Genomic DNA, 72,089 nt, shown 5'->3' with positions numbered 1-72,089 from the left:
ATGAATGAGGAGTTACTTCTCATGAATGAGCAAAGAAATGGTTTCTTGAGATGGAAACTATTTCCAGTAAAGTCATTGTGAAGATTGTTGAAGTGACAACAAAGAATTTCAAATACTACCAACACTTAGTTGATAAAGCAGTTGCAGAATTTGAGAAGATTGATCCCAATTTTAAAGAAAGGTCTACTGTGGGAAAAGTGCTATCAAACAGCAACGCATGCTACAAAAAAAAAAAAAAAAAAAACATTTGTGAAAGGAAAAGTCAGTTGATACAGCAAACTTCATTACCTTGTTTTAAGAAATTACCACAGCCACCTAACCCTTCAGAACCACCACCCTGACTGGTCAGCAGCCATCAACATAGAGATGAGAACTCCCTGGTGGCGCAGTGGATAAGAATCCAAGAATCCACCTGCCAGTGCAGCGGGCATGGGTCCAATCCTCGGTCTGCAAAGATTCCACGTGCCATGGAGCAACTAAGCCTGTGCGCCACAACTACTGAGCCTGTGTTCTGGAGCTGGGGATCTGCAACTGCTGAGCCTTCATGCTGCAGTTACTGAAGCCCACCAGCTCTAGGGCCTGCAAGCCATAACTACCGAAGCCCATGCACCTAGGGTCGGTGCTCTGCAACAAGAAGAGCTACCACAATGAGTAGCCCATGCACTGCAGGAAAGAGTAGCCCCGGCTCACCGTAACTAAAGCAGGCCTGCATAACAGCAACAAAGACCCAGTGCAGCCAAAACTAAAAATAAATAAATAGAACTTTTTTAAAAATGGAGATGAAACCCTCCATTAGCAAAAAGATCATTCTCTCTGAAGGCTCAGATGATGGGCAACCTTCATTAGCAACAAATGATTTTTTAATGAAGGCGTACACATGGTTTTGGTTTTTGTTTTAGACTTAAGACTACTGCACATTTAGTAGACTACAGTATAGTGTAAACATAACTTTTATATACACGGGAAGCCACATAATTCAGGTGACTCCCTTTATTGTGACAGTCACTTTATTTCAATGATCTGGAATCAAATCCACAGTATCTCCCAGGTCTGCCTATATAACTGTGGTAAGTAATGAGGAAAACCACGGTAAGAGGAGGGCCCACGTGGGCTTTGTGGGGAGTGGGAAGGCTTCCTTGGGAAAGTAACTTTAAACTGAGATGTGATGTTTGAGTAGGAACTCCTAGAGGAGTGAGGGAATAGGCAGTGGAAGAGAGTGTTCTAGACAGGAGAAAAGGCCCCCATCTAGAGGCAAGGATAGAAGAGGGGGTGTTTGAAGAACTCAAAGCAAAGCTGTGGCTTATTCTTCAAAGGTTTCCCAGAGATAAATCCACATACCCATGGACACCTTATCTTCGACAAAGGAGGCAAGAAGATACAATGGATTAAAGACAATCTCTTTAACAAGTGGTGCTGGGAAAACTGGTCAACCACTTGTAAAAGAATGAAACTAGATCACTTTCTAACACCACACACAAAAATAAACTCAAAATGGATTAAAGATCTAAATGTAAGACCAGAAACTATAAAACTCCTAGAGGAGAACATAGGCAAAACACTCTCCGACATAAACCACAGCAGGATCCTCTATGACCCACCTCCCAGAATACTGCAAATAAAAGCCAAAATAAACAAATGGGATCTAATTAAAATTAAAAGCTTCTGCACAACAAAGGAAACTATAAGCAAGGTGAAAAGACAGCCTTCGGAATGGGAGAAAATAATAGCAAATGAAGCAACTGACGAACAACTAATCTCAAAAATATACAAGCAACTCATGCAGCTCAATTCCAGAAAAATAAATGACCCAATCAAAAAATGGGCCAAAGAACTAAATAGACATTTCTCCAAAGAAGACATACAGATGGCTAACAAACACATAAAAAGATGCTCAACATCACTCATTATCAGAGAAATGCAAATCAAAACCACAATGAGGTACCACTTCACACCAGTCAGAATGGCTGCAATCCAAAAGTCTACAAGCAATAAATGCTGGAGAGGGTGTGGAGAAAAGGGAACCCTCTTACACTGTTGGTGGGAATGCAAACTAGTACAGCCACTATGGAGAAGAGTGTGGAGATTCCTTAAAAAACTGCAAATAGAACTGCCTTATGACCCAGCAATCCCACTGCTGGGCATACACACCAAGGAAACCAGAATTGAAAGAGACACATGTACCCCAATGTTCATTGCAGCACTGTTTATAATAGCCAGGACATGGAAGCAACCTAGATGTCCATCAGCAGACGAATGGATAAGAAAGCTGTGGTACATATACACAATGGAGTATTACTCAGCCATTAAAAAGAATACATTTGAATCAGTTCTAATGAGGTGGATGAAACTGGAGCCTATTATACAGAGTGAAGTAAGCCAGAAAGAAAAACACCAAAACAGTATACTAACACTTATATATGGAATTTAGAAAGATGGTAATGATAACCCTGTATGCGAGACAGCAAAAGAGACACAGATGTGTAGAACAGTCTTTTGGACTCTGTGAGAGAGGGAGAGGGTGGGATGATTTGGGAGAATGGCATTGAAACATGTATAATATCATATATGAAATGAATCGCCAGTCCAGGTTTGATGCAGGATACAGGATGCTTGGGGCTGGTGCACCAGGATGACCCAGAGAGATGGTATCGGGAGGGGTTCAGGATTGGGAACATTTGTACACCTGTGGTGGATTCATGTTGATGTATGGCAAAACCAATACAGTATTGTAAAGTAAAATAAAGTTAAAAAAAAAAAAGTTTCCAGGTTGTTTAAGAATGAGTTGAAGCAAATTGATGCTCCATGGCCAGAAAGATCCTTGAGGCCACAATTGCGATTTTGATCTTTATTTGGAAAGTGAGAGCAGATCATGAAATGGTTTACAGCAAAGAAGAAACATGGTCTCATTTTTGTTTGTTGGTTGTTTTGTAAAAATATCCTGTATTTCTGAATGCAGGAAAGGTTGGCAGCTAGCAAGCACCAATGAGAAGTAACAGTTGAGTGGTCCAAGTGAGAAAGCCAGTGGATGGGCAAAACTGGTGATGAAGATGGAGGGAAGTGATATTTAGGGGGTGAGTATTAATGGGCTTTAGGAAGAGGTGCATTAGGAACGGTGAGGGTGAGGGAGATGTCCAGAGTTCAGTACTGGTGCCGTTTAGGGAAGCTAGGGGAAGGTTTTGGGGGGAGGGAAGGGAGAACATGAATTTGATCCTTGATGTGTCAGGCGTGAGATCTTTTGAGCCATCAGAGCAGAGGTGCTGAGTGCAGAGGGGCCACTGGATTTAGAAGCCAGAAGTGGAGGCACTGTGGCCTGGAGGTGTATATTTGGATGCCAAGGGCACACTGACTGTTGGCACCTGCTTCCTGTGGCGCTGTCACATGCCTTAACAAGGGCAAGGTGTCAACAATATAAACAGGCAGAGACCTCAACGAAAATCTCCTTCCCTCAAGTGCAATCAGTGAACAGGCTGACAGCTCATGGTGTGCCAGGTTCCATCCTAGAGGCTGAGAGGGAGTTAAGGAGCATAGAATTGACACTCTAGCTGGAAAACAAATAAGAGGAAACCCAAATAAGAATACGGAAGCCAAAATGCAGAGCGCCACGAGAGGCTTTAAACCAGCAGGCAGAGACTGCTGAGAAGGAAGCAGAAACATGAGCCTCTTGGTTTTTCCTGTGGGCTGAAAGATATACCACCCCAGTGTCCATTCTCCTGCCTCTTCGGGAGCCCTGTTGTCACAATTTATCACTTATTCTTGCTATGTGCACGCGTGCATGCCTACTGCTTCAGTTATGTCTGACTCTTTGCGACCCCACAGACTGTAGCCCACCAAGCTCCTCTGTCCATGGGATTCTCCAGGCAAGAGTGGGTTGCCATGCCCTCCTCCAGGGGATCTTCCCGACCCAAGAATTGAACCCTTGTCTCTATGTCTCCTGCTTTGGCAGGCAGGTTCTTTACCACTAGTGCCACCTGGGAAGCCCCATCTCTTGCTATCAGTTCAGTTCAGTTCATTTCAGCGGCTCAGTCATGTCCAACTCTTCTTAACACCATGGACTGAAGCATGCCAGGCCTCCGTGTCCACACCAACTCCCAGAGTTCACCCAAACTCATGTCCATTGAGTCAGTGATGCCATCCAGCCATCTCATCCTCTGTCGTCCCCTTCTCCTCTCACCTTCAATATTTCCCAGCATCGGGGTCTTTTCAAATGAGTCAGCTCTTCGCATCAGGTGGCCAAAGTATTGGAATTTCAGCTTCAACATCAGTCCTTTCAATGAACATTCAGGACTAATGTCCTTTAGGATGCACTGGTTGGACCTCATTGCAGTCCAAGGGACTCTCAAGAGTCTTCTCCAACACCATAGTTCAAAAGCATCGATTCTTGGGCACTCAGCTTTCTTTATAGTCCAACCCTCATGTCCATACACTACTACTGGGAAAACCATAGCTTTGACTAGACGGACCTTTGTTGACAAAGTAATGTCTCTGCTTTTTAATATGCTGTCTAGGTTGGTCATAACTTTCCTTCCAAGGAGTAAGCATCTTTTAATTTCAAGGCTGCAGTCACTGTCTGCAGTGATTTTGGAGCCCAAAAATATAAAGTCTGCCACTGTTTCTCCATCTATTTGCCATGAAGTGATGGGGCCAGATGCCATGATCTTTGTTTTCTGAATGTTGAGCTTTAAGCCAACTTTTCACTCTCCTCTTTCATTTTTATCAAGAGGCTGTTTAGTTCCTCTTCACTTTCTGCCATAAGGATGGTGTCATCTGCATATCTGAGTTTATCGATATTTCTCCCAGCAATCTTGATTCCAGCGTGTGCTTCATCCAGCCCAGCGTTCTCATGATGTACTCTGCATATAAGTTAAATAAGCAGGATGACAATATACAGCCTTGACGTACTCCTTTTCCTGTTTGAAACCAGTCCATTGTTCCATGTCCAGTTCTAACTGTTGCTTCCTGACCTGCATACAGGTTTCTCAAGAGGCAGGTCAGGTGGTCTGGTATTCCCATCTCTTTCAGAATTTTCCACAGTTTATTGTGATCCACACAGTGAAAGGCTTTGGCATAGTCAATAAAGCAGAAATAGATGTTTTTCTGGAACTCTCTTGCTTTTTCCATGATCCAGCGGATGTTGGCAATTTGATCTCTGGTTCCTCTGCCTTTTCTAAAACCAGCTTGAACATCAGGAGTTTCACGGTTCATGTACTGCTGAAGCCTGGCTTGGAGGATTTTGAGCATTACTTTGTTAGTGTGTGAGATGAGTGCAATTATGTGGTAGTTTGAGCATTCTTTGGCATTGCCTTTCTTTGGGATTGGAATGAAAACTGACCTTTTCCAGTCCTGTGGCCACTGCTGAGTTTTCCATGTTTGCTGGCATATTGAGTGCAGCACTTTCACAGCATCATCTTTCAGGATTTGAAATAGCTCAACTGGAATTCCATCACCTCCACTAGCTTTGTTCGTAGTGATGCTTCCTAACGCCCACTTAACTTCCCATTCCAGGATGTCTGGCTCTAGGTGAGTGATCACACCATCATGATTATCTGGGTTGTGAAAATCTTTTTTGTACAGTTCTTCTGTGTATTCTTGCTACCTCTTCTTAATATCTCCTGCTTCTTTCAGGTCCATACAATTTCTGTCCTTTATTGAGCCCATCTTTGCATGAAAAGTTCCCTTGGTATCTCTAATTTTCTTGAAGAGATCTCTAGTCTTTCCCATTCTATTGTTTTCCTCTATTTCTTTGCATTGATCACTGAGGAAGGCTTTCGTATCTCTCCTTGTTATTCTTTGGAACTCTGCATTCAAATGGGTATATCTTTCCTTTCTCCTTTGCTTTTGGCTTCTTTTCTTTTCACAACTATTTGTAAGGCCTCCTCAGACAGCCATTTTGCTAAACAAGATAGCAAATGCCGAAGTCTTTCTTCTGTCCTGATACCCCCAGAAATAGCCACCCCTTCCTCCTGCATGCCTTTCCTTTCCTCCCTCACTCTCTCATTCCTTCTCTACCCCATCACCAGGCACCTGTTAGGAGGGAGCACAGACTCACAGAATGTGAAGATTAAACCACTGAGCACTGAATTGAGCTCTCTGTTAAGGTGGGGAATAGGGGGAGCCCCCGGCAGAGTCATCAGAGCCCTCACTCAGTACATATGCCCAGACTCCCCAACTCGGAGCATCTGGATACTCCCTGGGGGCTTCTGCAACTTCTCTCTGGGGTCACCCCTGTCCTCATGGTCATGTTAAATTCCCCGGTAGGCTCCATGACAGTGGGTTTTCCTGCCTATCCTCCAACCTCCCAAGACAAACCTTCAGGTTCTGACTAAATACTATTGGCTTTGCTTCTTGGCTCCCACATGAACCTTTCCTGGGCAAAGTGCTAGGGTGGGCACCGCACCCCCTAGTCCAGTGGCCTTCTCCTTGAGCAAAGTCAGGGGGAGAGGAGATGCTGGGAAATCTTGTCACACATCTATTTGTACACTGTGAATTGTGGGGCCACTGACTGGTGACCCAGAGCAAGACTCTTCCTTCCTGGTGTTTTTGTGTCAGCCTCTCAGGAGAGCCATCACAGCCCTGGGATTTCTCTGAGTGCTGGACTGTAGGGTGTATCTCAGGAGCATTGGAAGCTTCTTTATCTCGAGGGAAGTAACTGCTCCTCTGTTCTATGGAACCAACAAGCCGAGAAATCATGCTAAATCCCACACAACTCAAGCACCCAACAAAAGTCTCTCAACTTGTCATCTAAATGCCAGGCGTGGTGATGGCTTGGATCCTGGGCTGGGGTGAGGGGTGGGGGTCAAGACTGCTAAAGAAAAAAAAATGTGGTATTGGAGCAATTGACAGAGCAATGTTAATTGCTCAAATTTTTATTTTTGAGTTGCGGTTATGTAAGAGAATGTCCTTTTACTTAGGAGGTACATGTAAAGTACTAAGGGACTTAGGCTTTGAGTCTCTGTGATTTACTCTCAGTATTTAGCAAAAATAAGAAAGGAATAAATAGGGTATATATTTCATATCACCCAACCTTATCAATTGAAAGAGAGAGAAAAAAGTAATAAAGAGAAAAACGGCAAAATGTGAACAACAGGTGACTCTATACGAAAAATATGAGAGTCCAGGGCAATATTCCTGCAATTTCTCAGCAGGTCTGAGGGTTTTTTTCCCCCTTCAATAAAAGTTTTAATTTTTTAAAGGCTATACATTGAATAAATATGCTATTTTCATGCAGTAGGCATACTGGAGTACTCAGTAGTAAGAGGATGAAGTGGTAGCCATCCTTGTTAAGCTCTGCATGGGTCTTCCCTCCCCTTCTCCAGAAAGCATAACTCCACACAGGATCCTTGGATCCTGCCCAGATCATTTCAAAATCAGCCACACGATTCTGAATAGCTGCATGGCCCAGAAGTATTGCTAATGGGCTCCTCTACTAGAAGTTACTTTGACATTTGACTTAATGATTTCCCTCCTTCTCAGTTTGCTTTGAAAGACTAAGTGGTTTTCCAAACTTGACAGAGTCCGATTGGCCTTTGAAGGCAGACTTTAGCATCGAGCTCATGGCCTTGCACTTTGCATCTGAAAGTTCCATTACATTTTCCCAAGCTTTATCCCAAGGAGTTGCTCCACCTACTACTACCATTAATATTACATATCTTGGCAAAGGACCTCAGAGTAAGTGCTTCTGGAACCTGGCACATCAGGAGGATCTTCCCTTAGGCCTTTCTCAAGAGTGCACCTTCCTGAGCCTGCTGAACCAACGCCACTCAGAAGGGGTTCACTCAAGCCAGTGCTCTAAGACCATCAGTCCACTTGGAGGGAAGCAAAAATTCCCAGAAGCATTGCCACTCCTATGTACGTGGGGACCTGGGGGACGGGGAGGTCTCCAGAACCGGGAAGGAGAGAGTCATGTAGAGCAAGCTGCTCCGAGAGAAGCTATGACCTTCAGGAAGGGCCGAGGTCAGCCACAAGCACCCTCATGGAATAAAAGCCCTAAGACTCATACACTCCACCCTCTGACATCCTGCAGGGGCTCCCCTGCCAAACTCAGTCAGAAGCCAGAGGATGAGGGGTCTATGGAGACAAGGACCCCCGAGCACAGAGTGTGGGTCTGGAGGGCCAATGGGAACATATCTGGCATATTCCATTTCCTCATCTGTAAAACGGGATGTTGTCAGGGTTAAATGAGACAGTGAAAGTGGATGGCCTATTGATTTAATTAAATTTCAGGAAGGAAGGCTTTGTGGGGAGGCTCTTCCAAGAGGGAGCTGTGTGCTTTTGCTTTGCTTCACCATGAAGAGGAGGGTCAAGAGTGCTGCTGATGTTGCTAGTAAAGTATTTTCTGATGTCAAAACTTACTACAAAGCTACAGTAATCAAGACAGTATGGTATTGACTGAAGGGCAGGCAGCTCAATGGAACAGAATGAAGCACCCTGAAAAAAAAACAACTCTTCCATGTTTTAGTCAGTTGATTTTTGACAAAGATGCCAAGACAGTTCAATATGGGACAGAATAGTCTTTTCAACAAACGGTACTAGGACAACTCAATATTTACATGCAAAAGAGTGAATGCATACCCATATCTTAAATAGCATACAAAAATTAACCCCAAATGAATCTAAGACCTAAAACTATAAACTCTAAGAAGAAAACAGGTATAAATCTTCATCACCTTGGATTAGGCCAGGATATCTTAGATGTAACACTTAAAGCACAAGTAACCAAAGTAAACTAAATTAGTTTGACTTCATCAAAATTTAAAATGTTTGTGCTTTAGAGGACACCCTCAAGAAATTGAAAAGGCACCCCTAGAATGGGACAATATTATTGCAGATTTTATATCAAAAAGGGACTCACATATTCACAATACACAAAGAATTCTTACAACTCGATAATCAAAAGATAAATAACCCACTTTAGACATGAGCAAGAAATTTGAATAGACTTTTGTACAAAGAAGATACACAAATACCCAATAAAAAACACATATACAAAGATGCTCGACATCTTTTTGAGCATCAAACCAAATCAAAAGCACAGTGAAATAACATTTCATACCCACTAGGATGGCTATAATAAAAATGACAGACAATGTAAGTGTTGGCAATGATGTGGGAAAACAGGAATCTCGAGATCACCACCCCATCCCCCACCATGGGCCTGCCCCCACCCTGCAGGGCTGTGATGCTCCTCTGGGCTGTCACGACTTTCTCGGGTATTGGTGTCTACTTGCTCTGCCCCAGCAAAAGGCTGCAGAATAAATTGCTTAGAAAGTAAGGGAAAAACAATAAGAAAGGAGAAGAAAAGGGGGAAGTGAAAGGAGGAAAAAGGAATAGGACAAGTCATTTTTTGGTTTTTAATCAATACTGTTTCCATCACAAAAAATATTTTCTTGCTTGAATCACAATCTGTTTTTTTAAATATCTATTTAGCTGTATCAGGTCTTAGTTGCATCATGCGAAGTCTTTCATTGCAAGGCATGGATGCTAGCTGTGGTGCACTGGCTCAGTAGCTGCAGCTCGAAGGCTTAATTGCTGCGGGGCATGTGGGGCCTTAGTTCCCTGACCGGGGATCGAACTTGTGTCCCCTGCATTGCCAGGTGGATTCTTACCCACTGGACCACCAGGAAAGTCCCACCATCTATTTTATTCATGCAGTTCCCTCTATCTGTAATTGCCTCTACCCTTAACTTTCAAAATTCTAGTCACTCTTCAACACAGAGGACAAGTGTCTCTCCGTGGAGCCTGCTCTGATCTCTCTCACACACACACACAAACAAAACTGCTCGCTAGTTCTCCTGGGTTCCTATAGGACTGTGTACAAGCTTCTGTCATAACACTTAAGAAATTATACGATTGACCTGGGTCTGTAGCCCCCACTAGACTTTGTGCTGTAAAAGCAGGAGTCTTCCTTTGCTGGCACTTAGCACAAGGCTGGCACATAGCAAGGGTTGAATGAACCATCCAGTTGATTCCGCACATAAAACAAGCTCCTGGTGTCAGAGAGCTGGCGGAGTTTTCTGTATTCTTGGGTAGTGGGGTTTCTTTTTTTTTATTTAGAACTTATCCAGGTGGCTTATAGTGAACAATCATGTTAATTTTGCAAGGGGATATGTTCTATAGGACAGTAGTGAGCTGATTTAACCCAGTCTTCTGGCAACTACAGAAAACCACCAGGAACTCACCCACAGCATTTTCACATGTGCCCCAGCCCTTGGCAGCGAATGAGTTACAGTGGCTCATCAGTAACAGCCTGTGCATCTTCAGCTTCTGTTAGATTATAAATAAATTAACATGACAAGACTTTCAATTCAGAGAACAATACCAAAACATAAAGAACAGCAGAAAGTAACCCAAGTGCCAATAAAGAGGAAGAATTCAACACAACTTACAGGATTCTTTCTAAGCCTGAATTCCCTCAGAGGAGAGATCCCCAAGTGTCCAACATGGGAGCCAATTTAAACCTCTATCCTATAATTGTAAATTCAGAAACTCAGGTGACCTGGCATACATCGTGTAGCCGGCACAGAGAACTTGGCATTTTTTATCATTTGTATTTGATATCACAGTTAAATGTAAACATGGGAAGCAACCCAACCACCCTTCTTTCCTCCTTCTTCCGCCCTCCTTTCTCTCCATCTCCCTTGCTCAGACACCACTGGGTTGGGAGGATCTGGCTCCGTTCCAGGTTGCACCGAACATCTGGAACCGTTTTCTATTGTTCTTGATCTGAGTTTGAAAAACCACAAATCACTTTGCTAAGCATCATTTCCCCTCCATTTTTAAACCTACCTAGATTTCAGATGTATTTATTTCTTGAGCTTCTGATTCACGTATACCTTACTCATCAAAGTACACTTTTTTCCCCTAGCTTTTTATGAGCCATTTGTTACCCAAGATGCTTAGGCAATCTTTGTAGTCTTTGTCAGCATCTTTCAATCTTTTTTTTTTTCCTTCTGGGAAGGCAGATCATTGACAGAATAAAGAAATAAGCTTCAGGAACCCACAGCACGCTCATCCCCGCCCCACCATACCACCCAAGAAAAGCTGATGATCAGGTCAGATGGAGAAACCATGTGCAAATGAATACCTCCACTTGGCAAAGAGGCCTGTCAGGACACAAAGCAGAGGCTTATTAGTGCTTTGGAGCAATGTGCGCAGATAAACTAGAATGAGCACGTAAAAGGATTTGTGTATATGTAACAAGAGGATACATCACAAGCACTCTCACTAAATGACTTTTTAAAACACTTTTTTTTGTTATCGTACAATATACATAAGATTTACCACTTTAATCATTTTTAAGTTACATAGTTCAGTGACATTAAGTACACTCACATTCTTGTGCACCCATCACCACTATCCATGTCCAGAAGTTTGTCATCCTCCCAAACTGAAATTCTGTATGCATCAAACAGTAATTCCTCAATCCCTTCTTCCCTCCCAGCCCCTGTAACCACTGTTCTGTCAATGGATCTGACTATTCTAGATACTTCATTTAAGTGGAATCATATTATATGTGGAATCCTTTTTTGTCTGGCTTAGGTTACTCAGCATAATACTTTCACGTTTCAACCATTTTAGAACCTCATTCCTTTTGAAGGCTGAATAATACTCCAATTGTATGTATATACCACTTTCCATTTATCCATTTATCCATCAGTGGACATTTGGGTTATTTCCACCTTTCGACTACTGTGAACAATGCTGCTGTGAACATTAGTGCACAAATATCTGTTCAAGTCCCTGCTTTCAGTTCTGTTAGATATCTGTCTAGGAATGAAGTGACTGTGTCATATAGAAACTATTTTTAAGTTTTTGAGCAACCTCCATACTGTTTTTCACAGTGGCTGCATCATTTTTCATTCCTACCAGCAATGTTGAATGATGTTTTTAACTGCCTAGGTTATTTACTCCAATGTAACCTACTCAATAAGAACATAAGGGACAGTCTGTCTGGTCAGGAGAAGGGACAGGAGCCAGGGTAGCTGCTGAGTCTCCTTTGTTTGCAGGATATCCATTATTCAAGAAGTGGCCCTTGAAGTGAAAAATAGGATTTGAGGTTTCAGAAAGCTTTAGAGAAACTAAGAAATCCATTAAATTTTCAGTGAGGATGAATTTATAGGCACCTAGAATCCACTTTCTAATAGACTCTCTTGTCAGACCTCTGTGTTTAGCACCAAACACAAAGGCGCTCTGGCTAGACTGCCTGGTATTTTTACTGTATTTGTATAACCAGTGATCACATCCCAGCTAAATTCCTCTTTTTGTGCACTCTGTTCCCTGCCAGCTAAGCCACCTGGTGAAACTTTCGTATCCAGCTAGGAAGCACCTCATTCCCTAAAGAGCACATAGCTCTTGATCACACACCCACGCTCTTCTCCAGGCTTCCCCCTTGCTCCTCACCAGTAGAAGGGCCAGTGGTAATGCCCTGTCCTCCAGGAGCCCCCAGGCTGGCCCATGTGGTCATTGTCTCTCACCGGGACCCTTCTCAGGGGGAAGAGATGACAAATGGAAGAAGCTCAAAGAACTTCCTGGTAAAGCTTCAGTGAGTTTGCAGAGCAAGGCCTACAAAGGCTGTGCACTACGAAGTCAGCTCTGTGTCCAGCTCTTTGGGTCTCTTCATTATCGTCACTGATACCTTATCGCCTCTTCTGGCCCAGGAGCAGATTTCTGCACAGCGAGGGACAGAGAGGGTGTAGAAAGTGTCCTGTGGCAGAGAGAGCCCCCAAGAGGGACCACACACAGCCAGTGTGTGAATCAAGGACAAACCTCAGTCCCCGTGCCTGACATCACAGTGTCCCTGATCCATACTCCATTTGGCTACACTGGTGACCCTTGCAGGACCTGCCAAAAATATGACTGACTCCCCTTCTCAGGAATGCCAAGTTCTAGCTTTGATTAGTTTTTCTCGTGAGGAAAGTAGGGGGAAAAGGTTGAATAACCGCAGACAGATGAGCCATGCAGACTGTAAGCTGGGCCAGGGTGGCCCATTTCAAAGGCATCGAGGCAGCCAAGAAAACAGAGGCAATTTCCTACGGCCACATCACAGAAGGGCTGGGCAGGTTGCATCTAAATGATTGCAAAGAGCTTGGAAAACTCCAGGCCACAGGCAAACCACAGCCACGAATAATTACACCCTCACAGTCTCAGAGTGGGGAGATTTCCCACGGTCTTAGAACAAGAGCTCCCAGCTCAGCATGTGGTTCCCAAGCAGGGCCAGAAAATCAGGGTAGGGGGCCACTGGAAATTAGACAGGACCCTGGGAGAAGGGGACAGTGAGTCAGGAACTAAGTAGCATCATGAATGTCAGGAGATGCTGGGAACCAAGCAACAGGCAGAAACGCCTGGGAGACCGGTCAGGGCCACCCCTGGCATGTTGGAAAGAGCATCGTTTGGGGGGTGGTCAGTAAGACATGGGTTCAAATTCCAGCTCTGCTACTGTCTTCTTTTGAGACCTACCCTCCTCCCTCCACCAATAGCCTTAAAGACGAGGAGTTGGATGCAAGTAGTTAATTTGGGATATAAGCCCAAGACACACCAGTTGGGGAGAAGCAGCAAGGGAAGGCAAAGATACAGAGTAAGTTATCCAGCAGTTAGCATCACAGGAAGTGAGCTGCAGAGCTGTTCCTGGCCAGAGGCGAGGGAGCCAAGGGACGTGTCCACCAACACCCTTCCATCATCAGCTGAGGGTATTAACTCTCTGGCACTTCAACTTGTCCTCTGTGCCTTGTGGGGATGGGTGTGGGGGGCGGCGCTTAGGTAGAAAGTTCATGGTGGTGCTTTGTGGAAAAATAAGTGTTAGGACACAGGTGGTCTCCAGTAGCCTCTAATTTACCTTCTTACTAGTCATGTGACCCTGGGTCTGGTCTCCTGACATGTAAAGTATGGGAAAACCCACTTCTAAGGCAAGTGAGTTTTATTCAGTTGTTCTGCCAACAACTTCAAAGGCTTGGTTTGCCTCCCTGGGCGTGGAGGCACAGTGTCCAGGCTGGACTGCTCTGCAGAGTGGATGGAGGAGAGTTGAGCGCTTCTGGGGTGATTCTGGAGGGTGGGAGTGGAGGGGTGGAAGCAGAGGTGACTGGAAGAGAGAGAAGCCCGTAGCACAGAGTCTGCAGTGAAGTCCACATAACTCGGCAGGAGTGGAGGTCTGTAAGGGTGCTGCATTTTGTGACCAGGCTGATGTGAGGACAGATAAGGACAGCAGCTCTGGGTAGCAAGCCACGAGCAAGGGACACCTGGTTGCTCTAGGGCTTAGTGTGATTCTGGGTAGGACTTTGGATCCGTCTAGGCTGTGGAGTTCTTCTTGTTATTCAGTCGCTAAGCGGTGTCCTACTCATTATGACCCCATGAACTACAACTAGCCTGGGTTCCCTCTCCTTCACTATCTCGTGCAGTTTGCTCAAACTCATGTCCATTGTGTTGGTGATGCCATCCAACCATCTCATCCTCTCCTGCCCCTTCTCCTCCTGCCTTCAATCTTTCCCAGCATCAGGGTCTTTTCTAATAAATCGGCTCTTTGTATCAGGTGGACAAAGTATTGAAGCTTCAGCTTCAGCATCAATCCATCCAATGAATATTCCGGATTTATTTCCTTTAGGACTGACTGGTTTGATCTCCTTGCAGTCCAAGGGACTCTCAGGAGTCTTCTCTAGCACCACAGTTTGAAAGTATCAATTCTTCAATGCTCAACCTTCTTTATAGTCCAATTCTCACATCCGTACATGACTACTGGAAAAACCATAGCTTTGACTAGATGGACCTTTGTTGGCAAAGAGACGTCTCTGCTTTTTAATACGCTATCTAGGTTTGTTATAGCTTTCCTTCCAAAGAGCAAGTGTCTTTTAATTTCATGGCAACAGTCACTGTCCACAGTGATTTTGGAGCCCAAGAAAATATGGTCTATCACTGTTTCCCATTTTTCCCCTTTTATTTGCCATGAAGTGGAGTTGTGCAGGCTGTGGAGTTGGGGGAGCCCCAATTCCCCCAGAGCACCCTCTGAGATAAGGACTTGGGTGCACATGGTTTGCATGCAGAGGTGATCCCAGGGACAAAGTATGTAGATGATGAAGTGTGTAGAACACACTTTAGGACTGTCCCAGGAGGAAAGAAAGTGGCTTTACCTAGAGCTCCTTAGTTCAGATAAGAGCTGCCCCTAGGGTGTGAACCCTGAAGCATGGCAGGCTGCTGTGCCCAGGCTGAGCAAACTCTTGTGCAGCCAGAGAAGGCTTTGGGCCGGGTGGAGCACACAGGCTCGAGGCAGCTGTCACACGTGGGGACTGCCCCTGCAGCAAGTGAACTCCAAGGAAGGTTGGGGAGAAAGGGGACTTGAAGCTTCTACTATACCTACCTAGAGCTCTGGAGGAAGGTGGTCTCAACAGCATATGGAACATAAAGATCATGATCCCTCCAAACAGCCAAGATCTGGAGGCTGGTGGCCCTCAGTGACAGGCAAAGGTACAGGGCCAGATGGAGGCAGGAAGTTCAGGCATTTAAGAAGGCTGGGGAGGCAGGGCCTGCGTGTAAGTCTGGCCATGCATGGGAAATGGGCTGCAGCCCCCCAAACGGGGGCGGGGGAGACCAGCAAGGATTCTTACTCCTTTTTTAAAAAATAAAAAGAAACATAGGATTCATGGGGAAAGAGTAGAACAGTGAGGGTCCATATCCATTAGGATGACATTAGTCTGTGAGTAACAAGAGACTCAAAACATCATGGCTTAGACAGGATAAAAAGTTATCCCTCTGTCAAAAGGCTGGAGCTTTTCAGCTGGTGGCTCATGTGGCAAGCTCCCCGACCAAGGGTGCAGGGACCCAGGCTCCTTTCAGCTCCCCCAGTGCAACCCAGGATATTGACCCTCAACCTCCAGCCCAGCTGTAGGATGGAGGATGGGACCAAGAGGAAAGGGGAAAGGACAAATGGCACCACCAGCTATTTTGATTGAAGATTCCTGGAAATGGCCACAACTCCACTTCGATCCCATTGGCTGATCTGAATCTTGTGGCCACACCCATCTTCAGGAGAGGCTGGGAAATGTAGTCCCGTGACCATGCCCATCTTCAGGAGCGGGTGGGAAATGTAGTCTGGTTTCTGCGTGACCATGTACCCAGCTAGACATCTTATTACTGAGGAAGAAGGGAAATGGATGTTTTTCAACTGGCCACCTGGGCTGCGGCAAACTTGGGGATCACCTTTCAATCGTGGACGCTGAGCCAAAGGTGCTTAGAGAATGTAAAATAGATCCCATGTGTGTTCTGGGCAATAAACCGCTCTTTAACCCACTCCCGTGTCCCCCCATCCTGCAGCGGGCCCATCCCCTCCACCCTCCTGAGTTCACCTGCAGCTGTAGGGGACAGTTCTGCAGCCACCTTTGGTGATCACATGCCTTCTTCTCTCCACTTGAGACTTTCTCCAGACTTTCACCATGAGGACCTCCAGCACAGGCAGCACAACTGAACTTAAGAGAAGTTAATACGCTGGAGCAACTTTCAGAAGAGGGGACCCAACAGGCAGTGTGGTCTTGTGCCCCAGGCTCCCAGCCCTCAAAGGAGAATTTTGAGGGTGTTCAGCGTGGCTCCTCGGCAGACCCAATGGCATGGAGCCCCACCTTGCCACACCCACTGCTGTCTTTTCTCCACTCCCCTCATTTTCCCTACACCCTTCCCTTGTGGCTCAGCTGGTAAAGAATCCGCCTGCAATGCAGGAGACCTGGGATCAATCCCTGGGTTAGGAAGATCCCCTGGAGAAGGGAAACGCTACCCACTCCAGTATTCTGGCCTGGAGAATTCCATGGACTGTATAGTCCATGGGGTCGCAAAGAGTTGGACACGACTGAGTGACTTTCACTTACCCTGATCAACTCCCTGCACCCATGTTCTCATCCTGGAGTCAGTTTTTGGAGAACCCAAATGAAGTCACCTTTGAATGCCCTCCCTATGATCACCCAGATAGTTAGTAGCTACATCAGAATTCAAACTCAGATCTGTAGACTTTGATGCCGAACACTTTTTCTGCTGTGCCAGAATAAGAACATGGGAGCATTTTAAAAACCGTTACTTTTTCAACAAATTGCAATCCTGAAATTGTTGACCTGATTTCTGAATCAAATCATGGGCCAGCAAAGAGTGAATGGAGTAGATTAAAATGCAATAAAGACACAGCCCATGTATTAAAGATAATCACCAGGACTGGTTTTGCTAATGAATGGAGCCTGTGCCTCGTCCTGCCCTAGCAATTCTGGGAATGGCTGTTTGATTTGGTTTCTTGTTTGTTTTTTTTTTTTTTTTTTTTTTTCAGGATGCTGTGCACAATGGTGAGAGCCACTGCACTCAGAGGTTAAGAGCTCCACCCTGGTAGACATGAGAGGCTGGACACTCTAAGACGAAGACACACAAAGACACTGTGGAGAGTCAACAAGAGTTATCCCATCTCAGGTCATCCATGGACCATGTAGCACAGCCAGCCTCCCATAGCTAGGTGCATTCTCTGTTAAACACATGTGCAAGGAAACTGAGGCAAATGACCGAGAACTTGCCAAGAATCTGCGGATGGGGTTCCCGCATAGGAAAGGAACAGAAGCAGGTGACAATCGGGTGGGGCAAGATGGAGATCCTGTCCCCACCCTGTCCAGACTGGCCCCTCCCTAGCTCCTGCATCCTGGCCCTGCCCTGTTGGGCTGAGGCTTACACACTTGTCCCATCAGATATGGTGTTTCCAGCATTAATAATAGTAGTAGTAGTATATTATAAGCATAATATCAACAGCATCAACTGATTTTGCTTTCTTTGGCTGAGTGTTTAATGTGACAATTACTTTGCTTCTTTTTAATTTAAGATTATAGTTGGTTTGTTGATTTTCAATGTTGTGTTAATTTCAGGTATACAGCCAAGTGATTCATATATCTATTATACTGCCCTCAGAGATTCGCTGCTCTGAGGGGCGGTTCAGAACATCTGCCCTTCCTTGACCCTGCGCTGGACAGGTTCCGATGCAGCAGCAGGCCTGGCTGAGAACAGGGCACTGAGATGGGTGAGGGGAGTATCAGGCTCCCCTCACCCTTCAAACTGTCCCATGAAGCCTGCCTGCTGCTCCCCAGGTACCTTGGGCAAACCTCTGGGAAGCCCTGCCCAGGATCACGAGTGCCTTTGAGGGGCCAGAGTCCTTTCATGCAGGCAACCCACAGCTCCTCAAAAGGGCAAGGTGGGCCCAGCACCTGAAAGTGCAAGTTGCCCAGTTCGGCTCTTTGCGACCGCAGGGGCTGTACAGTCCATGGAATTCTCCAGGCCAGAATACTGGAGTGGGTAGCCTTTCCCTTCCATGGGATCTTCCCAACCCACGGATTGAACCCAGGTCTACCTCTTTGCAAGCAGATTCTTTACCAACTGAGCTGTCAGGGAAGCTGAGCCCAGCACCTGGGCAGCCACAACTGTCCCAGCTCTGGAGCGCTCAGCACTACCTATGCCCCACCTGAAGCTTTCTTTAGAGCATGCTCCAGCAGTGTCTCCTTGGAGAAATAAGGCTTGATGACAGAGAAGGGAGAAAGAACAAAAGTAGGGGCAGAAGTATTGGAAAGTAATCTGGGATTCATTTCTTGGAGACAACGGACTTCTTAAATTTTCATCCATGGCAATGTGATGATGAAGTGTTGCCGGGGCTAGTGGCTTACGGGAAACTGGAAAAGAGGTGCGTCCCACGGAGGGGCCGAGAGGGATGCAGGCGGTACCTGATGAGCCAACTTCCGCCCAGCCTGAGCTGCAAGGACATCACTGTGCTCCTTTGGGCTCACTGCATGCCAAATCACCAGTCATAAATCTTCTGGTCCTGCCCTCTTTCCATTTAAGGTGTGCATGTGGTGGGGGCAGGTGTCCTGACTGTTTCTTAATAAAATAGATAGGCTGGTGAGTGTTCCCAAATATCAAGAACCAGAAGGTGACTGGAGCCAAGGTTTTCCTAATGTTATTAAAAAGGCCAGTGAATGGAGGGCTGGGCTGTCTGCTGGCAGCCTCCAGAAAATGGACACAGTAGCTAAAGAGTCTGTGATGGATGGGGCTGATGTGCTGGCAGCTGGACTGTCTGGGAAGATCAGACCACAACCCACAACACACAAAAGGGAAAGTTTCTTTGTTTGTTACTGAACTAAGCTTGGCCTTTAAATAACAATGATACTCAGCTTTTAAGCACCTGGTGGCTCAGATGGTAAAGAACCTGCCTGCAGTGCAGGAGAACCAGGTTTAATCCCTGGATCAGGAAGATCCCCTGGAGAAGGAAATGTCAACCCACTCCAGTATTCTTGCCTGGAGAATCCCATGGACAGAGGAGCCTGGCAGGTGGCTGCAGTCCATGGGGTGGCAAAGAGTCAGACACGACTGAGCAACTAACACTTTCATAAGAGGCCCCGTCTCAATGCAGGGGTATTTTGCAAGTCTTTGCTTGGGGCACGTTGGTCAGTGTCCCATCCGTGAAAGCACCATGTGGCTGAGCCCATATTCCAAGAGTGGAGAAGTAAATCCTTTCTTGACGGGAAGTGGCAAAGTCACGTTGTAAAAGGGTCTCTGTGCTGGGATGAGTAGAATGATGTTAGCCGTTTTTGCAAACTGTCTCCTGTTTATCAGCTCTTGCCTCCAAGATTTCAAAGTTCTGTCAGATTATTTCTGTCTGACTGAAGTTCATCATCCACACTGGTTCAGCCTCACAGTTTAAAAGATTAAGTGAATTGAATGACAACAGTGTTCCATGGGCTGGGAGTGAAGCATTGGGAACACTCTGTTATAAGGTACCTGTCCTATCTGTGAAGTAATATAGTGTTGTTTAAAGGAGTTGCCTTTTAGGAAAAAGGGTCTTCATTGAGTTAGTTGTAAATGCAGATTGTAAACTCTAGAGCAATCACACACAAAAAATTTTTTTAAAGAAATGAAATTAAAAACAAACCAAAAAGAAATGTAATTAATATGCTAAGAGATGAGATAAAATGGAGTCATACAAAATGCTGAATTAAAATCAGAGAAGGCAGAAAAAGAGGGGAAGTTTTTTTTTTTTTAAGCACCAAGAATTAAGAACAACAGATAGGAAAAAGGACCCTCATTTTATAAAAATGAAGGTCATTATTCCAACTAATGTCAATAATCACTTTAAATGTGACTCATCTAAATACACCAATTAAAACAAGAGTTTTCTCCACTGGCAGTGAGGATAAAATAAAAAGATCCAATTATATATGTTGTGTGCAAGAAGCCCAATTTAAGTGTTTTGAAAGATCACTCTGGAGCCATCACTCCTATGTTCAGCAAGCTCTGCGACTGCCATAAGCCCGTAGGAAAAAGTGAAAGCTCCCGAGAATGGCTTTTATTGGGGCTTACAATGTGGCCTTCACCTGCTTAATCAGCAGCACTGACTCTACACCTAGAAATCTAACTAACTGCCATACGAGTCTGTGCCTCCATGCCTTTCATCTTCTCTTCTCTCCACCTGGAAATCCTCGCCTCTTCTTTGTTCACTGGATAAATATCAGGGAGCTCATATCATGTAAGAATTTAGTCGTTAAAAGTTGTCTTGCTGAAAGGGAGAAAATTTTAGACACTGCCAGAGATGCTGAGAGATTCTAGTATCACATATGTACTTCCCACTGTATGTAAGCATTTACCTGTTAGGCCAACCCTGGACCCTCCCTCTTCCAGTAAGGCATCTTTCCAGGGTACTACACTGATCCTACACAGCTGGTAGACATTCTGTCTCCCACTGAGGCTTCCCTTGATGCCCTAGCTTAGTTAGCTGTTCTCTCCCCTGTGTTCACATAGCAATTTGTCTCTGTCTGTTCTAGCACTGCCCCATCGTATGACTGTCTATTTCAGGTAGACTGAGAGATCCCTGGGGCGAGGAAGAGTATCTTATTTAGCGTTGTACTTGCCTGATTGCCCCCTCTGCAACCCATGCGAGTACAGTAACTGGAACCTAAAAGGGAATCGAATAGCATGGGTGGATGGATAGGGGGATGGATGGATAAAATGGATAGATCATTCATTTGGATTCCTGCAACTCAGACCTGATGTGAAGATTTGGATGCAAGCAGTTTTTCTTATAGGTGATCTCAGGAAGCAGTAATAATCTGGGAAAGTAAATGAGTCAATAAAGGGTGCACAGATGAGCAGGTTGCCTTGCAGGGAGCCTGGGAGCTTTATCCCACCCAGTGGGGACTCCCTGAGCAGGAACTTCTTGAGCATGGTTCAGGGGGTCTCACAGCAGACTAGAGAGCAAGGCCTTTGTGTATCTCTTCCCAGCCCCATCGGTTGGTGTGACTGTACTACACCCCTGCATTTCCGGTTTCCCCTGCTTGCAGCTGACCGACTTCCTGTGGTGTGGGAAAAAGCCCTTCAGCAGGTCCTCAGCAACATCTGCTACAAATGTTAACTCATCGGAAGACGAGTCATCAGTAATCTTGGGCTTTAGAGAGAAAAGATCTTACCAAGCCCATTCCGACCCAGACACCTTGCTTTCATTGAGATGGTCAACAGTTACTCTCTTATTTGCTGTCAGAAGCAAGGCGCTTTGCCCACTGCACGGTTGGAGTGGGTGGGCGTAGAGTCATCCTCCCCTTTCCCCCCTGAGGGATCATTGCATCTCTCACTGTGACCCAGGTGGTCTAAGCCAGTGATATTTTCCTGGTGTAGCTCCATGCTCCCAAATTATAGGATTCTGTTCTGTTGAGCAGATTGAAAGTCTGATCCCTACAATCGCGAGGTCCTTCCCACCCACATCAAGATTCCAAGAACAGGATGGAGTGTCCAGCAGGGAGTCACAGCCTGAGCAATTTCTTAGAAATGGCAAAAGAGCTGACACATGGATGTCCAGGGAGGAAGTGCCATTTTGTTGCAACGAAGCTGGATGGTTTTACCGATTTTCTTCCTAGATTCAATGGTCTTTCCAGCTGTGTAGAGAATACATAAAGGGGAGATAAAGACCAATTTGGGGTGGGGGAGGGAGGGAGAAAGAGCTGTCTAAGAACTGATAATAGAATTGCTGGGTTGAGGCATCTTCTATTGTTTTGTTTGTCTTTTGCATTTTAGGATGCAGGAGGGGGGGTTGCAAGTGTTACTTGAAAAGGAACTCTGTTTAGCTCTTAGAAGAAAATCTAGTGTTGCTTTGACTGTGCTATTCTTGTTAGTAACTGGAAACAGCTATTCACCTGGAAGGCCCTAAACAGGGAAGATCAGCCTGCAGTGGGTGAACAGGGGCTAATCTCAGAGAGCAGGGTTGGTTTTGTCAACTGAAAACATGCTCGGGTCCCTGGAGCTTAGTATTGAGAGGCTGGACAGAAGCTCAACAGAGCTCATCTAAACTGCACAGGACTTCGGAAGACACAGGCATCCTAACTGGTATATGGAAGAAAGAGAGCCTGAGAGAGGGCTTCTTCTTTGGGGTGCTCTCAGGGAAGCAGAATGGAGCGGGGACGAGGGAAGGAGCCGATGAGCATGTGATTTCTTCTGGGCACCCTCTTAGCCTGATCCCTCTGGGAGCTCTGGAGCACGAATCTTACCAGAGCTGTCCCAGCATGAGGCAGGGGGGTACCTTTGTCATGCCGTGTCATTTAGCCACTGCTCAGGTTTGTGGGGGCCAGGGTGACTTGTAATCTTGGGGGAGGCTGCAGTGGGGAGTGGCTCATATCCCTCAGGCTGAGGCCAGCATGGGGAGGAGGCAGCTGCAAGCGCTTCGCATTCACTGCTTACCGCAGCCAGAGGTCAGGTGTGTTTGTGCTGTGACGGGATCTGCATGGGGTGCCAGAAGCATCCACCATGGGAGGAAGTACCAAACTTTGGCCTGTCTGTGTCCACATGAATAGCTGACACCGAAAAACGTATCTAATGTCATAAGATTTATTGTGTGGTCCTTGGCAGTAACACTACCGGTTCCCAGCTTGTCATAAAAGACGGGTTCTCCGCTGCCTGATCTCAGTTCCCTATGGGTACATATACACTCTTCTAGGTTCTTCCCATCCATTAGATGCTGATATTTTAATTATTCTAATCAATAACTAGACTATTTGACTCCATCGAGCTCTCCATGTTGAAATGTATGTTTCTCAGTCAGTGCTTCTGTGTGCCTGGGCCTTAAACTTAACCCACTGAGAACCAGACCCAGAAAAAAAAAGAAAAAAAAACACTTCTAAATCCAAATAGAATCAAATCCAAATCTTTGAACTGGAATGTGAATCAGAAAGAGAAATCAGAAGCTATACTTTCTGAAATAACTGAAACAAAGAAAAGCCTAGATGTCAAAATGGCCTCAAAACTGAAAGTTATTTGTGGTGCAGTTGTATTGGGTCTGAGTCACTTGTGGACATTTGTTCCCCGAGTGAGCAGTTGGTCCGGTTCTGTCATGAGGGACCCACGTCAGTCCTATTCACTCAGCACCTCCTTTACCTTTTACAATGTTCCCCTTGGAGGTGGAGGAGGAAGGGTGGGGAGGGAGCTATTTTAGAATCTGCCGAAGGTGTAGACAGGAAGAATCCCTGGGAAGAAGCGGCTGCCAACTGCAGCAAACTTTCCTACTTGTTTTCCCCACGTATTAAGGAACAAAACTCACTCAGCTTCATGAGCACCCTCCCTGCCTCTCTTCTCTTCACCCTTTGTTCCCATAAGTAAATCCTAAGGAGGTCATGTGGGCATTGGCCGCGTGTTCAATTCTGGGTATTGTCCAGGAAGCTGCAGTGGAATGGAGCACAGTCATCTCCTACGACTTGGTTCCAAGTGCAGCTTCAGGGCCCGCTGACCATTTGCAGGCAGGCGGGAAGGCCACCTTGGCTTCATTTTCCCGAGGACTTCTGGGCTGCACTCAGCCTGCAACTGGCAATCATGAGCGCCTCCCGAAGGGGACAAAGGACACAGGGCCTGCTGTTCATTTGGGGGTCTGGCAGGAGCCTGTCGATTCTTTTATGATGCTGTTTAAAAATGAGCTTCCCCCTCTTTTCTTTGAAATATTTGCTTACATACATTTTCTCACTTTTCTTTCCGTCTTCCCACCCTTCCCACATACACACACAGAAATAGCTTCACTTCTGCAGAGTGGCAGGCTCCAAGCTCTCCGGGTGGGGCTGCGGAAGCCTGTGGTCTCTTCCTAGAGCTGGCAAACGGCCGAGGAGGCTGAGGGGGCTCTGGCCTCAAACCAAGGACGTAATTACCGACATGCTTAGCATCCATCCACTCTTCTCCTGCGAGGGCTCTGCTAATGAGGCAATCGGCTACATAAGTCTCGTGCAGTATTCATTTTGCAAGGGAGGGGTGCAGCGTGGAGAGAGACAGAGAGCACCAGAGAGAGAGAATGGGACCCAAAGAGTCAAAACTCCAGGAATGGGCTCAGAGAGACCTTGGGAAGACAGGTTAAAAGTGTGAGTGATGTGTAAGCCTTCTGACCCAGCAGGAAGCCGGACTGAACTTCCTACACTCCCAGCACACATTTATGTCACCAAAATCTCTCCCAGGCCAAAAAAAACCCAAAAAACACAAAAAAACAGATTAAATATTGGACTCTGAAATTAAACTCAGAGAATTCTAAGCCCTGCCCAGAGACTCATCCTCTGAGATGAGGCGTGTGCTAAATGACATCTGAGGCCCAATAACTCCATGGGAGACATCTGGGGACTCCAGGTGTGTTCACAGTATGACACCAGCGCAAGTGCAGATATTCACAGGATCCAGGCACGTGATGAAGTGAGTGCCATGGGCTGAGTGGGGACCGTGGTGAGTGAGTAACCTGGGCCAGTTAAGAAGGTACCTGCCGATTACCCCAGGTAAGTGTTCATCTCATTTCAGTCACTCAGTCGCATCAGACTCTTTGCGACCCCATTGACTGCAGCATGCCAGGCTTCCCTGTCCATCACCAACTCCCGGAGCTTGCTCAAACTCATGTCCATCAAGTCAATGATGTCATCCAACCATCTCATCCTGTGTCATACCCTTCTCCTCCTGCCTTCAAACTTTCCCAGCACCAGGGTCTTTTCCAGTGGGTTGGGTCTTCACGTCAGGTGGCCAAGGTATTGAAGCTTCAGCATCAGTCCTTCCAATGAATATTCAGGACTGATTTCCTTTAGGATGGACTGGTTTGTGTAAGTGTAGCCACATGTAGAACCGTGGCCAGAGCTGCCAAAAGGCACTGTTGTTCAAGAGGAGCCAGAAATTCAAAATTTTATATGGAATCACTGATTTTTAAACACCATGTCTTAATTTTTTAAAAAACTGTTTAGGTCAAAGAGCACCTCAGATATGAGCTGGTTTGCCCAAAGCCTTTAAGACAATTCCCTTAAGTGAATTAACAGCTTCACACAGAAAGTCCTGAGGTTCAGTGAACTCTGCAGACCTTGGAAGGAGTGAGACCACATCACTCCAGAGAGGGGCGGGGGGCCCTTTTTGTTCTACCTGCCACTGGATACAAACTAAAGGAAGGGAGTCTGGTCACAGAGGCTCTGTTTCTCCATGAGGCCAGGATGATTTGGGAAGCCAGCTTCAGCTGAGCCAGGACTCTGCCTACTCCCTCACCCAGGCAGCTGCTTCATGCCTGTGGAGGGAGCGCAGTGGACAGTCCTCCACCCACAGCCACCCACTGTCTGGAGTCTGAGCGGCATGACCTGTAGCCTGTGAGTTCCAAGTGGAACCCCGTATCAGACAGCTGCTTGGGTTAAAGTAGGAGGAGAGGAGATGGACACCCCAGCGGCCCCACCTACTGCCATGATGACAGGCGCCCCAGAACCTCCTCCTTCGTGCAAGAGAGCTGAGCACACGCTTCGCCCCCAGTCCCTTGGAAGGCCCAAGCCCTCCCCCGTGGTATTTGTATGGATGCCTGAGTCCCACTTCCTCCATGCCACTGGGTTTGCCTCCGAGTGGCTCCATCTCTGTCTGTTGCTAAGTGTTTTAATAGACCCTACTCAAGATACAAGCGTGGAGGCACCTTCCTCTACCCTCAGAGCAAAAGCAAATCCCTCCTTGTGTGATGAGCATGGCGACCAGGGGGTGCCCTGGTGCCTCTGTCTGCCCTGAGGGGCCTCACCTGCTCCCTGCAGCTACTTCTACAAGGATCGCACTCAGGACCCACCTAACAGGTGCCAGACCCCACGTGCAAAAGGGTCTCACACTTGATGTAATGCTCTGCTGCCACCATCTTGAAATTCTTCATAATTTTTGAATAAGGGACTCCATATTTTCTCTGCGTCATTCTCCCCTCCCTCCCTTTAAGGAGCCAGTCCTGATGCAAGAAGCATCTCATCGGAAAAGACCCTGATGCTGAGAAAGATTGACGGCAAAAGGAGAAGGGGATAACAGAAGACCAGATGGTTGGGTGGCATCACCGACTCAATGGACATGAGTTTGAGCAAACTCCAGGAGATGGTGGAGATCAGGGAATCCTGCTGTGCGACAGGCCATGGGAACACAAAGAGTCAGATACGACTTAGCGACTGAACAACAACAATAACCTGGCTGTATATGCCTAAGCCCCATGGCGCCCTAAGAGGAACTTTAGTGGTAGCAGTGATCCGTGGCCTCAGCCTCTCCACCTGTGAAACAGTCATATCCATCTCATGCAGGTGGCCCACTCCTTTCGTCTTTTGCAACTAAAAGCTTCTGGTTCCTTGAGGGCTGGTGGAGGGTGGGGTCCAGAATCTCCCCAGTGTCTCCACTGCTAAGAGAACAGAAGAGAGTATATTCTCCCGCCCTGCCCCCTGCAGCTTCTCCATTCTGAGCAGAGGAAAGGGAACCACCCCACTCGCCAAGGCGCCCCCCCCCCCCCCCTCCAGCTTCAGGGCTGCTTCTCTCCCTCTAAGTCCATTCTCACAGATCACCCATGACTGCACCAGGATCCGGGCAACACCTGCAGCTTTTCCTATTTGCATGCAGCACCAGAAGCCCCACAGGGTCCCTGACTGGAGCCCACTGCTGTGGCAGGCACTCACCCCCACAGCCAAACACTGGATAAACACTCACAGCTCTGCCCGGGTGTATTTTATGGTCATGAGAGCTTGCTGTGCACACACAGGAAAGGCTAGGAAGAGAGCTGGTAGTACTGGAAGCAGTCCTGTGTTGAAGATAAGGGGAGTTGGTGGATAACTGTGCCCGCTTCCTTGTCAGCCACAGTGGGACAGCTGTGGGGTGAGTGCCCAACCCCAGTGGGACTGGCCCCAGCTGCCCATGGTGGAGACCTGCTCTAAAAAGTGTCCTGCTTGGACCTCCCTCCCTTCCCCACTGCCCTCCAGGAGCTTCCTGAGCTTTTCTCCCAAATTAACCACTTGCACGTGAGTTTTTGTCTCAAGGTCTGCCTCTGGGGGAATCCAATTCAGAATAATGCCAATGCTTTGCCATTTTGCTACCAAAGTGGATCATTGCACAAAGTGGATGTGCTTGCCAAAGTAGGTTAAGTGGAAGCAGATCACCCAGCTCTTAGACCGTGTGCTCCTTGGCTCACCCAGGCCTCATCACTTCTGTGTAAGGTTTGAAAGGAGGCGTTTACATTTGTCGGTTTCACTCTATTACATCCTAGAGGCGCCAGGATGTTAACACCCCAGGAGTGACCCTTCATCAGTGCAGGAGGGGAGTTGGTAGAACACAAATCAGAGTCTGATGGGCCAGTTATAGTGATCAATCCTGGGCTATGATCTTTCATCCCCCACTCTTTTGTCAAGAGCCCAGTGAAATTTACTCCAGTTGTCCCCCAGGAACTGTTTTGTACTCTTTTCCCATTTTACTCTTCCTGCTCCCTCTTCCTAGGATTCCCTTGCAAACAGACTGCATGCGTGCGTGCTAAGTTGCTTCAGTTGTGTCTGACTGTTTGCAACCCTATAGACTGTAGCCCACCAGGCTCCACCTGCCCATGGGATTTTGCAGGCAAAAATACTGGAGTGGGTTGCCATGCCCTCCTCCAGGGGATCTCTTCTATCCAGGGATCGAACCCCCATCTCTTATATCTCCTGCATCGGCAGGCAGGTTCTTTACCATTAGCGCCACCTGGGAAGCCTTGCAAACAGACTGCTTTTGTCCAAATAGTTGACTGTAGGTCTGCTTTGGGAAAAACACAAACTAGCACTTCTCCATTTTCCAGATGAGGAAACTGAGGCGCGGAGGCCTTGAAGGGTGTATTCAAGGTGAAACGGCTGTGATTGGTGCCCAGGCATTCTGGCTCCAGAGCTTGAGTTCTTTTTTTATTTTAGTATGTATTTATTCAGCTGGGTCAGGTCCCAGTTGTACTCACGGCATCCGGGATCTTTTGTTCTGGGATGCAGGCTCCGTAGTTGCAGCTCAAGGGCCTAGTTGCTAGGAGGCGTGTGGGGTCTTAGTTCTCTGACCAGGGACTGATCACACATCCCCTGCATTCCAAGGTGGGTTCTTAACCACTGGGCCACCAAGAAGTCCCTCCAGAGCTTGAGTTCTTTATCTGAGTACAGCAGTTCTCTACCTGAATCTTGCCTTGGAATCACTCAGAGGATGATTAAACCCAGATCACTGGGCTCCACCTGTCAGAGCTTCTAGGGTCTGGATGAGGCCCCAGAATCGACATCTCTAACCAGTATCCTGTAACATTATGGTTGGTCCAAGCACAGCCTATGGGAACCACGACTGTAATGTTCTGTCAGTGCTCAGTAATCAGAGCCCCTGTCATGATCCTGTTGAAGATGTTCGTCAAATGGATCCATCTTATCAAAATGGTAGGGCCTGTCCCAGGGCAAGTTGCCTGCCCCAGGGGAGATGAGTCCCAGTGTGGTTACTATGCTCTGTAGTCAGCTCACATATCCGCCTGCTATGGTATGTAAGTGGATGCATGTATAGGGTCTATCCACTCCAGGCTTTTCTGAGTATCCATGTGTCAGGTGTTGTACAAGAGGCTATAGGCATACGGAAACCTATAAGACCAAATGTCTGCTTTTGGAAAATATGGGTCCAGCCTAGGGTAGAACGTTTGAGACCAGCCCCAAGCCATGATACCAGGCAGCTGAATTTAAACACAGTAGAGGGACTTACCTGGTGATCCAGTGTTTAAGACTGTTCTCCCAATGCAGGGGCTGCAGGTTCGATCCCTGGTTGCGGAACTAAAATCCCACTAGCTGTGCAGTGCAGCCAGAAAAAACAAAAACAAAAACAAAAACTTGTTTTTAAATCAAAATAAAAACAGTAACAAATTTATGTCTGGATTAGTATCTCAGAAAATCACCAGATCCGTCATCAGAGGAAGTAGGAAGTCAAGCCTTGGCCTGGTGACCCCAGGGCAGAGGTGAACTGTGGACACTGCTCTTGCTTGTGTAATTCCTGTTTTATCTGCAGATAATGAACACAGCCCGTGGGAGCTGCCTGAGAAAGCGCGAGTCTACTGCAGTTTTGATTCCTGACATTGGAACTTGTTTCTTCACAGCCATTATTCTGCTGGCAGAAGGAGATTAATTCATGGGATGAAAGGAAACCATATTAATGGCAGAGATGATATAAATTTGTATTCAGTGAGGCAAATCAGCAGTGCTCTGCACCTACAGGAGCAGGAGGCAAAGAATGGCATGTTAAATTACTCCTGTCTTGGGCTGTCAATTTTAAACACCTTTTGTACGTTCTTTTCTTTGACCAAATATATGTGCATTTCAGGCGCAGTGTGAAGGCAATACCCGGTAACCTGCAGCGTTCGTCCCTCCCCCTCCCTTGTAAAAGGGTTCAGTAGCAAAGGCTTGTAAGTTAAACTAGAGTTGCTTTGATTGGAAGTATTTTTCGTATATAAATATAAGGTAGTTATTAATGTGTGTGTTGTATATGTGTGTATGTGTGCATGACTTAGTTGCAATTAAAAAAGAATAAAGACTGCAGTGGTTTGAATCATAATGATTTGCAATGAAAAATCCATTAGCCCTGTCTATGGATAATGCTAAATATACCAAATGTCAGGATGTGGTGGACGGGAAGGACAGCCTTAAAATAGTTCCTTTGAAAATAGCCCCTCCAGATGGCTTTTCTCCACAGATCTATCTCCTTGACATATATTCCTGGGGAAACAAAGCCGATGATCGGGTGCAGGGACGATTGTACACGGGGAGGAACAGATATGAGTGTTCCACTGTGTAAAACCCCAGGGGTTCTGGGCCAGGGCCAGGGGTCCCTGCAGCCCATTTGGTGTTGCTCTCCAGCCTCTGGTTGCAGTTCACCTGGGTCACATCTGCCCTCATCCTAGTGAGAGAGAGCTGATCAACCATCAGGGGCAGACTTAACAGACGTCCAGCCTTGGAGTTGTTACTGTGCAGCATCTTCTGTGTAGACAGGGTCAAGGAGGAGTTGGCAGGCTTCAGATGCTGGTCTGAGGGGGGTCCCCCACTCTGGAGGGAGCTGTTTGAAATGGTAGAAGGTTGTGGACTGACTTCCGGCTGCGTGCACCTATCCCACATGACTTTTCCTGGGAGTTCTCTCTCTACACAGCAGACCCTGAATGCCAGGGACTCCCCTACTCCCAGGAGCAAGGCTTACCCGGAGGGGTTGTTGCATAAACACAGCTCCTTTGCCCTCAGGTGGGACAGATCCCAGGTGCATGTTTTACATTTATTTCTAGAGTTTCTCAAAGAGACTATATTCCAGGTATCCATGGTGATAACCTGCTGATTCCACATGCTTTGCTGACTAACTTCCCTTTCCTGTCTCCCTTCACCACTCCCCTCCTGGAGTGGGACCAACTCTCAAATAGACTATCAGTACTGGAGTCCTGGGCTCCCACGGTGGCTCAGATGGTAAGGAAGCTGCCTGCAATGAAGGAGACCGGGTTTCGATCAGGAAGGTCCCCTGGAGAAGGGAATGTCAAACCACTCCAGCATTCTTGCCTAGAAAATCCCATGGATAGAGGAGGCTGGCGGGCTACAGTCCATGGGGTGGCAAAGAGTCTGACATGACTGAGCAACTGACATTATCATTTTCATGTCACCTGAGTCCTTATCCTAGAGTCTGTTTTTGGGGAAACTGAACTGAGACAAATGTATGACTTCTAGTATGGGCTATTCAGGGCCCTTATTTACTTACTTTTATGGAAGATGGCCATAAGGGAGAGTGCCAAGTATTTGAATTTTTGATATGCTATAATTATGTACCAGCTAATGGTAGAAGCTGGGGATTAGATTAATGGAGAGGAAAGAGATTTGCTGGTGCACTAGAAGAACTGCCCTCTAAATAGCATTTCTATGTTTTCCTTAGATTGCAAGAGTTGCCTTGGAACTTATTCTTTACCTAGGAAATTCCAGTTGGCCAACCAGGCCACCAGGAAGGTATTTGTATAATGATACAGGAGTTGAGTTAAATGAAGATTTGGGGACTTTGGGGCCAGATAAAGAGCCAGGCTTGGTTAAGACATAGGCTGCCCCACTGCTTTCCTGTTAGGCTGGCTGCCTCCCAAAGGCAGGATGGGGGCCTCAAATTTCTCATCTGAAAACTGAGTCCCCAAAGGAATTAAAATTCTGCCTCAGAACCCAAGCACATATGACTAAGAGGATTCTTTGCTAGCATCTGCACATCCTTACTCAAAGTGCGGTCCATGGTCTAGCAGCATCAGCATCACCTGTGAGCTTGTTAGAAATGCAGAGACTTGGTCCCAGCTATAGACCTCCAATTCGGGTCTGCATTTCGGTAGATTCGTAGGTTCTTTGTGTACACATTTGGCATTTAGAAGTGGTTGCCTCTTGGAGGAATTAAGGTGGAGACTAGAAGGTGGGAAGGACTAAGCTATTGCTTTTAACTAGGTGATCCTATTACTTTTATAAAAATGTAAAAGTCACTATGAATAAAGAAGCTAGATGTTTTAGCATGTCATTTAAAGCTATAACACATATAAAAACAGAAGAACTAAAAATTTCAAGAAACACAATTTGTGTGAAGGCAGGGTGAGGGAAGAGAGGTAGAATACATCAGCTAAAAGCCATATCTTTCATACAGAGAAACCAAAATATACATGTCAAAAAATAGAGGTATAAGCAGTAATTTTTTTTTAAATGTGGATAACTACCAGGAAAAAAAAGTAGAAGCAGTTGCAGTATCGTTTGAAAACTATTGGTCCCAAGGAGCAGTACTAGTGGAAATGTGTTGGGCCGGAAAGAAGGCTTGTATTTTTATATTGGGTTTTCTGTACTGTCTGAATTTTTATTGGTATGTGTGTTATTTATAAAATTAAATTTGAAACGGAAAGAAGAGAGCTAGATTAAAGTTAACCAAGGTTACAATGGCAGAAGAGGGCTTTTTAGCATAGAAAACACTTGAACATATTTATAGGCAGAGGATTAAAAAAATAGAAAGATTTTAAAGATAGAAGAAAAGAAATGGCCAATAGACCTTGGTCCTTTACTTGTGTCTGTCCCTCTGCCTGACCTTCCAAAGAATTTTCACCAAAACATAGATTTTCTAAATTCTGGAATATCACTACCCAGTTTTTCTTTGTTAATTTTTTTTTTCAGTTGCAAAAGCCATCCCTATTCCTCTCCCTTTCTCGAAGAGAATCAGTGTTATCAGTTGGGTGTGTTTTGTTTCTGTAGTAGTTAGATAAAGTTTTGTAACCACACACAACACATTGGGTGACACACAACAATAGGCTTTTTAAAAAAATTTATTTTAGTTGGAGGCTAATTACTTTACAATAATAGGCATTTATTGACTGCGTGTCTGGTATGGTCTTTTTGGCAGTTCTGTTCGTTTGGACTGGGTCTGCCCACAAGTGTGAGGGTCAACTGACTATCAGCCAATCTAGGGTGGGACAACCGTGGAGACTGGACTCTCCTCCATGTGTCTCTTCTAGCAGGCCAGTGCAGGCATCCTCTCTAAGTGACGGAGAAGGGACAAGAGCAAGGCAGTCCCAGGGTACCAGTGTCTCTCAAGCTTACATTTGTGTCCCGCATACAACATCCCATTGATTCAAAGCAAATCACATGGCTGAGTTCAGAGTCGGGAGGAGAGGGTGAAACAAAGACATAGAGCAACGGGTATAGATACAGGATGGGGTGAAGAAGTGGGAGCAACCTTGCAACCAGTCCCACTACTAGATGGCAAGTTATGGACCATAGGTTGAATCCAACCCACCTGATTTTGTAAATCAAGTTTTACTGGGACACAGCCAAGCTCATTCCTTTATGTACTTTCTATGGCTATCTTCACACTACAGTGGCAGAGTTAAGTAGTTGCAATAGAAGTGGTAGTGCCTAAACAATTTACTCCCTCGTCCTTTACAGAAATATACCAGCTCTTGTTCTAGACCATTTTCTAATCATTTATATACATATATAAGGCTATGGTTTTTCCAGTGGTCATGTATGGATGCAAGAGTTGGACTATGAAGAAAGCTGAGCGCCAAAGAATTGATGCTTTTGAACTGTGGTGTTGGAGAAGACTCTTGAGAGTCCCTTGGACTGCAAGGAGATCCAACCAGTCCATTCTGAAGATCAGCCCTGGGTGTTCTTTGGAAGGAATGATGCTAAAGCTGAAACTCCAGTACTTTGGCCACCTCATGCGAAGAGTTGACTCATTGGAAAAGACTCTGATGCTGGGAGGGGTTGGGGGCAGAAGGAAAAGGGGACAACAGAGGATGAGATGGCTGGATGGCATCACTGACTTGATGGATGTGTTTGAGTGAACTCTGGGAGTTGGTGATGGACAGGGAGGCCTGGCCTACTGCGATTCATGGAGTCACAAAGAGTCGGACATGACTGAGGAACTGAAATGAACTGAACTGAACTGATATTTATCAATATGACATGTTAACTGTTGATTTTAAAAATTTTACATAAAAGGGAACATATCATATATATTATTCTATAATTTATTTTTCTACTTTAAAATATACCTTGGAGATCTTTCTATATCAGCACATATAGGTCTACCTCATTCTTTTTTAAAAAAGATTCGCAGTTTTCTATTTTACGGATTTACCATGCCCTACCACCCAACCCACTTTTTTTTTTTTTTTTGTATTTCCTGCTGTTAAAAACAATATTGCAATGACTACCCTCCTATATGCCTCTTGGTACACATCTGAAGTGTATTTCTCTAGGATAAGTACCTAGACATAAATGGATTGGGTCAAAGGATATGCCTATTTCCCCCCACTTTGTTATGAAACTTTCAAACAAACAGCAAAGATTAAATAAATTTAAGTGAACACCAGTGTGTCACTATCTACCATTTTACCATTAACATTTTTGTATACTTATTTTATCATATACCTATCAATTCTTCTGTCCATCCATTAACCTATCTCATATTCTGATGTCTTCACAAGTAAATACAGTACACTTTCCCCTAAATACTTCAACTTGCATATAGTTGAGTAGTGTGAAATTTTTTTAGAGTTTTGATTTATTTTGATGTAGAATTTATGTGCAAGAAAGTGTTTAGATCTTACATGAACATTCATGGAGTTTTGACAAATTGTATGCCCATGTCTCACTGAACTCCTTCAAAATTAGAACGTAAACATCACCCAAGGAATTTTCCTCATGCCCTTTCTTACCTGTACACACACAGAATCAACTTTTCTGACACTTTTCCATCCTTTTGCCTATTCGAGAACTTCAAATGAAATCATACTGTATATATTCTTTTTGTAAGGATTTTCACTGTTCCATAGCCTCACAAACATTTAGTATTGTTCCTTTTGCATTTGAGCCCATTCCAGAGGTGTGTCAGTTCAGTTCAGTTCAGTCACTCAGTCGTGTCCAACTCTTTGTGACCCCATGGACTGCAGCATGCCAGGCATCCCTGTCCATCACCAACTCCTGGAGTTCACTCAAACTCATGTCCATCGCATTGGTGATGCCATCTAACCATCTCATCCTCTGCCATCCCCTTCTCCTGCCTTCAATCTTTCCCAGCATCAGGGTCTTTTCCAATAAGTCAGTTCTTCACATCAGGTGGCCAAAGTATTGGAGTTTCAGCTTCAGCATCAGTCCTTCCAAAGAATATTCAGGACTGATTTCCTTTAGGATGGACTGGTTGGATCTCCTTGCAGTCCAAGGGACTCTCAAGAGTCTTCTCCAACACCACAGTTCAAAAGCATCAATTCTTTGACACTCAGCTTTATTTATAGTCCAACTCTCACATCCATACATGACTACTGGAAAATCCATAGATTTGACTAGACGGATCTTTGTTGTCAAAGTAATATCTCTACTTTTTAATATGCTGTCTAGGTTGGTTTCTTCCAAGGAGCAAGCGTCTTTTAATTTCAAGGCTGCAGTCACAGTCTGCAATGATTTTGGAGCCCAAAAAGGTAAAGTCTCTCACTGTTTCCATTGTTTGCTCATCTATTTGCCATGAAGTGATGGGACTAGATGCTATGATCTTAGTTTTCTGACTGTTGAGTTTTAAGCCAACTCTTTCACTCTCCTCTTTCACTTTCATCAAGTGGCTCCTTAGTCCTTCTTCACTTTGTCCCATAAGGGTGGTGTCATCTGTGTATCCGAGGTAACTGATATTTCTCCCAGCAATATCAGCTGGGATTCCAGCTTGTGCTTCAGCCAGCCCAGCATTTCTCATGATGTACTCTGCATAACTCAGCAGTGGCCACAAGACTGGCAAAAGGTCAGTTTTCATTCTGATCCCAAAGAAAAGCAATGCCAAAGAATACTCAAACTACCACACAATTGCACTCATCTCACACACTAGTAAAGTAATGCTCAAAATTCTCCAAGCCAGGCTTCAGCAATAGGTGAACTGTGAACTTCCAGATGTTCCAGCTGGTTTTAGAAAAGGCAGAGGAACCAGAGATCAAATTTCCAACATCTGTTGGATCATGGAAAAAGCAAGAGAATTCCAGAAAAACATCTATTTCTGTTTTATTGACTATGCCAAAGCCTTTGACTGTGTGGATCACAATAAACTGTGGAAAATTCTGAAGGAGATGGGAATACCAGACCACTTGACTTGCTTCTTGAGAAACCTATATGCAGGTCAGGAACCAACAGTTAGAACTGGACATAGAACAACAGACTGGTTCCAAATAGGAAAAGGAGTACGTCAAGGCTGTATATTGTCACCCTGCTTATTTAACTTATATGCAGAGTACATCAGGAGAAATGCTGGGCTGGAGGAAGCACAAGCTGGAATCAAGATTGCCGGGAGAAATATCAATAACCTCAGATATGCAGATGACACCACCCTTATGGCAGAAAGTGAAGGGGAACTAAAGAGCCTCTTGATGAAAATGAAAGAGGAGAGTGAAAAAATTGGCTTAAAGCCCAACATTCAGAAAACGAAGATCATGGCATCTGGTCCCATCACTTCATGGGAAATAGATGGGGAAACAGTGGAAACAGTGTCAGACTTTATTTTGGGGGGCTCCAAAGTCACTGCAGATGGTGATTGCAGACATGAAATTAAAAGACGCTTACTCCTTGGAAGGAAAGTCATGACCAACCTAGACAGCATATTAAAAAGCAGAGACATTACTTTGCCAACAAAGGTCCATCTAGTCAAGGCTATGGTTTTTCCAGTGGTTATGTATGGATGTGAGAGTTGGACTGTGAAGAAAGCTGAGCATCGAAGAATTGATGCTTTTGACCTGTGGTGTTGGAGAAGACTGTTGAGAGTCCCTTGGACTGCAAGGAGATCCAACCAGTCCATCTTAAAGGAAATCAGTCCTGAATATTCTTTGGAAGGACTGATGTTGAAGCTGAAACTCCAATACTTTGGCCATCTGATGCAGAGAACTGACTCGTTTGCAAAGACCCTGATACTGGGAAAGATTGAAGGCAAGAGGAGAAGGGGACAACAGAGGATGAGATGGCTGGATGGCATCACCAACACGATGGACGTGAGCTTGAGTGAACTCCGGGAGTTGGTGATGGACAGGGAGGCCTGGTGTGCTGCGATTCATGGGGTCGCAAAGAGTCGGACACAACCAAGCGACTGAACTGAACTGACTGACTCTGCATATAAGTTAAACAATCAGGGTGACAATATACAGACTTGACATACTCCTTTTCCTATTTGGAACCAGTCTGTTGTTCCATGTCCAGTGCTAACTGTTGCTTTTTGACCTGCATACAGATTTCTCAGGAGGCAGGTTGGGTGGTCTGGTATTCCCATCTCCTTCAGAATTTTCCATAGTTTGTTGTGATCCACACAGTCAAAGGCTTTGGTGTACTCAATAAAGCAGATGTTTTTCAGGAACTCTCTTGTTTTTTCAGTGATCCAGCAGATGTTGGCAATTTCATCTCTGGCTCCTCTGCCTTTTCTAAATCCAGCTTGAACATCTGGAAGTTCATGGTTCACCTACTGTGGTAGTATTTTATTGTAAAATACTACTGTGGTAGCATTTTATTGTAAGCCTCTGATAACTACTGTAATCAAGCATTTGCAAGTCTTTACTGGGGAATCATATAGTATTTTCTTTTGGAAGGTGTTTGTTCAAAACTTTCGCCAATTATTTCTTAATTGTTGTCAAAATCCTTCGTGCTGAATACCAGGCTTTGGTCAGTTTTATGTTTTGCGAATATTTTCTCCATCTGTGGCTTGCCTATTTATTTCCTTGGTGATGCTTTTTGATGAACAGATGTTTTCAATTTTGATGAAATCTAATTTATCAATTTTAAAATAATTATTGCTTTCTGTGACCTTCCTAAGCAACTTTTTTTTACCCCAATTCACAAAGATATTCTTCCAAGTTTTCTTGTAAACAACTGATAGTTTTAGCTTTTATTTTTAGTTCTAAGAGCCATCTTAAATTAATTTGGAACACAGAGTGAGGTAGGCTTCTCTGGTGGCTCAGACAGTAAAGAATCTACCTGCAATGTGGGAGACCCAGATTCGATCCCTGGGTTGGGAAGATGCCCTCGAGAAGGGAATGGCAACCCATTCCAGTATTCTTGCCTGGATAATTCCATGGACAAAGGAGCCTGGCAGGCTACAGTCCATGGGGTTGCAAAGAGTTCGACATGAGCGACTAACACACAACACAACCCACAATAGGGTGAGGTAGAAATATTATTTAATTTTCTCCATATGAATATTCATTTATTCCTGCTCCATTTGTTGAAAAAGATTTCCTTTCTACGTTGGATTATTTTATCACCCCTGTTAAAAGTTAAATGCTTGCATTAACTAGGATGCATTTCTGGGTTCACTCTTGTGTGCTTTTCATCTATTTGCTTATGTTTATCCTAGTACCATTCTGCATGAAAGGAAGTCTCACAGTCAGATAGTCTAAATTCTCTGACTTCGTTGTTCCTTTTTAGAGTTGCTTTGGATATTCAATATCATTTTATTACTACATAAATTTTAAAATCTACTTGTCAATTTCTTTTTTATAAAGTCTGCTAGGATTAAGACTGAGATGGACATAAATCTTTAGGTTAATTTAGAAATAGTTAGTATTTTAAATGAGTGGATTTTCCAATTAATTAACATGATATATTTTTCCATTTATTTAGGTTTTCTTTAATTTAGCTCCAAATGTTTTACAGTTTTTAGTCTAAATGTCTTGTATAGCTTTTGCTACATTTTATCCTAAATATTTTATTATAACTTTTTTAAAACAATGGAATTAATTTTTAATTTTCAATTGTTTACTATTGATACATAAAAATACAACTTACTTTAATATGTTAACCTTGTATCCTGTGACCTTACTAAATTAACTTCTGAGTTTGATCATTATTTTATGAAATTCATAGAATTATCTACCAAAAAATCATGTTATCTGAAAATATGGATAATTTTACTTTTTTCTTTCCAATCTTTGTGTCTTCTATTTCTTTTTCTTTACTTATTGCAACAGCTAGCATCACCAGTACAATGTTGAATAGAGGTGGTGAAGGTAGGCATCCTTGTTTCAGTCCTAGTCTTGAAGAAAAATGTTCAAAATTTTACTATTAAACATGATGTTAGCTATATGTTTTCAATAGATTGATTTTATCAGGTCAAGGGATACCTTCCTATTGTAGTTTGCTGTGGGTTGTTATGTTTGCTGTAGTTATTATGGATGGATATTGACTATTGTAAAATGCGTTATCTGTATCTATTCAGATGATCATATGAGCTTTCTCCTTTATTTTATTAATGCCGTGAATTACACTGATTGATTTTCTTTAAACAAATCTTGCATTCCTTAAGCTTTATTTGATCATGTTATTCTTTTAATGTGACATTAGGTCTAATTTGCTTACATTTTTATTAAGAATATCTGTATTTATATTCATGAAGGATATTGGTCTGTAATTTTTTCAGTAATAACTATGTGAGATTTTGATGTTAGGATTCTATTAGACTCATCAAGTCAATTGAAAAGAATTATCTCCTCTATTTTTTGAAAGCATTTGTATAAAATGGTGTTATTTCTTGCATATTTAATAAAACTCATCAATGAAATCATCTGGGCCCCAGTAAAACCATCAATGCCTAGAATTTTGTGTGTTGGAAAGGTTTATTTTTAATGACTAATTCAATTTATTTTTAGTTATGTGACTATTCAGATATTTTCTATCACCTTGTCTCTGTTTTGGTAACTTGTATTTCTCAGGGAATTTATTCATTTTATCTAATTTATTAACTATATTAGCATAAAATTGTTTTTATTTTTAAATTATCCTTTTAATGCCTCTAGGTCTTATACCAATATCCTTTCTCTCACTCATGATATTGATAACTTGTTTGTTTTTTTTTTAATTTCTTGAACTGTCTAGCTGCATTTTTTAAAAAATCTCCTAAGATAACCAACTTTTAGCTCTGTGGGAAGGTGGAAGTGAAGTCGCTCAGTTGTCCGACTCTTTGCGACCCCATGGACTATAGCCTACCAGGCTCCTCCATCCATGGGGTTTTCCAGGCAAGAGAACTGGAGTGGATTGCCATTTCCTTATACAGAGGATCTTCCCGACCCAGGGATCAAACCTGGGTCTCCCACATTGTAGACAGAAGCTTTACCGTCTGAGCCACCAGGGAAGTCATTAGCTGTGTTAAGTTATTCTATTCTTTGCCAGTTTCTATTTCATTAATATCTTCTCTTTTAAATTTTAAAACATAATACCTATGGACTTCCAAAAAGAGGAAAACTATCAATATTCACTCCCAACAGCAAGGTAGAGTTCAGTTCAGTTTAGTCATTCTGTCGTGTCCAACTCTTTGCAACCCATGGACTGCAGCACGCCAGGCCTCCCTGTCCATCACCAACTCCCAGAGTCTACCTAAATTCATGTCCATTGAGTCAGTGATGCCATCCAGCCACCTTATCCTCTGTCGTCCCCTTCTCCTCATCATCTTTCCCAGCATCAGGGTCTTCTCAAATGAGTCAGTTCTTTGCATCCAGTGGCCAAAGTATTGGAGTTTCAGCTTCAGCATCAATCCTTCCAATGAATATTCAGGAGATTTCCTTTAGGATGGACTGGTTGGATCTCCTTGCAGTCCAAGGGACTCTCAAAAGTATTCGCCAACACCACAGTTGGCAGGCATCAATTCTTCGGTGCTCAGCTTTCTTTATAGTCCAACTCTCACATCCATACATGACTACTGGAAAAACCATAGCCTTGACTAGATGGACTTTTGTTGGCAAAGTAATGTCTCTGCTTTTTAATATGCTGTCTAGGTTGGTCATAACTTTCCTTCCAAGGAGTAAGCAATGTACAAGAGTATATGTTTCTCCTTTATCCTCTTCAAGTCAGGATATTTATTAACATATAAATAATTGAATGGGTTAGAACTGATAATTGATTGTTTCAATTTTTATTTTCCAAATTACTGTAATTCCAATATTACAATCAAATGAGATTGAGCATTGTCACATATTTACTGGCCACTTGTTTTTCCTTTTTCTGTGAATTGTTTATTCACATTTTTAATTGGACTGTGTTGACTTTCTTCTTTAATTCATAACTTTTATGTACTTAGACATCAATTCATTTATAAATATATATTGCAAATTTTTTCAGGAAAATAGCATGCAATTTTTTAAAATATGGACAATTTTTCAGTATTTTATATTTTGTATCTTGTTTAACAGTGCTAAATTTACTCCCAAAGCTGTAAACCTTCTAATTCATGGCTCCATACTTATCTAAGAATTACTCTATAATTTACCTGAAATATTTTCACTATGACAAGAGATAAAACCTAAGTTTATTTCTCTCCAAATGACTAGAAAATTTTCTTAACCATTAGTAATCCATATTTTCCTCGCTGAGTTAAACATCCTTGATTTCTTTTATGCAAAATTATGTGTATGCATTTGTATCTGATTCATTAGTTAGTTTATTTCAAGGCCAGTGTCACAATTTTAGTTACTATAGCTTTTTACAGTATCTTTTGTATTTGGAATCCTTCATTATTTTTCTTTTTAAAAGATATGTCTGACTATTTTCTTCATTTTCCATTCCAGATTAACTTTAGAATCAGCTTGTTAAATTCCAGGACAAATCCTGTTGGGCTTTTGTTTGAGCCTATATAAAACTTACAGATAATTCATTGAAACAAATATCTGCATTATACTAAGGTATCTTATTCAAGGACATAGTATGTTTCTTCATTAATTCACATCCTTTAAAAATATCAGTGACGTTTTATGATTGACTACATACTGATTTTATACATCTTTTAGATTTATTTCAAAACATTTTATTTATTTTTACATTTTAAACTTTATTTTGTATTAGAGTATAGCCAATTAACAATGTTGTGATAGTTTCAGGTGTGCAGCAGAGTGCCTCAGTCGTACATATACATGTATCCACTCTTCCCCAACTCCTCATAGGCATCCAGGCTGCCACATAGCATTGAGCAGAGTTCCTTGTGCTAAACGTAAGTCCTTGTTGGTTATCCATTTGAAATATAGCAGTGGGTACATGTAGATCTCAAACTCCCTGACTATCCTTTCACCCCACCATTTCCCCTGGTAACAAGTTCATTCTGGAAGTCTGTGAGTTTGTTTCTGTTTTCAAAATAAGTTCATTTGTATCATTTCTTTTTAGATTCTGCATATAGGCAATGTCATATACTTATCTTTATCTGTTTTACTTCACTCAGCGTAACAATCTCTAGGTCCATCCATATTGCTGCAAATGGCATTGTTTCATTCTTTCTGTGACTGAGTAAGTATTCCATTGTATGTATGTACCACCTCTTTATCCGTCCTCTGTCGATGGGCATTTTGGCTGCTTCCATGTCTTGGCTTTTGTAAACAGTGCTGCAATGAACATCGGGGTGCAAATATCCTTTCGGACCATGTTTTTCTCTTGATTTCTGCCCAGGAGTGGGATTGCAGGGTCATATGGCAGCTCTTGTTTTAGTTTTTTAAGGAACCTCCATCCTGTTCTCCGTAGTGGTGTTACCAATTTACATTCCCACCAACAGTGTAGAAGGATTCCCTTCTCTCCACAGCCTCTCCAGCATTTACTGTTTGTGGATTTTTTGATGATGGTCGTTTTCACTAGTGTAAGGTGAAACTATCTCATTGTAGTTTTGACTTGCATTTCTCTAATAATTAATGATATCGATCATCTTTTCATGTGCCTCTTAGCCATATGTATGTCTTCTTCGGAGGAGTGTCTATTTAGGTCTTCTGCCCATTTTTGATTGGACTGTTTGTTTTGGTGATATTAAGTTTCATGAGCTGTTTGTAAAATTTGGAGACTTGTCCCTTGTCAGTCACATCATGTGTGAATATTTTGTCCCAAACTAAAACGTTTTATTTTTTATATTGCTATTGTAACTGGGGTTTTTTCCTGTTTCATTGTTTAATTTGTTATTGCTGGTTTGAAGGAAAGCTATTGATAATTTTTGCTCCTATTCTATCTGGGAAATTTGCTGTCAGTCATTAAGTCATGCGCGACTCTTGTTGTTCAGTTGCTAAGTCATGTCCGACTCTGTGACCCCGTGGACTGCAGCATGCCAGGCTTCCCTGTTCTCCACTATCTTCTGGAGTTTGCTCAAACTCATTTCCATTGAGTTGGTGATGCCATCCAATCATCTCATCCTCTGCCACCCTTTTCTCCTCTTGCCCTCCGTCTTTCCCAGCATCAGGCTCTTTCCAATAAGCTGGCTCTTCCCATCAGGTGGCCAAAGTATTGGAGCTTCAGCATCAGCCCTTCCAAAGAATATTCAGGGTTGATTTCCTTTAGAACTGACTGGTTTAATCTCCTTGCAGTCCAAGGAACTCTCAAGAGTCTTTTCCAGCACCACAATTTGTAAAAAAAAGAAAAAAAATGCTGTACCCTCTTATTAAATTGAATAAATTTTGAAAGTAGGCATTGTAAGTAAAATAACTGGAAAACTAACTTCTGATGAAGTGAAGTGAAGTCGCTTAGTCGTGTCCGACTCTTTGCGACCCCGTGGACTGTAGCCTGCCAGGCTCCTCTGTCCATGGGATTTTCCAGGCAAGAATACTGGAGTGGGTTGCCATGTGGCAAAAACAGAAAAATAACGAACAATTTTATTTCACTTCCTTGGAACTGACATCAGTATTCACTAGATCAGAGTAGAAAGATACGCACACTTATCCATATCTGTTAGGTTAATTTTTCCAGATCTCATTTTAAATTAAATTTAGGTTTAGAAAGCTTTAGTAATGTATTGTAAGACCTCAGAGTTCAAATACTGCCTAACACCGCAGAGCTTCGGAGGGTTCTGTGAGTTCCCTGTTCCCTCTGGATATGCACCCTCACCCAGCAGGAGAGGCTTCCCTCTGGGTTAGTTCCTTTATCAGCCAGATCAGCTGCACCCTATGGAGTCCTCAGTCTCATGGACTTCACTTCCCTGTCAGTTTGTGGAATTATTCAAATAAACCAATCACATCCTTCAGCAAGAACCCGGCAGCACCTGCAGCCTCCCGTGACTGCAAAGCCTGCCTCCCACCTCCCCTGCTGGTTCACTTGCTCTCCTAGGGTGCCTTTGTGTGGCCCTACATGGTGTGTGGTGTCCTTCTCCCTGCACTGAGTTTCCGTGACTAATAAACTGCTGCCAGTCTCATGTATCAGTGTTAGACACTGCTGCTGCTGCTGCTAAGTCGCTTCAATCATGTCCGACCCTGTGTGACCCCATTGACGGCAGCCCCCCAGGCTCTGACATCTCTGGGATTCTCCAGGCAAGAATACTGGAGTGGGTTGCCATTTCCTTCTCCAATGCGTGAAAGTGAAAAGTGAAAGTGAGGTCACTCAGTCGTGTCGGACTCAGCAACCCCATGGACCGCAGCCTACCAGGCTCCTCCGTCCATGGGATTTTCCAGGCAAGAGTACTGGAGTGGGGTGCCATTGCCTTCTCTGGTGTTAGACACTAGTGTTCAGTGGCCTTGTACTCCTTAGAGCAGGAAATCTCCTTCACCATCACGGTGAATAGGTTATCAGACAAGTAATCAAATCATTTTTTGTTCTAAGCATGCCTCTATGGCTTAACTGAATAATGATGGTGAAATATACATAATTATTCCTGAAATTCCTGAAGATGGAGGAGCAGTGTTCTTTTGGACGTCACTTGTCCTTAATTCTGACTCACCAGATTGTAGCACCCATGTGCTCCAAGGGAAGAAATTTGTTCCAGAGGCAGCCCCAGGCATGCCTTTATTCTCTTTTGAAAGAGGATATTGGTTGATGTGTTTTCGGTAGTAGATCAGCTAAACACCAGTGCTCACAAACACTGTTGGCCTCAGCAGATTCCGCTCTATCTTGGTATATACTTGTATACACCCCATGGGAGGTATACACCCTGTATATCGCTCTTTTGTTCTAAAATTCCGTCATTCCAAAAAGAAGAGTCTTAGTGTATTAGTTTTCCCTTGTTTAACGAATTACAACAAACTCGTGGCTTAAACAATATAAATTTAACATCTCCTGTGGGTCAGGAGCCCAGATACCATTCTACTGAACCCTGTGTTCCAGGTGTGGAATCAAGGAGTTGGCCAGGCTTATAGTCCCATCTGGAGCTTGACGTCATCTTCCTGGCTCATTTAGCTTGTTGGCAGGATTCTGTTTCATACAGTGATAGAATTCATGATGGCGTCCATATTCTTTGAGGCCAGCAGAAAGCCCACTGCTGGTTAGCTTTAATCTTTCTGACTTCTTTCTCAGATTCTAGCCCTAGATTTAAAGGAGTTACATGACTAGATCATTCTGCCCAAGAGACTCTCCTCTTTGGATAACTCAAAATCAACTGCTTTGGGACCTAAATTACATTCTTGCTATATTGCAGAAGCTAATCATGGGACTGATATTCCATCATGTTCATAAATTGTGTTCACAGTCAAGAGGAGAGGGCTATATAGTGTGTGTACCCCCCAAGGGAGGGAAATATTTTCTTTGCCTACTCTCTTTCTTTATGCCTTCAACCTGGTTTCTTTTCCTTCCAACCCTTCCAAAGCTTCTAGGCCAAAGGCTGCTTTGCGTTATTACCTCCAGTGAGCATCCCTTTGACCACAGAGAAATATGGCTTTAGTCCCTGTTCCTTCTGGAATGGGGTAGAATCTCAGAATCTGAATATCTCTTGATAGCTACTTGGCTGCTCCAGTTTGAAAGCCAAGGGCCTGATGACCTGTGAATCCGAATACCCCACCACCTCACCCCAACTAACTAAAATTCTGGGTTGGGTTGATAATCGTTGCTATTCTTCACAGGGTATTTCTTGAAAAGTGCTCCGATCGTCACATCAGTGTTGATCTCGTCAAAGCCTCTGGATCCTATTGCCTTCTAGTGCTTAGGAAAACGCTCTTCTATCAGGTAGGAGATGGCTTATGAACACTGACAAAGTATGCTGACATTCTCCCACCCTTTCCACCTCTTCCTTACACCTGCGCATCCTTGGATGGAGCTGAAAAGGAAGACAGGGAACTGCTGTGTAATCTAAATGGGCTCCTATTTCCACAGTCACAAAACTGTCTGTGCTTAAGCCTGAGTGTTCACATCAAGCAAATTAGGGGTAATTTTTTACTTTGTAAAACTATTCTTTGTTGTACAAAAGGATCCAATGCAGGTTTTCTTTTAATATCCAAGTTCTCTAGTATATTTCAAATATAATTCAGTTTCTAACAATTCAGTTGACTCTTTTTTTTTTTTTTTTTTTTTTAAGGACTGCATCGTGGAAAGCCAGGTATGTCAGAAAGTTTCTTGTTATTGGTTTTTGGGTCTTAGAAGTTCAAGGACGAAATTATACAAATTCATAGAAGATATTAGAGGACCTGGGTATGGTTTCTGGGAATAGAATCTCCTATGGAGTTGTTCAGATGAAAGAAAGCTAAGAAAGAGAAATCATAGTCTACTCTGAGACCCTATAATCTAGCTTCATTCTCTATCTTTTAAGATGTCCCTTTTAACAGATATCATTATTAAAATTTTTCAAAAATTGAGTTTTTTCAACTTAAACCTCTGGAGTCATCTTACTTTCTGAAGATTCTTGGGTGAACAATACTTTTGTACCCATTGAACAACACAGGGAACCCAAGATATCAAAGATGGACTGAAATGCCCAGGGTGACAGGTCTATCTGCCCTTATAGAACACTTAGCTCAGGGCCAAGTTCGTTAGTCGGTGCTTGATAAATATTTATTAAAATGAAGAACTTTTTTTTATATGGCCACTTTTATAGACTTTTCACTTTATTGTGCTGCCTCTCAGCTCAGCAGGGACCACTTATTAGCACACTCTAATTTTGAGGGACTAACAACATGGCCGATTAGAAGATTTGTGTCCTGTTTATGTAATTTGTATATAAAACTGCAACCACACATGTGGTCTCAATGTGCTAAGGGTGCTCAGTTGACTTTAACATTTTCCCAGGAGTCCAGTGGTGGTGGGTTGACTTTTGATGTATGGACAGACAGCCTGTGACCCATGTGCAAAAGGGCTCTGAACTTCGTTTAAGTAACTGGTTTCTCCTGATGGAGATTCTTAAATTTTGATCAAGGAGCCTGCATTTTCATTTTTTGCTGGACCCTACAAATATATAGCTAATCCTAGGGGACAAAGAACACTCCCTGTTTTTTTTAAATCTCTGAAACATTAAGATTTTTGATAGGAGTGAGACAGGCATTTTATATTTGTGATGCTATAGCCATAATAATAATGAAAGTTAAATAGACTCAGAAAGAAAAAAAAAAAAGAAGGAAAATTAAGAGTTCAGGCAGGTTTCACCTAGTCCTCGTATTTGTCTTTGAAGAGGCAGGTCGATGGGACTGGCAAGGTGACTGTTGGTCAAGGTCAGTGTTGTTTTCAGTGACCACATAAGTGGGGAGACAGAGGAGAAGATACTTCCTGAGCCAGCAGCATCGATATGTCTTGGCTATTTTCATTCCTGTCATTGTAGGACTGAAAAAAAAGACTCCCTAATTGATGCAGGAGGAAACCTGGGTGAAACAGATTCAGGTCTCTAAAGTAAACAATAACAAAACTGGAGCGGGGGGAGGGGTGTGGAGGGCACCTCTTGACAGTGAGCCTTTGCAAGTTGCATAGAAGCACCTTTGGAGTGTAGGGAAATATTTCTGACAGATCAGACCATTAGCTTTTTGGATCATTTTTATTGCAGTAAAATATACGCAATGTAAGTTTTACCATTTTAGCTGCTGTTGGGTGTCCAGTTCAGGGGCATTAAGCACATTCACAGTGTTGTGCACGTATCACCACTATCCATCTCCAGAACATTTTCATCACTTCAAACAGAAACTCCTTACCTATGAAACAATAACTCACTACACCCTTCTTGCCCCAGCCCATGATAATCTCTATTCTACTTTCTGTCTCCATAAATTTGCCTATTCTCGGTATCTCATTTAAGTGAAATTACATAATACTTGTCTGTGTATCAGCTTCTCTGACTTAGCATAATATCTTCAAAGTTCATGAATGTTGTAGCATGTGTCAGAATTGCGTTCCTTTTTAAGGCTGAATAATGTTCCACTTATGTATATATCACATTTTGTTTATCAATGTTTTGATAGACATTTGAGTTGTTTCCATATTTTTACTATTGTGAATAATACTTCTCTGCATACCAGTGTACAATATCTGTTTGAGACCCTGCTTTCAATTCTTTTGGTTATGTACCTAGAAATAGAATTGCTACATCATATGGTAATTCTAAGTTTAATATTTTCAGTTCAGTTCAGTTCAGTCGCTCAGTTGTGTCCAACTCTTTGCGACCCCATGAATCGCAGCACCCCAGGCCTCCCTATCCATCACCAACTCCCAGAGTTCACTCAAACTCATGTCCATTGAGTCAGTGATGCCACCCAGCCATCTCATCCTCTGTCGTCCCCTTCTCCTCCTGCCCCCAATACCTCCCAGCATCAGGGTCTTTTCCAATGAGTCAGCCCTTCGCATGAGGTGGCCAAAGTATTGGAGTTTCAGCTTCAGCATCAGTCCTTCCAATGAACACCCAGGACTGATCTCCTTTAGAATGGACTGGTTGGATCTCCTTGCAGTCCAAGGGACTCTTAAGAGTCTTCTCCTTGTGTTCCATAGCAGCTGTACCATTTTGCATTCCCACCAGCAATGTACAGGGTCCAATTTCTTCATATCCTTAGAAGCACTTGTTATTTTCTGGTTTTTTTTTTTAAAATCCCCATCTTAATGGGTATGAAATGATAGCCCATTATGATTTTGATTTGCATTTTCCTAATAACTAGGGTCCCATCACTTCATGGGAAATAGATGGGGAAACAGTGGAAACAGTGACAGACCTTATTTTTTTGGACTCCAAAATCACTGCAGATGGTGATTGCAGCCATGAAATTAAAAGACGCTTACTCCTTGGAAGGAAAATTATGACCAACCTAGATAGCATATTAAAAAGCAGAGACATTACTTTGCCAACAAAGGTCCATCTAGTCAAGGCTATGGTTTTTCCAGGGGTCATGTATGGATGTGAGAGTTGGACTGTGAAGAAAGCTGAGCATCGAAGAATTGATGCTTTTGAACTGTGGTGTTGGAGAAGACTGTTGAGAGTCCCTTGGACTGCAAGGAGATCCAACCAGTCCATTCTAAAGGAGATCAGTCCTGGGTGTTCATTGGAAGGACTGATGCTGAAGCTGAAACTCCAATACTTTGGCCACCTCATGCGAAGGGCTGACTCATTGGAAAAGACCCTGATGCTGGGAGGTATTGGGGGCAGGAGGAGAAGGGGATGACAGAGGATGAGATGGCTGGATGGCATCACTGACTCGATGGATGTAAGTTTGAGTGAACTCCGGGAGTTGGTGATGGACAGGGAGGCCTGGCGTGCTGCGATTCATGGGGTTGCAAAGAGTCGGACACGACTGAGCGACTGAACTGAACTGAGCTGAATAACTAGGGATGTTGAGCGCCTTTTCATGTGCTTTTTGGCATGTGTTCGTCTCCTTCAAAGAAATATCTAGTCAAGTCCTTTGCAGATTTTTGAATTGGGTTGTTTGTTTTCTTGTTGTTCAGTTGTAGGAGTTCTTTATATAATCCCTTATCACATGTGTGATTTGTAAATATATTCTCCCATTCCGTGGGTTGTCTTTCCACCTTCTTGATAGTATCTCATGATGCATAAAAATTTAAATTTTGATAAATTGATCTATTTTCTCTTTTGTTCCAAATGCTTTTGGCATTATAACCAAAAAATCATTGCCAAATCCAATGTCATGAAACCGTAAGCTTTTTATTGGACAAAATGTCTTTTAGAATTTCACCAACTGCCATCCAAAAACATAACTTTAAAAAAGTGCATGGATGTTCAAATTATATGTTAGAGGAAGGTTGAAATTTAAAAGAATGAAAAAAATATATATCATTTAAATATTACTTTAAAAAAAAAAAGCAAGAGTGGCTACATTAATACTAGACTAAGTAGGCTTCAGAACAAAGAAAATTATTAGAGACAAAGAGGGAAATTATGTAATGAAAAGGGTCAATCTACCAGGAAGACATAACAATCTTAAATGTATATGCAGCAAACCAGAGAGCCTCAAAATATATGAAGCAAAAAATGATAGAGTTTACAGAAGAAATAGACAAATCCACAGTTAAAGTTGGGGACTTTTAACATTGCCTTCTCAGTGAATGATAAAAGCTACTAGCCAGAGAATCATTAAGGACATAGAAGAACTCAGCTGCATCTAATCAACAGTAAAGTGACATAGAATAGAATAGAATAGTAGAGAATCTAATTGACATTAATGAAAAACTCCACCCAACAACAGCAGAATACACGTTTTTCAAGAAGAGCCCATGCTACATAGGCCATATCTTTCCTCACAATACAAATCTCAACAAACTTAAAAACATTGAAGCATATGAGTATATTCTTTGACCATAAATCAAATCAAACCAGAAATCAATAACAGAAAGATAACAGAAAAATCTTTAAACACTTGGAAATTAAATAACACATTTCTAAAAAACACCTCATGGATCAAAGAGGAATTTCCAAAATAAATTTTAAATATTTATTAAAAAACTGAGTAGGAATGAAAATATATGTCAAACTTTGTGAGACACAACTGAAGCAGTTCCAAGAGAGAAATTAGTAGCACTAAATGCTTACACTAGAAAACAGGGAAGATCTCAAATGAGTAACATAACTTCCTATCTCAAAAAGCTAGAAAAGGAAAGCAAAATAAATCCAAAGCAAGAACAAGGAAGCGGAAATAAAGAGAAAAAATAAATAAATGAAATTGAAAATAAGTACACAATAGGGAATGATCAATGAAACAAAAAGCTGGTTCTTCAACAAAAATCAATAAAATTGATAACACCCAGCAAGATTTACAAAAATAAAAAGAGAAAAGAAACAAATCACCTTTATCAGGAATGAGACTAAGGATATCACTATATTGTAATTATTAAAAGGAAAATAGGAAATACCATGAACAACTTCATGCTTAACTTATTAGAAGAAATGCAAAAACTTAGAAGAAATGAATCAAATTCTTGAAAACCCTAAACCACCAAAACTCAGCAAAGATGAGATGGATCATCTCATGTCCTAGAGCCAAAGCATTTCTATATTAACAATGCTCATGTGGAAACCAAAATTAAAAGTACAATATCAGTTACAATTGATCCAAAAACAATGAAACCTTTAGGTATAAATCTAATAAAACATGAACAGGATTTATATGCTGAAAATTGCAAAATGCTGATGAAAGAAATCAGTGAAGACCTAAATAAAGGAATAGATACACCACGTTCATGGATTAGAAGATTCAGCATAGGAAAGATGTCAATATTCTCCCCAAAAGGATCTACAGACTTAAAGCAATTACTATCAAAGTCACATCAAGGATGTTTGTTTTGTTTCTTTTTTGATAGATATAGAAAACCCATTCTACCCCTGGCGGAGAAAGATTCCACATGCCTTGGGGCAACTAAGCCTGTCCACCACAGCTACTGAGACCTGCATGCGCTGGAGCCTGTGCCACCACAAATGAGTTCACACACCACAACAAAGAGTAGCCCCTACTTGCCACAACTGGAGAAAGCCCCCGTGCAGCAATGAAGACCTAGCACAGCCAGAAATACATAGATAAGAATAATAAAGTGAAAGGAATCACCTTACTTGATATTAAAGCTTAATACATGGCTACACGTATCACCAGCCTTCCCTGGAGGCTCAGTTGGTAAAGAATCCGCCTGCAATGAGAGAGACCTGGCTTTGATCTCTGGGTCAGGAAGATCCCCTGGAGGAGGGCATGGGAACCCACTCCAGCATTCTTGCCTGGAGAATCCCCATGGACAGAGGAGCCTGGCGGGGGATAGTCCATGGGGTTGCAGAGCAAAGAGTCGGACACGACTGAGCGACTAAGCACAGCAGCACAGAAATCAATCTGGTGTGGTATGGGTCAAGTGATACTGACACAGGTCAATCGAACTGAATAGAGAACACAAAAATAGACCCACACATACATATATCCAACCAACCTTTCATAAATGTGCAAAAGTAATTCAATGAAGGAATGATAGTTTTTTCAACAAATGGTGCTAGAACAACTTGGGACCATAGACAAGAGATACTTCAACTGAAACTTCACACTTTATAGCAATGCTAACTCAAAATGAATCACAGAATTAAAATTTAAATGTAAAACTATAAAATTTATTTAAAAGTTGGAGGAAAAAACCTACTGAAAATTAGGGCCAGGCCAAAGTTCTTAGACTTGATAACAAAGGCAAGATCCACAAAACGAAAGAATGATAAATTATATCTCTCAAAATGAGAAACTTTTGCTTGTAAAAGCTCATGTGAAGAGGATGAAAACGCCAATAAATTGGACAACCTAAAAGAAATGGATAAATTCCTAGAGACGTACAACCTACCAAGCCTGAATCAAGAAGAAATAGGAAGCCTGACTAGATATATTAAAGAGATTGAATCAGTAATCAAAAACCTAACAAAGAATGCACGCATGCATGCGTGTGTGCGTGCTCAGTCGCGTCCGACTCCTTGTGACCCATGGACTGTAGGCCACCAGTCTCCTTGTTTCCAGGCAAGAATGCTTGAGTGGGTTACCATTTCCTCCTGCAGGGGATCCTCCTGATGCAGGGATCAAACTCACGTCTTCTTCAGCTCCTGAATTGGTAGGTAGATTCTTTACCACTGAGCCATCTGGGAAGCCCCCCAACAAAGAACAGTCCAGACCAGATTTCACAGGTCAATTCTACCAAACTTTTAAAGCAGAATCAAATACAAATCTCTTAAAAACTCTTCCCCAAAAATAGAAAAGGAGGGAAACTCACTTTATGAGGGCAGCATCACACTGATACCAAAGCAGTTTTGAGCAATTCAGAGGCATCATACTTCCTTATTTCAAAATATATTACAAAGCTACATTAACAAAAAATAGTATTGGTACTTGTATTAAAGCAGATATATAGAGCAATGGAACAGATTAGAGAGACCAGAAATAAGCACACACGTAAATGGTCACCTGATTTTTGACAAAGGTGGGAAGAATACACAATGGGGGAAGAATAGTCTCTTTAATAAATGGTATAGGGAAAACTGGATATCCACATGCAAAGAATGAAATTGGATCCTTACACCATAAATCAAAAAGTTAAACAAAAGACCTGAAGGCATAAAATTCCTAAAAGAAAACATAGGGGAAAAATTTCTTGACATTGATCTTGGCAATGAATTCTTAGATATAACACCAAAAGCCTAGGTAATAAAAGCAAAAATAAACAAGTGGGAGGACATCAGACTAAAGGGCATCTGTACCATGAACAATCTACAAAATGAAAAAACAACCTACAGAATGGGAGAAAATCCTTGCAAAACATGTATCTGATAAAGAGTTAGTATCTACATCATATATGAAATTCCTATAACTCAATGCTAAGTCCCTTCAGTTGTGTCTGACTCTGCCACCCCAGAGACGGCAGCCCACCAGGCTCCCTCGTCCCTGGGATTTTCCAGGCAAGAACACTGGAGTGGATTGCCATTGCCTTCTTCATATAACTCAATAGCAAAAAACAAACAAACAAAAGCCCAAATAACCCCATTTTTAAAATGAGCAAAGGAAGTGAACAGATATTCTGAAAATAAGAAACAGGTAAATGAAAAGATACTTAATGTCATTAATCATCAGGAAAATGTAAATCAAAGCTACAATAAGCTATCACCTCACACCTTTAAGGATGGCTGTTATAAAAAAAAAAAAAAAGATAAGTATTAACCAGGATATAGATAAAAGGGAAACCTTGTACACTGTTGTTGGGAATGTAAACTGGTACACCTACTGTTGAAAATAGCATGGTGGTTCCTACAAAAATTAAAAAAAAAATAGTAGAACTACCCACTAATTCATCAATCCCACTTTGGGGTATGTCTTTAGGAACTGGAATACTCTGCAATCTCATGTTCACTGCAGCATTTTTCACATAGCCACATAGCCAACCCATGGAAACAAGCCGAGTGTTCATCAATGGATGAATGCATAAAAAAGATATGGTACATACTTCTAATGGAATATTACTCAGCCTGAAAAAAGAAGGGAATCCTGGCACTTGTGACAACATGGATGAACCTAAAGGATATTATCCTTAGTAAAAGCCAGACAGAAGGACAAGTACTACATGATTACTCAACTTACATGTGGAATCTAAACTAATCAAACTCAGAGAAGTAGAGGGTGTCATGGTGGTTACCAGGGCCTGGGAGGAAGGGAAATGGAGGGTTATTAGTCAATAGATATTAAGTGTTAGTTATGCAAGATGAATAAGCCCTAGAGCTCTACTGTATAACATAGGGCCAATAGTTAATAGCATATGCCTGGGTTATATATTTTAAAATTTGCTAAGAGGATAGATCTTATGTTGTGTTCTTACAACAAACTAATCATAATAAAGAAGGTGGGAAGAAACCTTTAGATGTGATGGATGTATTCATGGCACAGATTGTGGTTGAGAGTTTCACAGGTATATGTTTATCTCCAAAGTCATCAACTTGTATACATTAAATATGTACAGTTTTTTTGTATGTCAATCATACCTCAATAACATGCTTTAAAAAAAAAAAACAGAAAAAAATATTAACAGAAAAAAAATATTAACAGAAAAAAAAAAAACCCCTCTAATTAGAAAATGGGCAGGGACTTCCCTGGTGGTCCAGTTAAGATTTTGCCTCCCAGCACAGGGGATGCGGGTTCGATCCCTGGTCGAGGAACTAAGATCCCACATGCCTCTCAACTGAAAAACCGAAACATAAAACAGAAGCAATACTATAAGAAATTCAATAAAGACTTTAAAAAAAAAAAAAGAAAAGAAAATGGGCAAAAAATGTGAACAAACATCACCAAAAAAGGATATGGAGATAACAAATCAGCCTATGAAAAATAATCAGTATCATTAGCCATCAAAGAAATGCAAGTTAAAACCACAGTGAAATATTACTACATTTATCAAAATCACCAAAGTAAAAAACAGTGACAACACCAAACGCTGTGGAAGATGAGGAGAAGCTGAATCATTCATATACTGCTGTTGGCACAGGCATTCTGGAAAAGAGTATGGCAGTTTCTTACAAAACTAAAAATGTGCTGATCATATGACCCCAAAATTTGTCCTCTGGGGCATTTATCCCAGAGAAATGAAGCTACTGTCACACAAAATCCTGGACCCAAGTGTTCACAGGAGTTTCATTTATAATAGTGCAAATCTGGAAACAACCCAGATGCCCTTCAATACATGAATGGTTAAACAAGCTGTTCACCATTATGGTAGCTCCATGGCATGGATGAAAAGAAAGACCCACAATAAAAAGAAGGACCCGAAATAAAAAGAAGGACCTATTGATACAATGACTTGAATGAATTTTAAGGGAATTATGCTGAGTGAATAAAACCGGTCAAAAAAAAGATACTAGTATATAATACCATTATACATGACATTCCTGAAATGACAAAGCTAAAGAAAAACGATTAGCAGTGATCAGCCCGCCTCTCCCCCAGGTGTGATTTCAGAAAGGCAACAAGAGGGATCCTGTGTGTTGAAATTGTTCCCTACCTTGACTGGGGTGGTGGATATGGACCCACACATATGATAAAACCGAATAAAACTAAATACATACACACATGAATACAAGTAACACCAAAGAAATCTGAGTACGATCAGTGGATCTGCTCAATGCCAATATCCTGTTTATGACACTGTACCATAGTTCTGGGGATTGCTACCACCGTGGAAAACTGGGTAGAGGGTGCCTAAAGGCCTCTTCTATATTGTTTCTGAAACTGCATATGAATCTACCATCAGCTCAAAATACTTTGATATTATTTTAAAAGTGCAAATGACCTGGACTTTTTTTTTTTTTTTGGATTATAGTTGCCTTACACTGTTGTGTGTTTGTTTGTTTGCTTTTTTTTAAATAAAGGACAATCCTCTTAAAAATGCCATGACTAGGGGCAGAAGCTATTTCATAATTTTTAAGAAACCACCTAGCTCCTGAGTGCCACTCCCTCACCTTGCTGTCAGCGACCTGATGTGCGCTGCACAGTGCTGGAATTAGTTGTTGGAGAGCGATCCCGGCCTTGGCCTGCGGTGCTCAGGTGTGTGTGTGTGTCTATAGGTGGGCACTGGTGTGGTGGTGAAAAAGAGACAGCCAAGGGAGAACTACGCCTCCCATGCTGTCGGGGAGGGTGGCCAGCTGATGAAGGTGCTGTGCTGAAAGCCAGGGAAGGGTTTCTGAAAGGTGCTGGTGCCTCAGGAACGCCCTCCTGCTGCTCTCTCCAAGAAGGCCGTGGGCGGTGGCTCAGCAGCCCGGGTGCAATGACTGAATCCCACCCTCCACAGGAAAAGGTGAGTGCGGGACGCGCGCGGGAGGTGCGGTCTCTGGGCAGCGGCCCGCAGGCGTGCCCTGCAGCCCAGCTGGCAGACGCGGCGCCGGGTCTTGGATGCTGCAGCAAAGGCGCCAAGGAGACTCCGAACGCTGCAAGCGAAGCGTGGTGGCCGGGGAGGGTGGGGCCGCCCAGAAATCCCGGCGGCGCCAGCCGGGTAGCTTCTGCAGGCCCGGGGCGCGCACACGCGGGGCACGTGGGTGTGGGGGAACCGGCGCCTCTGGGCCTCCTTCCTGCAGCGCCGCGGCGGCCGGGTGCCGGCGCTGGAGGAACCCAGGGTGGGTTGCCCGGGTGGGTTGCCCGCCCTGCGCAGGCGGCCCCCTCAGCCCCAGCCCAGCACCCAGCTGGCAGGCCAGGGGCGGGGACCGCACCAAGCCCGGCGCCTGGAGGCGCTCTCTGCGCGAGTCTCTTAGCCAGTGCGGGGACGGGGTGGGGGCGGCGGTGGGGGGGGGGGGGGTTCCTTCCCGCGCCGGTGCGGGAAGCCCAGCGGCTTTGTCCGGGGATGTCTGGGGGCGCGGAAGGGAGACGAAGGGACTTCCCTACCTGCCAGACCCTGGCATGGAGGAAAGACTGGGATGGACAGAGCCTGGTGGGAGCACCAAGGGGCTCCGAAAGCTGCACCTTCAGCCCAGTCCGGAGAGCGGCGCGGGGGGACCGGCGAGAGCCGGTGGGCTCCACGTGGGTGGACCCCAAGCTGGGCGCAGTGGTGGAGCCGCGGGTCGCCGTCGCGTACGCTCCCCTACGCCAGCGCACGAACGCGGGCATATAGAACCTGACTGCCACCCGCCAGTGGAGGGGCTGGCGCCGGGAGCGCTCGGGGAAGGGCAGGCGGCCGTGTTGGGTGGGTGGCGGTGGGGGGCGGAAAGAGGGGGGCGGTTCGCGACTGAGGTGTGGCCGCGGGCGAGGGGGCGGGAGGCACCGCAAGGCTTTGGCCCTGCTGCCGCAGCAGCCCCGCAGTCCCCGCCCGGCTCTGAGGAGGCTGCGGCGCGCGGCGAGGTGCCTGCCGGCCGCACTGCGGTCCCAGTCGGCGTTAACCTGCCCTCGGATTAAAAGCAAAAGGCAAAAAGAGTCCATTGAAGGGGCGTGGGCGGGCAAAGACTTTTGAGGGTTCCAGCCGGCGCTGAGGTTGGCCGTAGGCATGTGGGAGTTGCAAGGTACCGCCAGGTGTCATAATGCGGGGAGGTGCCTCCACCTGGGTTCAGCTTCCCAGTGCGCGACCTGAGACGGGGAGATCTTGAAGTCGGGCATCACCCACCGTAGTCCTACACCTAGCATTAACCCTTTCCCACCCCCAGTCTACACACCTTCAAATTCTTATCACTCTTTTGAGAGCTCAGTATTACCAGCCTCATTTTATGTGAAAAACCAGGACAAATTCTTCCCTCTATTAGCCTCTCCGTGCCGAAGACCTCAGAGGCAGCTCTCCATATCCCTAAGACGTGGTTACTCCAAACCCACAGTGAGCGGCTCCTGTGCTCGGCTTTTGCTCCACAAACTCGCTAGAGTGCCACCGGAGGATGCTGAAGGCAATGTCTCGGTGGCCGCCCGGCGCCGGTGAGACTACCGCGCGAGCTCAGTGTGGACGAGCCTCGCGTCCTCCTCCCCAAGCGAGTGAGTCGGCCCCGCACGGCCCTTGGTCACTCTCTCTCTTTCACTCCCTCTTGGGTATCGCGCATTTTCTCAACAGAGCGGGACCTGGTGGACAGTGAACTCGGATTCCCTGAGAACCCGCTCGCTCTTGTCCGGTAGGCCTCCCGACATCTCTGCCCTTCACTGCGGCGGGCGCTCTGTGGGCACCTGGACCGCCCTGATACCTCGGTTCCCAGCTCCCTCCTCCCCGAGCGGCGGGAGAAGGGCCTTTCCGAGTTACCTGACTCAGGTCAGCAGCCACATCGAGGCCGTCCCCCTCGCTCTGATTCCCAAGGGCAGAGCCCATGAAAGTCCGAAGCGTCTGTGGCACTCACCTCCGCCCAAGCGGGGCAATCCCCTGGTGGTTTGTGTGTGTGTGTGTGTGTGTGTGTGTGTGTGTGTGTGCGTGTGTGTGAGTATGAATGTGTGTTTGTGTGCGCGCGGTACGCATGTAACCGCAGAGTAAATTCCCAGACGTGCAAGACAAAGCATTTCACGCAAAGATGGCCCAGAGTTCTAGTGAAACAAACAAATAAACAACAACAACCCCCCCTCCCCCAACACCACGTCTCGAGGCAAGGGGTCAGGGAGCTCGCCGCCTGCGGAGGCTTCTAGAACGTCTGCATCCAGGAGAAGGGATTTTAACTCTTCATCTCCGCCAGATCCGTCTGGAAATCACTCCTCTGGCGATGCCGCAACAAGTGGCCCCGCCGCCTACCCCGGATTACAGCCTCTCGGTCCCCCAAGTCCTTATGGAGTAGCTGACTGGGATCGGCAGCTGGGGGTGAATGCAGGGAAGACTTCATTTTCAGTTGTGCAGATTCTGTCTGCGTCCTGTGGGCTGGGATTCTCCTGTCACCATCAACCTCCAACGTTAATGTAGTGGTATCATTAACACTTGGAAATGGAAAGCTTACCCATCTTCCTATTAAAAAGGTGTTGATTTTTAACCAAGCATTTTCCTCTCGACTGACTTACACTTTACTGATGGCATTTCCCCCAACCTTTTGCGGTTTGGAGAAGCTGGGGCGGGGGGCGGGGGGGTGGGCACGTAATGGTAGCAAGGCTTTTATTTTCGAAACAGATACTTCTTCTCCTCTCCCCACCCAGTTTACGAGGGTTAGATTATCGACTTCCTCAAAGGTTCCCTCTCTAGGTTTGTGCCAGAAGCTTTCGGGTAAAGCCCTTTGGCGGGTGGCGGGGGGCGGGGGGGGGTTCAATCTGCCCACCACTTTTTCCCTGCCCAGCGAAACCCAGGTACCAAGGGGCCAAGGTTCCACACTGTCACATTCCTGTTAGAAATTCCCTCGGGGGAGCAAGACGGATTGCCGGGCAGGTCGAAGTGGCGAACAGAGGCGACAGCGTCCAGGGACTAAGGGCCTCGGTCTTCCTCCCGGCGGTTTCCTGGACTTAACTGAGCGCCGTGGCGGCCTCGGTTAGAAACCGCCCCGCCCTAACCGAGTACTAAACTCCTTTGGACTAAAGTTTGAGAGAATCCAGGGTAGAGACAGACTTCTTCCAATCTCGTTATAACAAATAATCTTATAAGTTTACCCACATAACCACGCAAGCGGGGAGCAGGCACCCAGATTCACCGCCCCCACGTGGTGTTGGAGTTGGCGCAGACGCGTCCGCGGTCACAGCGGGGAACGTGACACCGCATTTTCTCTGAATTCCTGCCTTCTAGGGTGGTGCGGCCGGGTGAGAGGGCCTCCGGGAGGTGGGAAAGAGGCTGCGGAATCCATTCGCTCTGCAGAAGCACTGGGGCTCTAGCACAGCGCGCAACTCCGGGGGCTTTCCCACGGCCCCATTCCCCCACTTGAGAAAAGCAGTGGTGGTTTTGAGAGATTAATAGCCGGGCTTCCCACGACCGTGCGGCGCGTCCTCGCCAGCACCACTAGCTTAGCCGTTTAATCTGACCTTTACTATGAGCCACGCGTTCCCACAGGCTGGAAACTGGATTCGCACCCCAAGACCGTCCTCTAAACCACCCTCCCCCCCTGCTTCCTGAGGAGGATCGGAGACTTGCAGCTCTCCGGTGGTGCCCCCTTCCTCCTCCACAGGAAGCAGGCCCCAGCTCCTCTGAGACTAACCCGGGGGCCATCAGACATCCCCGGGGGTTCTCCCGGGCCTCCGAGTTGGACGGTGTCTGCAATGCATCGTCTTGGGTTTTCTCTAGCACATTGTGCCGGTGTGCAGAGAGGAGGGGGAAAAAAAAAGAACCACTTCTAAGTGCCACCGGCATCTACGGAGTGGCGATGGTCTATGCAGAGCGCCGGTGCCTGGAGTTGTGGGGGAGGGTACTGCGGCCAAGGGCAGGTTGGGAGGACCGTAAAGGCCGGCTGGCCGCAGGGGAACCTTTCCTCTCCGGGTTCAGGGGCCGGGAGCAAACCCCGAGCTGCGGCAAAAAGGGCTGGTAGTCTCTCCTGCACCCCCGCTTGCTCCCCCGCCTTCCCTGTGTCCCCCGGCTTTTCCAGGAGGAAGATGGGGTGCCCAGCGGGGGTGGGGCGCGCCGGGCCGCGGAGCCGGGCTGTCACGTGCCCCCCTCTCCCCACACCCCCCGCCACTGCCGCGGGAGTTCCAATCAGAGCGCGCCAGGGGGCTCCTCCCGGGCAGGAACCACCCGGCTCGGCGGCGGAGGGTGGGCCGCCGTCACCTGACCGCCCGCCCCCGCCCCCCGCGAGTAAGGGGCGGTGGTAGCGTCTGCTCGGTTACAAATGGCCCCTCCCGCCCCGCTCGCCCGCTCGCTCGGGCTCGGCGCGGACCCGCCCGGGAGCACTCCTCCCGCCGGCTGCCGGCGTCCCGCCGCCCTGCCCGGAGCCGGCCGGCGGTCCCCGCCAACCCCCGAGGGCGCTCCTGGCACCCAGCGCGGAGGCTTGCCCGCGGAGGTCGCCCCGGGAGACTGGACCGCGGTGGCGCGCGGCTTGCCTTCCCGCAGGTGAGTGTGCGGTGTGGGCGTGGGATGCTGCGGGGAGAGTGCAGGGGCGACGTGCGAGTCCTCGGCTGCGGACGCGGGTCCGTGCAATGCGCAGGCTAAGTTTGCAGAGCGAGTCCGAGGTCTCTCTCCATCTCAGCCTCCTCTTGCGGCTCCCGTGGGTTGGGGGCTCCAGCGAAAGCCTCGATTTGGGGGCGGGGGGGAAGGGCTTCAGGAAATTGTTGGCCTTGAGATACTTGACAAAGGTTGAAAAGACACGTCAGGTGGAGCTAGTAGCTACAGCTGATGGGGTTAGACAGGTGCATTCGAGTTTGCCTGCGTTTGCGTGGCTCCCGGGCGAGTAGGGTGAGCCCGAGATGGGGTGAGCCTCTGCGGTGGGTCATTCCGTCCCCCAAAGCCACTTAAATTCCCAAGAGGAAAATTGCGCTGCTCTGAGGTGATCACTGGATGTTACAGCAGCAAACCGGTGACCCCCGTATTTCTGATATGCTCCTGTAGTAACAGAAGAGCAGGTGGCTTCAATAAAGAGTGTATGAAGCTTTAAGGCACCCAAAAGATATTCCATTTACCTTTTAACTTCTTGGCAGGATTTTGTATTAAAAGTGCTGAATCATGCAAAAAGACATGGAACGGGAAAATAATGAAATAATTGAATGAAAAATAATTTACTTCATTTTTTGGTAAAGTTTTTCAAAGCTAGTAGTCATTTTTTAAATGAATGCTATAAGTTTAGGGCATAGGCACCAGGTATTTTAAAATCGTGTTTTAAGACTGTGCCCTTGGCTTTCTGGCTATCGGTTGCTTTTCTGTCTTTAGAGTGAGTTGTATCTATTCCTTTATCTCATGCCACTCTACTGCCTCAAAAAAAAAAAGAAGCCAACCCAAGACATTTTTTTTTTTTTTTGGTGTGTCCATGATTGTAAAGGGAGTGGAGGAAACCAATCCTTGGAAATAAAAAACTCCTTCGTTGATAAATGCGATGATGGACAATTTGATTTGTCATATGCCTCTGAAGGGAATGTCAAGCTGATAACATGCAGGCTGGAGAGAAACAGAAACAGGAGTTGCCCATTGAGGAAGAAATGAGCTCTAATCCAATTGTGTTCAGTAAAAGAGCTGAAGGGAAGTGATTCCACCTGGGAGCCTGAGTCCATGATGGTGGAGATGGAAGGGTGCCGTTTTTGATGCAAGTTCTGCAGTCAGATGCCAAGTAGCATAAAGATGATTAAAAAAAAAATCAGAGTGAGAATGAGCAAAATGGGTGTGTCCAAAGACAGCTCTTGCCCGTTTACTCTGTCTGAACTGCTCATGGCCTGCTGACTCATAAGGGAACCAGCATGCTTCAGGAGGGTTGGATTTGACTTCTAAATAACCATACCTGTAAAAAAAAAAAAAAAAAAAGAATCTTTTTTAAGGAAAAGAAAATCTTTAACAGAGACATCCATAAACAGGAAAGCTTGTCTCTTCCTCACGTCTCTTCTTGAGGGAGGTTTTCCCAATTCCTTGACTTGTCACCTTCATTCCAGTCCCTGTCATCCATACTTGTGCCCGGAACATTTGGGTTGACACCAGAGATTTTTGTCTAAATCTTGACAAGAGAAATAGTGGCACTCCTACCAATAGGATTATTTCAAACATGTTTGTGAAGGATGCCGAAACCCTGGACTATGAACGATTAATTGAGTTTTCTTTGCAGCACAGTCTCCCTTGACATGGCATGCAGGGGCAGGGAGCCCCACCCTGTTTCTGAGCATCTGCATGAAAGGCCAGGAAAGGAATTCGACAATTGCAGTGGTGCAGAGAGAGGCAGTTGCTAGACTTGGGTGTGAACGTTTATTTAAATAATCACTAAAAGGTTGGGGGCTAGGCTTCAGTTCATAGGTAGGTCTTGGAAAAGCACAGTATTATTCCGTGTTGCTTGTCAGCGTGTGAAAATATCCATTTAACTTTGAGAGATTGGTTTGGAAGAAAAGGAGTCTGAAGTGAATGCTGCTTCCCCATTTTATGATCCTGGGTTACAAGACACTCTTGGAAGGACAAATATCAAAGCATCTAGTGAAGCCCCAAAGAGTTCTTTGTGCTCTGGTATTCTTAATAGAATTTCTTTATCAAAGTAAGTGTTTTAGAGAGGTTTCCTTTTCAGGCAATAAACCTGCTTGTGGAATAGACAAGCACCAGGCATCTCAGAACAGAGATGCACAGCGGAAGCAGGAAGCAGATGAATGAGTTTACCTTTTGCTGCTTGGTCCTTCCATCAGAAGCCAGTCATGTCACGTCAGGTGAGAGGAAAGCCATTCCTGCAATAGAACGAGGCGATTTCAAACCTTATTTCCAATCTATGGGAAAGAAAATATTTTGTGCCGCTCTGAAGAAAGAGGCATTCATTTATTTATTGTCATTTAATTCATTTATTGTCATAGCCCTGCTAACCCGTGTCGTCTACTGCAGACAGCGGGTCTGACCATGAGGAAGAGAGATAGCAAGATGACCTCTTTCCTTTTCTTCAAAAAACAAGAACAAAATTTTTCAAAAGGATGCCCACTTGATGTTACCATTTATTAATGCAAATCACTTAAATAAGAAAAAATTCTACTTTTCCCTTGATGGCTGGAGTGAATGAATGCCTTTCTGAATCTGGATGTGATGCCCATTTATGTAACAGGATAACTGTATCTCAGTAGTTATTCCAGTCTGAGGTGAGACTCCAGGTGAAAACTGCATGTTCTGCTTAGATTGAACAGAAGTTCAAAGCTGCTAGGACCACCTTCAGCTTTTTGCCTTCTTCCTCTAATACTATCTTTCCCCTCTCTTAAATCCTACCTAATCCTAGCACCTTAGAAGGCTTTGCAGTTTCACCAGGAACACACAATCAGGTAAATTGCCAGTGACAATGGGTCATTCTAAAATCAAAATAGATTTCAGCTTCAGTCTAAACATTCCACTGGGAGGATGTCTCTGGCGCCTTGCTCAGACACCAGCGGCCCCAGTAGCCTGGTTTCAAAGAGGGACTTGTCCTAAGATTTGCAGCGATTATTTTGTGGAAATTAGCTCTGCCCACTTGCCTCGTTAATGTCAGAGCAAGAAGGTTCCAGAACACTACCTCCTTGAGTTACAACAGTAATGTGTACACAGCATTGTATGAGGAGCATTCCAGAACTCCCACCTCCCGGTGAAGTGAATGTGCTGCCTGAATAAACACCTGGGCTGCCTTGGCCTGCCAGCAGATCTCATTTTTTATCATAAGAGATGGTTTTAGTGTACACTGAGCTTTTTTAGGACACTAGAGAGCCTTGTAGGATGGAGAGAGATGTCTGATGTCTGACTTCTTGTAGAACTGGCCTCTAAGGATCTACCTTTTCCCTTCGAGAATGTCAGGTTATGTGTGTTTTTCAAGGAAATCGAAGAAAAACACACTTTGCTAAGCCAATTACTATAGGGAGTTGGAAGGTTAGTCATGTTAGTAGTATCATTGGCTGTAAGCATGTAAAAATTAAAAATTCAGATTTGTGGATATGAGTGTTAGTAGGGAGTTGCCTTTAAAAAACTGTTTAGAAATCGGTGCTTTTTAAAAAATCATGTGACGTTAAGTACTTGCACATTAATCTCTGTAATATGAAAGAATACACTTCAGTACGCACGATCTGCCGCAAAACGCACACATCCTACACAAACTGGAGCTGCCCTTTAGAACTACTCAGTCATTTATTTTGTAGCGACTTGGGGTAGTGGGGAGAGTTTTTCTTTTTTTCCTGGTGGATGCTGGGCTCTGATTCTGCTGTGCTTAGGTATCTTAGTGCCTACGACCCTCAAGAAGGTGCAGTGAACATATACAGTTGTTCGTATCATGAGTAAAGTAATTGTTTTTAAACAATATGTCTTCCTTTAGGTTGCCAGCTTAAAAGTAGTCATGCTCTAGGTTTTAGAACTAAAAGTATCACAAGAAACAGGTTTTGTCTAGATGTAGCTCGGATACATTTCCTTTGGTCAAATTGCAGTAAATCGTCTTTGCTACTCGGGGCTTCCCAGGTGGCTCAGTGGGTAAAGAATCCACCTGCCAGTGCAGAAGACATGAAGGACATGGGTTTGATCCCTGGGTGGGGAAGATCCCCTGGAGGAAGGCATAGCAACCCACTCCAGTATTCTTGCCTGGTGCATGCATCTTCGTTACTCATGAAATTTGGAAGCAACCTGGACTGCTAATGACCTAAATACATTGGTCTTACAGGTGTCCTTTGAAATGGTGGATGGTGACTCTTCTCCTGCCTGCGAGTGGTGGTTCAAACCGTAAGTTCAGCAAACCAAATCATCAGATATCAGTCATTCTGGAGCTCTATGCAGAACCGTTCTTCCTGTTTTCATTCCTTCTGCCCAGGACTCTAGCCTCATAAGTAAGAGTCAAGAAGGAAGTGACATCATCCCGTTGGGTAGGCGGAAGGATGCCCAACTTAGACCAAGGTACTTTGCTCACTGTAGAGCAGTGTGACTGCAGCCGTCCACTGGCGTTTTTCTCTCCCCGTCCCATTCTCTTTCTGGTGACATAATATGACCCTTCAGTGTCTGGGCAGTGCTGAGTTGATACTTCTCCAGATGTCACACCTTTCTGTGTGGCCCTGCCCATTCTGATCTTCTCCTGGCTCAAGCAGACACATCCCAATATGTAGACTCACGTAGGAGCAGCATCAGAAAATGTCGGATGAAATCTTAAGTCCGCGGTTGAGCTAGCTGTCCTACCACATCCATTATGCAAAATATTTCTTTAGCTCAGCCGATGACGGTCACGCTCTCAGGACTGGTCCGCTTCAGTTATAAAATGGAAAGCATTACAATACGCAAGAGACTGTTGCTCTTTCACGCAAAGACATTGGATGGTGTGGGACTGTATAGATTTCCCGGGGATGGGTCCACCTTCTCCACTTCTGGATATCAGGTACTTCTAAGTATGGCTCTTTACTGTCTGTTCTCAGAAAAGGGCCCAGAGGAAGACTCTTCCCTGCTTCTGTAGAGACCTCAACATTTAAGATTTTTGGAAAATCCTTAGGCATTTCAGGCGTTTATTTCCTGTATGTTTCATCAGTGGCCAGGTTCTAGAAAGCTGGTTTATTAGGAAAAAAATCTCCCCTGCCTTCTCTTCTCCTTGCTTTTCTGTCTCCCTGTCTCTGTTCCCTTTGCCCCAAATACGGCTTTCCGCGTAATTCAGTTCACTAAATATTTCTCCATTTTTGGTTTCGCTGCAGAGTTTATTGCTAGAGCGGGTAATAGACTTTCAACACAAATAGTATATTGATCACTTGAAATCTTGTTTGAGCTTGACTGAATATACATAATGGGGTGTCAATCGGGGAAAAAAATCTCATAATAAATGGCAGGCAACTTATATTCATGAGAAAAAAAAATGTCTCAGGCAGCACACAAAATATCATGTTTACTGTAGCATGACAGACTGATTCCGCCAGTCTCCTCATGTTCTTTGGGTGGCTATTTAACAGCAAAGGCAAGGTTAGAATACCAAGATTCTGGAACCATCCTTTCTTTGTTTATATGGGAAGGCATTTCTGCACACTCTATAGAGTATAAACATCTTCTCGAATCACAGCCAGCAAGAAAGATCTTTTCTACCTGAGGAATTCAGAAATTGCAAACAAATCTGTTGAAGTTGGTGTATATTTAAAATCAGATACTGATTTATGCAGTCCATATTTTTTAACTTTTTACCATGTGTGTATCAGTGCATACACTCGCTGTATGCAAATATCATTTTCAATGTGTACATGGGAGAGCACGGTATATTTAGAGAAAATCCTGCTTTACATAAATTATTTTTAAGAGCAACCGAGCAGAGGAGTAGCCATGCATTAAGAAAGCGAAATCTTTTTTTTTTTTAATTTCCTATTGAATGCTAACTAAAGGAATCTCAGCTTTAGAGTATTAAACGTAATTCTTCAAAATCGATTTTCTTGATAGAGCAGTGATTATGATGGCAAGTATTTCTGGGAAAGTAGTATTTTTGATTACCTTCTGACGCTGACTTTTCTCTGACTCCATTGCCGCTGGTTGTCTGTGTGGAATCTGGCCCCAGAGGGAACGTGGGGTATTGTAGGAAGTGTCATCCGGCTGCCTCCCAAAACTGTGTGGGGTATATTACACTGTCCCAGTCCACCGGGGGGGGGGGGTGGGGGCGGGGGTCAGCCTCACTTCTGTCAGGAATTCTTGGTCTCTTGTAAGTGAATGGAGCCAACGTGCCCTTTGCTTATCAGGTTTTAATTTGCTTTTTTTAACGGCAGAAATCAAATAATACTCTTGACAATCAGACAGTCATCTCTTCCAGTTCCTTTATGGTATGCAAGATCTTTAAAAGCGGATTATGGCAGAATTTTCAGTTCTTAAATCTCAGGTCATGTCCCAACAACCGGAAGAACCTACTTATCCCAGAGTGTGTGTAATAGGACAGATGAGGCTATGAGGGTATAAAAGACGTGACATCAGGCCCTGATCATACCTGCTGTTTTCCTGTAGGGCTTCGAGCACTTTTGCCTGTTTTCATCTACTTCATTAAAACGCTTCTGATATTGTTGTTTTTTATTTTTTTTGGTAAGGTTTCTGATTAGCAGTAAAAGAGAAATGCAAAGGTTGCTGAGAAAATGGGATTATCTGAGAACTAGCCAGTTGCAGCGATTCAACAGTATGATTATAGGGGATTATATGGATTTTAATAATACCTTTCGTAAGTAAAACATTGCCACTATATCATCCCTTATGTACGTATACTGTTTTGTGACAAGTTAGAAACAATTTATAATGTGTACTTTTTTGCACAAAGAAAGGCAATCGCATTCAGTAGTTGAAGCTTGGGGAAGTACGCTGATGAGATTTTAGCAGAAACTACCTTATATGAGATTTTAAACTTGGAATTTAGCTATTTGAAATACGTTCTTAACTTTTAACCTTCAGAGAAACAAATGTCTGCAAATGTTAAAACTTGAACTTACTGGGTGTCACTAGTAAAAGGGAAAAATAAAATTGCAGGGCAGAGAGAATGGGAAGGAAAAAATTTCTCAGAGAAATTTGAGTCTAAAACCTGCATTTACAGTCCTTGCTGTTCTCTTAAATTTTGGATCATTTTACCAATTTATTATAGTCAAGTGAAGGGAGAAAAAGAATAGGAATGAAGTAGAAGCTGTGTGAGCTATTTTCTGATTAAAAGATATTCAAGATTACATGTTGGTAATATAAATACCTACTTTTAATAGATAGCTTTCTTACCAGTTTGTACCATCTTACAGTGAGAATATTTAAAGACAAGTTTAAGCACATATCTAGACCTTGTCAGTAGAACTGAAAACAACACCATATACTCACCAGGTGCTTGGGAAGCCTTTATGTTGTTGTTCTTGTTGTTTTTAAACACCTTTATTTAACACAAATTTTTAATATCTAGTTGAATTGGCAGCCATTTCAGAGAAATGGACATTACAGTTTCTGAGGTTTGATTTCTACATACGCTTAGTGAACATCAGGAAGTAACTAAAACTCCTGGATTTTTGCTTGCTTGCAAATACAGCATTTGCAGAAGCCAGAATTCAGAGCTCTCTTCTGTTAGAAGCTGCTCATTTAAAGTGATCCTCATTTAATAGAAGAATTGCAGTGGGACAACTTTTCCTTCCAACAATGATTTAAATAATAACTAGGCTGATGCAATGGATTAGGGTAATATTACTTTTTTAAAAATTGGTTTTTTCACTTTAATAAAGAACACACCGAGGCAAAATAAAGATAAATTACAGTGTATTAATTCAGTTATCAGTGAAGTAGTAGTTTGTATATTACTGCTAATAAATCTCACTTTACAATTAATAAAAAGTTTATTTTCAGGTTTAATTGCTCATGTTAAGAGAGAATCAACAGATAGAACTTGCTTAGGGCATAGAACTGCTGCTGAGCTTTGTGTGAATTCAGTTTATTAAACCCCTGAGCCTCTTAAGAATGAAATTTTGCTATTTGCAGCGACGCAGATGGACTTGCAGAGTATCATGCTCAGTGAAATAAGTCAGACAGAGAAAGACAAATACTGTGTGCTCTCATGTATATGTGGAATCTAAAAAATACAGCAAGCTAGTGACTATAACAGAAAAGAAGCAGGCTCACAGATACAGAGAGCAAACTAGTGGTTACCAGTGGGAGAGGGGAGGGAGCGGGGCAGCACAGAGTCAGGTGACTAGGAGGTACCGACTGTTAGGTATAAAATGAGCTGCAAGGGTATGCTGTAAAACATAGGGAATGGAGCCAATATTTTATGGTAACTGTCAATGGGATATAACCTTTAAAAATTGTGAATCACTATATTGTACACCAAAAAAATCCCTATCCTGCCATATAAAAGGGGATAACTTGGGGTCACAGTCAGCTGATGACTTACTATTTATTGATATGTTAATGATTTGTTAATATATTCTCTTTATATACCATGTAAATATATACTTATTACAAATATAGAGTTATAATTATTAACAAGCCTGAACCATTTCAGTTTAATTGGAAACCTAATCCTGAGAAATGGACATAGCCAAATCTCCTGTAATATTAAAGAATATAGGCTCAACTGTTTCCCCAGCTTAGTGTTAGCTTGAGGTGCACACTATCGCAAAAATTGTTTTCTTAGTGACAGGCTGATCCACCATGGTTATGTAAGAATTTGGTGAAAGGTACTTCATGATGGTTTTTCTGGGATCATTTTTATTTTCGTGTATATATTTTGGGGGACGGGGTGTGGCTTTCGGGAATGATAGTCTCATTTTTAAAAATAAAAAAAGTGAAACCGGTTAATCCCACTTTCAGGTTAAACGTCTTCCTCTTGCTGCGGTCTTTCCTCCCTTAAGACCATGCTTTGGTCGCACTGATGGACTTGATTTTGTCTCAGCCAAACAGAGGGAGTGGTCAGCCTATGAATTCCATCCCCACACCAAGCATTTGAAATTGATGTTATTCTCCAGCAAGCGGCCACCCCCTCTTCAGAGTCATTGTTTAATCCCCTTGCTCTTTGTATGCTCCTACAAACACATCTATGCCTCTCCGAAAGTTCTTCAAAATCATTTTTCTCTCATATTGTTAAAAAGATAAGCATTCAAGATAAGACTTAAAAATATGAAACCTCCTGTGGACCCACAATGTCAGGCTCTTCTACTCTCATACAGTCTCTGGAAATAACCTGGAGAGCTTGAATTTTCAGCCTGGGCAGAGCTCTAACTCAGGACTTAATGCCAAGATTTGCAGAGTTGAGATGCTGGATTAAAGCAGACAGACAGACAATCTCTCAGGCAAGGATTTAACTGGATTGTTTAAAAATAAAAACAAAAAACAACACAAAGGTGAACATGTATAGACATAAATGTTGTTCATTCTTCAGAGATGTCAATGAATGCAGGAGAATCGGCCAAAATTCCAGAGTTTTCTTTTTCCTCTTTTGTAACAGTCCAGGGACGTCATTGCCAGTGACCACGATGACTAATCATTCTTAATTTTTCTAGCTCTAGACACAAGGCTGACTGATCCCTTTGAGAGCGGCTTTCTTGAGCAGCATTGTTCAATGGAACTTTCTGCAATGACAGGAATGTTTGCTTTCTGCACCATCCAGTACAGAGCCACTCGCCATGCAGAGCTACTGAGCGCTTGAAGGTGGCTAGTGTGACTCAGAAACTGACCTTCAAAACCTTATTCGATTTTAATTAAAATGTAAATTAAAAAAGCCACATGTAGCTGGGGGCTGCATGTATTGGACAGTGTTACCACAGACAGAAAAGTGAGTCAGCTTCGCATAGAGTCCTCTTTATGGGTGATACGAGCAAAAGGCCTTGCATGTTCCAGAAACTGGGGACCACCCCAGTGCTGACCACGTGTGCGCCCTCTCCGTGTGGTGGCCTCCGCAGAGCTGCCAGGCACATTGTGGCTGTGCCATTGCCGTCCTGGTTTCACATTTTTATTTATTTATTCGTTAAAAATTTTCGTTGGTGTATAGTTGATTTACAACGTTGTTAGCTTCAGGAGTACAGCAAAGCGAATCGGGTAGACATACAGCTATATCTACTCTTAGGTTTAGATTCTTTTCCTCATGTTTTAAAATAGAACTGCATCCTCCCAGAACAGACCCAGTGCCCGATATTGTTTGTTTAGTTGCTCAGCCGCGTCCGACTCTTTGCGACCCCGTGGACTGTAGCCCGCCAGGCTCCTCTGTCCATGGGATTCTCCAGGCAAGAACACTGGAGTGGGGCAGATCCCCCTCCTCCAGGGGATCTGCCCGACCCACGGATTGAACCCACATCTCCTGGTTGGCAGGCAGATTCTTTACCGCTGAGCCATCAGGGAAGCCCCCCTCACCAAAAAATGATACTGTTACTGCTCTTTTATTCTTTTTGAATTGTGGAAAGAACGCTTAAAATGAGATCTAGCCCCTTCACAGATTTTTTTTTTCCATGTACCGTATAGTACTGTTATCCATAGGCGCCGTGCTGTACAGCACATCTCTAAAATGTATTCCTGTGGCATAACTGAAATTTCATAGTTGGTTAGTAACTTCCCATTGCCCCCTACCCCCAGCCCCCGGCAACCACCACTCCATTCTTTGCTTTTCTGAGTTTGACTATTTTTCCTCAGAGACCCCTTCCCCAACAGGGTGGTCTCTTCCTTGTCCCAAAACCTCTCTGGGTCCTGGCTAGTTTGGTTGGTTGTGACTGTACGTCTGAGGTACTCTTAGAATTCTGGCTTTAGGATACAAGGTTTAGGGGCGCACATCTCGATTTGCCCTTCTAGAAGGTTCTTCCACTACTTCGTCCTTCTGTCTCTGCACCCTGTTGCCCATGACTAAAGCTTCACCATCTATTTATCAACACATGTATTTATCTCTGTGTCTGAAAGGGTTTTACCTCCAGTGTTCTTCAGTACGGACTCCCTCAGACAAGACTGATTAAGAAGGTACAGCAACTCACTTATTCTGCAGACACAGGCCTCTTCCTCAAGGCAGTGAAAACTTCCGCTATAAATGGAGAGGGTCTTCTAACTGAATTGCTGGGAACGTTTTCAGAGCCTGTCCTTGAGTAAGTGGACTTCTCCTGGTGGAGCTCAGCTTTCTTTGGCTCCCATCACTCTGAGGTCCTCACGGCAAGTGGGAAAGAAAGGGGATGGAGGGCACCCGGCAGGCGTGACCGGGAGGGAGACCCCACGCGTCCTGGCATACAGAGAAGGCTTCCATCTGTGCCAGGGGAGAGAGCCTGACTGAGGTAGGCGTGTGTGGGTGGGCTGCTCTGCCCTTAGGCA

Source organism: Budorcas taxicolor, chromosome 1, assembly GCF_023091745.1.
Source record: "Budorcas taxicolor isolate Tak-1 chromosome 1, Takin1.1, whole genome shotgun sequence".
NCBI lineage: Eukaryota > Metazoa > Chordata > Mammalia > Artiodactyla > Bovidae > Budorcas > Budorcas taxicolor.
Note: the sequence above shows the minus strand (reverse complement) of the source record.